We start from the raw sequence: 72,089 nt of genomic DNA on the forward strand, positions 1-72,089 counted from the left end.
TAAAAAGGGCAGTAGAGAAGAATCTGGCAACTACAGACCAGTTAGTTTAACTTCAGTAGTAGGGAAATTAATGGAAAGCCTCTTAAAAGAAAGAATTATGACTTACATAAAGACAAACAATTTAGAGGACCAAAATCAGCATGGTTTTACTTCAGGGAGATCATGTCAGACTAATCTAATTGACTTCTTTGATTATGTAACAAAAGTATTAGACAAGGGAGGAGCAGTTGATGTAGCATATCTAGATTTCAGCAAAGCATTTGACACCGTCCCACACAATAAACTTATTCACAAACTATATCTCCTTGGTCTAGATTCAAAAATTGTGAACTGGGTGGAATGCTGGCTTAAAGGGACATTATACACTCATTTTTTCTTTGCATAAATGTTTTATAGATAATCTATTTATATAGCCCATAAAGTTTTTTTTTTAAATTAATGTATAGTTTTGCTTATTTTTAAATAACATTGCTCTGATTTTCAGACTCCTAACCAAGCCCCAAAGTTTTATGTGAATACGCTCGACTACCTACTCCAGCTTGCTCCTGTTTGTGTAAAGGGTCTTTTCATATGCAAAAGAAGGGGGAGGGGGGGGGAGTGTCTTATTTGTCACTTGCAGTGGGCTTTCCAGCTACCTTTTCAACAGAGCCAAACTGACAGCTTCTAAGTAAGTTTTTAAACAGTTTTATACTGGATTTTTATATCAGTATCTGTGCATATTATTCTTTATAGTAGTGTCTATTACATGCAGTTATATGAAAATGAGTGTATACTGTCCCTTTAAGGACAGAAAACAAAGTGTCTTAGTAAATGAAGTTCATTCAGCAGAGGGGGCTGTTACTAGTGGTGTTCCTCAGGGGTCAGTTCTGGGGCCTGTTTTGTTTAACATATTTATCTGCGATATCAGCAAAGGGCTACAGGGGAAAGTATGTCTCTTTGCAGATGATACAAAAATTTGCAACAGAGTGGATGTTCCAGGGGGGGGTAGACAAAATGAGAAGTGATATACAACAATTGGAGAATTGGACAAATGACTGGGATCTAAAGTTTAACACAGCAAAGTGTAAAATAATGCATTTAGGGAAGAAAAATCCAAATGTTAATTACAGACTCAATGACACTTTACTGACTGTTACAGACGAGGAACAGGATTTGGGAATTATTATTTCAGATGATTTAAAACTTAGTAAACAATGTAGTAATGCAGCGAGTAAGGCTAGCAGAATGCTTGGATGTATTGGTAGAGGTATTTGCAGCAGAAATAGTAAGGTTCTTATGCCACTTTATAGATCATTAGTTAGGCCTCATCTTGAGTATTGTGTGCAGTTCTGGAGGCCATATCTTCAGAAGGATATTAACAAACTTGAATCTGTGCAAAGGAGGGCTACCAAAATGGTACATGGTCTAAAAAATAAAACTTACCAGGATAGGCTCAATGACCTAAATATGTATAGCTTAGAGGAGAGAAGGGAAAGAGGTGATATGATAGCAACTTTCAAGTACATTAAAGGGTTTAGTAAAACTGAGGCTGTGGGTATTTTACATAAAATGGAAAATTCAAGAACAAGGGGTCATGAGCTCAAGCTAAAGGGTAGTAGATTCAGGAGTAATTTGAGGAAGCACTTCTTTACAGAAAGAGTGATTGATTTATGGAATAAACTTCCTCAAGAGGTAGTAGCAACAAACACTGTGGGGGACTTTAAAAATGCATGGGACAAGCATAGGGCTATCCTACGAACTAGATAAGTTTATACTGTTAGGTAAGGTCGGGCAGACTTGCTGGGCCTATGGCTCTTATCTGCCGTCAATATCTATGTTTCTATGAAAGGGAGTTAGCGCAGCTGCGCTGTGTTAGCGCAGCTGCGCAAGAAAAAAAGCATTAATATTTTTGAGATCCACTTGTAAACTAGCCCTTAATATTCTAAATACACACATTTTAGATATTAAAGTAATAATTAAGAATTCATAATTAAATGTGTTGTGTAAAACCGTGATAAAAAATAAAAACATAGGAATCTGACACAGATGTAAAGAAGTACATTTTTAAAAATCAAAAGTGAATGTTGCAAGCACAAAACCCAGTGTTGGAACAACATACTCTGAAAAGTTAAAGGGATATACCAGACACATTGGTGCATTTCCATTTTGATAAGAAACGGCGTGGCTGTGAGAGAGAAAGAGCAAAAGATGCGGAGGAGAGCAAAAGAGGGGGGGGAGAGCAAAAGAGGGGGGAAGAGAGAGAGAGCAAAAGAGGGGGAAGAGAGAGCAAAAGAGGGGGGAAGAGCAAAAGAGTGTGGGGCGAGAGAGCAAAAGAGTGTGGGCGAGAGCAAAAGAGGGGGGAGAGAGAGAGAGCAAAAGAGGTGGGGAGAGAGAGAGCAAAAGAGGGGGGAGAGAGAGCAAAAGAGAGGGGAGAAAAAGCAAAAGAGGGTGGGTGGAAAGAGCAAAAGAGGGGGGGGGAGAGAGCAAACGAAGGGAAGAGAGAGCAAAAGAGAAGGAGAGCAAAAGAGGGGGAGAGAGAGCAAAAGGGGGGGAAGAGAGGGTGGGAGAGAGAGAACAAAAGAGAGGGTGGGAAAGAGAGAGAGCAAAGGAGAGGGTGGGGGAGAGAGAGCAAAAGAGAGGGGTCGAGAGAGAACAAAATAGAGGGGGAGAAAGAGCAAAAGAGGGGGGAGAGAAAGAGCAATAGAGGGGGGAGAGAGCAAAAGAGTGGGGAGATATAGAGCAAAAGAAGGGGAGAGAGAGCAAAAAAGGGGGGAGAGAGAGCAAAAGAGATGGATGAGAGAGAGCAAAAGAGAGGGGATAGAGCAAAAGAGAGGGGGAGAGAGAGAGCAAAAGAGAGGGGGAGAGAGCCAAAGAGAGAGAGAGCAAAAGAGAGGGGGGGAGAGAGAGAGAGAGAGAGAGAGGGAGAGAGAGAGAGAGAGAGAGAGAGAGAGAGAGAGAGAGCAAAGGAGAGGGTGGGAGAGAGAGTGGGGGAGAGAGAGAGAGAGAGAGAGAGAGAGAGAGTGCAAAAGAGAGCTGGAAAGAGAAAGAGCAAGAGAGAGCAAAAGAGAGGGGGATAGAGAGAGAGCAAAAGAGGGGGAGAGAGAGCAAAAGAGAGGGGGATTGAGAGAGCAAATGATAGGGGGAGAGAGAGCAAAAGAGAGGGGGAGAGAGACAGCAAAAGAGAGGGGGGAGAGAGAGAGAGCAAAAGAGAGGGGGAGAGAGAGAGTGCAAAAGAGAGGGGGAAAAGAGAGAGCAAGAGAGGGGGAGAGAGAGCAAAAGAGAGAGGAAAGAGAGAGAGAGAGCAAGAGAAGGGGGAAATAGAGAGAGAGAAAAAGAGAGGATGGGAGAGAGAGAGCAAAAGAGAGGGAGAGAGAGAGAGAGAGAGAGAGAGTGCAAAAGATAGCTGGGAAGAGAAAGAGCAAGAGAGAACAAAAGAGAGGGGGAAAGAGAGAGAGCAAAAGAGGGGGAGAGAGAGCAAAAGAGAGGGGGAGAGAGAGCAAAAGAGAGGGGGAGAGAGAGAGTAAAAGAGAGGGGGAGAGAGAGAGTAAAAGAGAGGGGGAGATAGAGAGCAAAAGAGAGGGGGGAGAGAGAGAGAGCAAAAGAGAGGGGGGAGAGAGAGAGCACAAAAGAGAGGTGGAAAAGAGAGAGCAAGAGAGGGGGAGAGAGAGCAAAAGAGAGGGGGAAGAGAAAGAGAACAAGAGAAGGGGGAGATAGAGAGAGAGCGAAAGAGAGGGGAGAGAGAGAGAGCAAAAGAGAGGGGGGAGAGAGAGAGCAAAAGAGAGGGGGAGAGAGAGCGCAAAAGATAGGGGAGAGAGCGCAAAAGATAGGGGAAGAGAGAGTGCAAAAAAGAGGGTGGAGAGCAAAAGAGGGGGGATAGAGAGAGCAAAAGAGAGGGGATAGAGAGAGCAAAAGAGAGGGGGAGAGAGAGCAAAAGAGAGGGGGGGAGAGAGAGAGAGCAAGGGGTGAGACCGCTGTACTGCAAAAAGTGGCCCGTTTACACGAGCTTTAGTACTTATATATATATATATATATATATATATATATATACATACAGTATATATATATATATATATTCCAAAAGAAATGGTCGCACTCTCAGGTCTTTTAGTGAAAAATCGTGGTAAATTTTAATGAAACGTTTTCGGGGTATTCTTCCCCATCATCAGTATGCTACCATTGGTGTCAGGTTGTGCGTGAAGGTCAATTTAGGGTCAGACTGCACTATTGGCCAGTGTTCTCTTAGTATGTTACCAGCTTGTGTGGTGTTCGGTGAAAACGTTGTTGCCATTATCAATTTGTTCAGCTTCTCTGTCAGATTCCCCTTATGTATCAGGCTGTCCTGAGAGTGTGGAAGGACTTGTTTTAGGGTACTGTCAAGTATCTGTTGCTTGTATCCCCGCTGTAAGAATTTGTCTCGCATGAGCTGTAGCTGTGAGACCCCTGTGGCTCTGTTTGAATTATTCCGCATTACTCTAGTCATCTGTGATTTGACTATCCCTTTTAATAGGGCTGGGGGGTGACAGCTTGTTGCACTTAAAATGGAATTTTTATCAGTAGGCTTGCTGTAGAGTGTGGTGCCTAAGGAATTACCATCTATGTAGATAGTGAGGTCTAGGAATTGTATCTCTTTATGGGAGTAAGGGAGATGTAATTTAGACAATAGGGAACAATGCACATACATATATATGAGCCTATGAGCAGTGCAGGAGGCACCGGCTAAATAAATTCACGCAATTGTAACAATACGTAGAATAAGTTACACTGTCAATAATGGCACAGAGTTTGAAACACTATTACATACTTTAGTAACGTAATTTATTAACACAGTAAGTTTGTATCGATATTATAACATTATAAGCTTTGTATAGAAATGAGGATACCGGATACAATACTGCACTTAACACTTCCGGTTCACATAGTGGAACGCAAACATGCGATCCACACACACACTGTTTGGCGCCACCACGGGCAGATGACCATTGGAGGGTAACACTGTACAACTGATGGGTTTTTATATATATATATATATATACAGTATATATATATATATATATATATATATATATTCACACACAGGAGAGCACTCTCACTTTCAAAAGCCAGGGTGCTAGTAACAAATAGAATACAGGTAACAAAAACTTGCACTCACTGGTCTTATATCAAAACACGCTTTACTGTCATGTTTCTGAGGAAGGGGATACTCTGTCTCCGAAACGTCACGGTAAAGTGTGTTTTGATATAAGACCAGTGAGTGCAAGTTTTTGTTACCTATATATATATATATAGTTCAAGCGAAAGCCAGAACAGGCTTTTGTAGCATGCCCTAAAGAAGTCTATGGGGAAAGGGAGTTAGCGCGGCTGCGCTGTCCAACCTACAGATGTTAGGGCATCTGTAGCTTGCATGTTCCACTTGTAATATGAGCACAAGAATAAAAGCACTATTGATTTAATTAGAGCTCTGTTAGCACTCAATAGCATTAATATTTTTGAGATCCACTTGTAAACTAGCCTTTAATATTCTAAATACACAAATTTTAGATATTAAAGTAATAATTCAGATTTTATAATTAAATGTGTTGTGTAAAACCGTGATAAAAAATAAAAACATAGGAATCTGACACAGATGTAAAGAAGTACATTTTTAAAAATCCCAAGTGAATGTTGCAAGCACAAAACCCAGTGTTGTAACAGCATACTCTGAAAAGTTAAAGGGATATACCAGACACATTGGTGCATGGTGCATTTCCATTTTGATAAGAAACGGCGTGGCTGTGTGAGAGAGAGCAATAAAGGGGGGAAGAGAGAGAGCAAAAGATGGGGGAGAGAGAGCAAAAGAGGGGCATGTAATTCTAAACAATTTTCCAGTTTACTTTTATCACCAATGTTGCTTTGCTCTCTTGGCATTCTTAGTTGAAAGCTAAACCTAGGAGGTTCATATGCTAATTTCTAAGGCCGCCTCTTCTGTCATGGCATTTTGACAGTTTTTCACCACTAGTGGGTGTTAGTTCATGTGTGCCATATAGATAACACTGTGCTCACGCAAGTGGAGTTCCTAGGAGCCAGGACTGATTGGCTAAAATTAATTTCTTTCAAAAGAACTGAAATAAGGGGGCAGTTTGCAGAGGCTTAGATACAAGATAATCACAGAGGTAAAAATTATATTTATAAACTGTGTTGGTTATGCAAAACTAGGGAATGGGTAATAAAGGGATTATCTATCTTTTAAAACAATAAAAATTCTGGTGTAGACTGTTCCTTTAATTCTCTATGGTATTCCAATCTACTAGAAGCAAGGTCTTTAAAATTAGTTAGAGTGAGAACAATATCTTGAGTTTTAATGTAAAAAGGTTTAGTTATACATAGTAAAACAACTTTTCTATATACTTTTATTATTTACTTTGCCCCATTTGGTGTAATGTAGCTCTGAAAATTGGGGCTTTTTAATTTTCAGAGCTGAATATGCACACAGCAGACTGCTCAAGGCTAACCCTGCTACATATATTTCCCTAATTAGTTTAACAGATAAGAACGGCAAAACAATGCACTGTATACTAAGAATATGACTGTGGGTAGGCTTGCTGTCTGCTGGACAGATAGCCCAGCATGTTAAGGCACTGTGGCTGAGCTCTGTAGCAACCCAAGGATTGCAGGATCGATCCCCGGCGAGGTCCACTCAGCCTTTCATCCTTCTTAGGTCGATAAAATGAGCAGGGCCTTGAGACCCTTACGGGAGATTAGCCGCTCTTTACAAGTATCTAATACATACATACTCTAAGATAGGCTCCTCGAAATAAGGCACGTGATGGGTGGAGTTAAGCTGTTAAATTAATTGCAGCAAATGAGATGTTAATTTTTAAAAATGTTTAGCCTAAGCTGATATGTTATTCTATAACAAGACGGCGGAAATGTCATTTGACAGGTGTTTACTGTTCTTTTAAGGGACAGCATTCCCTTGGACTACTCTCTTAACACCCGATGACCAAAAATACTAAGAGTCGACGAGATATTCAAATGGTATCCATTGCCATGTCAAGAAAGCAGGCAAAATATTCCAAACAACTCACATCAGTGTTTAACCTCTTAAGGACATGTGACAGAATTTTTCCGTCATAAAACAATTGAGCAAACTGAAAGCTGTGTCCTTAAAGGGTTAAAGGCAGCATCACCAAGAGGCGTTTTACAATACATCGCAATGGGTGGAGATGCTGGCGAAATATTCCAAACAGCACCACCACCAACACTGACAATGTAAAGTAAAGAATCCCTTTTAAATATATCACCAAACCTAATAAACATACCTATTAACCCCTAAACTTACATAGCCCCCACCACAATAAACTCCCTACACTACTTAATCCCATAACCGCAATACCCTACTGCAAACTACCCCTAATCTATTAACCTCCTAACCACTAATACCCCACAACAAACTATCCCTTCATTACTTAACCCCCTAACCACCAATACCCCAATGCAAACTACCCCTAACCAGTGTTCCCTCTAAGGCCAGTTTTGTGAGCGACCTTGCAGTGAAACAGTTAATTGGAGCAATTAGCAAACACGACACAATGCATACTGCAAGGTGTGGTTTCTTTAATAACTGCTTCACTGCTGGGCCGCTCACAAAACTGGCCTTAGAGGAAACACTGCCCCTAACCTATTAAAGGGACAGTATACTATAAAATTGTTTATCCCTTAATGTGTTTCTAATTACCTTTTTTACCAGCTGCAGAGTATAAAATGTATGAGATTTGCTTTTTTAAGGCTTATTTGTGTATATGAATTAGCTGATTTTGTGTTTTGAAGCCACAACCTAATAAAATGGGTGGAGCTTGTAGGTATAATCAAATCTCATTACCTTATCACATTGTGTACATATGCCTTTTTTATCTTATATCTGTCCATAAACCAATCACCAATACTTAGAGAGAACAATGGAAAATTAACATTTTATTACCTTATCTCTTCTATAAGCTACTGGGAGTGTAATTTCTTCTGCTGCTATGTTAACACAGCTTGGCCTCGTGGTTAAAAACTTTCAGGATGGGTGGAGATACCACAGGCTAAATAAAGTAATTCAAATGCCAATATAAGGGTAATGGAAATACTTGTGCAAAACAGAATGAGAAGCAGTCTGCCAGGAACGAACAGCAGCATCAATAGCTTGTTCTATGGCCCGGTTGCCACCTGGTAGTAGCATCTTTCTGCCCAATTGTGCTTTTCACAGAGGAAAACTTTCCTGTAGTATATCAGTCTGATCCCGCCGACATGGTCAGTCCAGCTCCGAAATACCAGGCAATTCTCCTCTGAACAAGGAACATGACAACCCCAGACGATCGTTTCGGCCTCCTTTGGGCCTCGTCAGTGAGGTGCAGCCATATCCCTCTAAGCACATTGGGCAAGGAGTCCACGTCTGGTTTCCCCCATCACCCACAGGGAGACTATCCCCAGGGTCATATTTACATATGCAAAACAGAATGAGAAGCAGTCTGCCAGGAACGAACAGCAGCATCAATAGCTTGTTCTATGGCCCGGTTGCCACCTGGTAGTAGCATCTTTCTGCCCAATTGTGCTTTTCACAGAGGAAAACTTTCCTGTAGTATATCAGTCTGATCCCGCCGACATGGTCAGTCCAGCTCCGAAATACCAGGCAATTCTCCTCTGAACAAGGAACATGACAACCCCAGACGATCATTTCGGCCTCCTTTGGGCCTCGTCAGTGAGGTGCAGCCATATCCCTCTAAGCACATTGGGCAAGGAGTCCACGTCTGGTTTCCCCCATCACCCATAGGGAGACTATCCCCAGGGTCATATTTACATATGCAAAACAGAATGAGAAGCAGTCTGCCATGGAAATACTTGTAAACAATTTAATACACTCCAGCAGGTAAAGTGGATCATTGGGAACAAATTAAAGGGGAGAAAATGTTTGAGTAATCTGTCCCTTTGATCCTCTAATATGTCCATTGCAAACTACCCCTACACTACTTAACTCCCTAACAGCTAACACCCCCAAAAGACCCCTAACCTAAGACCCCCTAAGTTACACAAAGTTAAAAAAAAACACTAACAGTACCAAAAATAAAAAAATTACCAAAAAAAAAAAAAAAAAGAATAAGCCTATCCTAAAACTAAAGAACCCTTTTAAAAAAAGCCCACTGCTAAAAAAAAACCCTATACTAACACTAAAACCTACTCTAAAATGGCCCTGAAAAGGGCATTTGTGCCCTAGTTATGTGATAATCTCTTTTGCATCCAAAATACCATACACTAAAACCAAAGTAAAACCCACCCAAAAAAACTATCTTTAAAAACCCTTTCCTAAAAAAAGATGCTTTGAAAAGTATATCAGTGATTAAGCTCCTTTGCTGAAAAGTACATCAGTGATTAAGCTCTTTTGCTGAAAAGTACATCAGCGATTAAGCTCTTTTGCTGAAAAGTACATCAGCGATTAAGCTCTTTTGCTGAAAAGTACTTCAGTGATTAAGCTCTTTTGCTGAAAAGTACATCAGTGATTAAGCTCTTTTGCTGAAAAGTACATCAGTGATTAAGCTCTTTTGCTGAAAAGTACATCAGTGATTAAGCTCTTTTGCTGAAAAGTACATCAGTGATTAAGCTATTTTGCTGAAAATGGCATCAGTAATTTAGCTATTTTCTTTATTAAAAAAAACAAAACTTAAAAAAGATGTCCTGAAAATTGCATCAGAGATTTAGCTATTTTGCTAATCCTTAACATAAAGGGCCATTATATACTTGTTTTTTCTTTGCATAAATGTTTTGTAGATGATCTATTTATATAGCGCATAAAGTTGTTGTTTTTTTTTTAAATGTATAGTTTTGCTTATTTATAAATAACATTGCTCTGATTTTAAGACTCCTAACCAGGCCCAATGTTTTAGGAGAATACTAACGTATACCTACTCTAGCTTGCTTCTGTTTGTATAAAGGGTCTTTTCATATGCAAAGGAAGGGGGAGGGGGGAGTGTCTGATATTTCCCACTTGCAGTGGGTGTTCCTGTAACCTTTTAAACAGAGCTAAACTGGAAGCTTCTAAGTAAGTTCTTAAATGGTTTTATACTGGATTTTTATTTCAGTATCTGTGCATATTATTCTTTATTGTAGTGTCTATATTACATGCAGTTATATGAAAATTGGTGTATACTGTCACTTTAACCCCACCCCCCAAAAAAATCCCTAATCAAAAAGTTAATACTCATAAACTTGAAGCAGGCTCCTTAGGTGGGCTCCTCTTCTGTCTTTTTCCATGGTGGTGCTCCTCTAGGACTGTCCTCTTCCATCCATCTTCTGATCGTCAACCCAAATCTTCTTCTTTTCTTCTGATCTTCCATTTGATGTCCACTTCATGCTGTCTCTGCAGCACTCTTAATATTTAATGCAAGATTCCCCTTACATAGGGGTGCCCTTACATTTCTATTGGCTATTTTTTGAATTCTTAGTCCAATCAGACAATATAAAAATCTTTCATTCTATTGGATGATTGGACTAAGAATGAAAAAATAAGCCAATTGAAATGCAAAAGCACCATTTTATAAGGGGGAACCTTGCATTCAAGCTTTAGTGTGCTACACTTTGCATAAATGTTTTGTAGATGATCTATTTATATAGCGCATAAAGTTGTTGTTTTTTTTTTAAATGTATAGTTTTGCTTATTTATAAATAACATTGCTCTGATTTTAAGACTCCTAACCAGGCCCAATGTTTTAGGAGAATACTAACGTATACCTACTCTAGCTTGCTTCTGTTTGTATAAAGGGTCTTTTCATATGCAAAGGAAGGGGGAGGGGGGAGTGTCTGATATTTCCCACTTGCAGTGGGTGTTCCTGTAACCTTTTAAACAGAGCTAAACTGGAAGCTTCTAAGTAAGTTCTTAAATGGTTTTATACTGGATTTTTATTTCAGTATCTGTGCATATTATTCTTTATTGTAGTGTCTATATTACATGCAGTTATATGAAAATTGGTGTATACTGTCACTTTAACCCCACCCCCCAAAAAAATCCCTAATCAAAAAGTTAATACTCATAAACTTGAAGCAGGCTCCTTAGGTGGGCTCCTCTTCTGTCTTTTTCCATGGTGGTGCTCCTCTAGGACTGTCCTCTTCCATCCATCTTCTGATCGTCAACCCAAATCTTCTTCTTTTCTTCTGATCTTCCATTTGATGTCCACTTCATGCTGTCTCTGCAGCACTCTTAATATTTAATGCAAGATTCCCCTTACATAGGGGTGCCCTTACATTTCTATTGGCTATTTTTTTAATTCTTAGTCCAATCAGACAATATAAAAATCTTTCATTCTATTGGATGATTGGACTAAGAATGAAAAAATAAGCCAATTGAAATGCAAAAGCACCATTTTATAAGGGGGAACCTTGCATTCAAGCTTTAGTGTGCTACAGAGACAGCATGATGCAGACAGCAGACGGAAGATCAGAAGAAAAGAAGAAGCTTTGGATAGAAGATCTGAAGCTGGATGGAAGAGGACAGCCCCAGAGGAGCACCACCATGAAAGTAAAAGAAGAGGAGCCCACCTAAAGACAAGTTGATGAGTACTAACTTTTGGGGTTTAGCGTTCTTAAGTATACATTTGTTACCTTTAAATTAGCTTAAAAAGATAAAATACTTACCTATAGCACGTTGGGGAGCCAGCAGTCTCCCGCTATCAAAAAAATCAAGATACATTAAAAGACCAGCGAAATACAGGTGGCCCTCGGTTTACGCCGGTTCAATTTGCATCGTTTTAGAATAACAACCTTTTTTTCAGTCATGTGCAGTAATTAAAATAGCCAGTAGGTGGAGCTGTCCGCTTGTTTTTCAGCAAAGTTATGCAACTTAACAGGTCTTAAATTGATCTGTTTATACAGAGCAGACATTAGCTATCGAGCAGCCACTTCCCTATTATCTTCCTGTCCAGCTGCTTGAGGTGAAGGTGCCTAACTGCCTATTAATCACTGCAGATTGAAATGCATAGAATAGGTGCAGAACCAATATTATCTAACATGCTAACAATGCAGAGAACTGATTGCAGAAAAATGCAAGTAAAAAAATGTTTTTGTTCATTAAACTTAGTTTGATGATGATGCAGTCTGTTGTGTGATTATTTTATTAGGTGCTGTTAGCAAATGTTTTTGTTCATTAAACTTAGTTTGATGATGATACAATCTATATTATTAAGTTTATAATGCTGTTTAGCATTTAAAGTCTTCGTTTCAAAGCTTTAAAAATAATGTATTAGGTGTTACTTATGACAATTTTGAGAGGGGCCTGGAACCTAACTCCCTCACTTCCGATTGACTTACATTATAAACTGGGTTTCAATTTACAATGCTTTCGATTTTCAACCATTCCTCCTGGAACCTAACCCCGGTGTAAACTGAGGGCTACCAGTACAGGTCAGTAAGGAGTAAGAGGAAAGGAGAAAGTCATGAACAGGATGGGGGGGGGGGGAGAAAATGACAGTCCTTGAATGAGATTCCATGAAAAATAAATACATTAGTGTATATGTTACAAAGGTTGCCTGAAAGTCTCTAGGAGTTATAATATCACCAATATAACACTTTGTTGCAAAGAATAAAGGTAACTTTGTTTAGAAACTGCCTGAGAATATTTAGTTTGGAAAAATACAATGTAGAAGAAGCAAAATAATTAAGATACGATGATATACAGATGAGTCTTTTAAGTGGAAAACAAACTCTAATTTTAGCATCTTATTCAGAGAAATGTATAATGAATTATCTACCACAAACTCCTAAAAAGAAATAAATGCTATTATTTTCACTAGAAACATGTCTAAAGAAAAAAAAATGACAGTAAGCCATTACAATTAAGATTCAATTTTGTACACTGTTAGGAAAGTATGTTTGAATGAGGAAATTCAATTAGCAAAATAATAAAAATAAAAGTCACTCAAAGTGATTTATCTTACACTGGAAGTTTTAAAATATTTAAATATAAATTGCTCTAAAACTAATAGTGAACCATAACCATAGTGGAAACATAACTTATTAAAGGGACAGTACACTGTAAAATTGTTTTTCCATAAATGTATTTTAAATGACTTGTTATACCAACTGCAGAGTATAAAATATTTGAGAAATTGCATTTTCGGGTTTATTTGTGTATCTGAAGTAGCTGGTTTTGTGCTTTGAAACCACAGCCTATTACAATGGGTTGAGCTTCAGGTAATATCAGATCTCATTATGTTATCACTTTTATGTACACAGACTTGCTTCCTTATCTTACATTTGTCTGGAACACCAAAGCTCAATACATAGAGAGAACAATGGAAAATTATCATTTTATTACTTAACTATCATGCCCCCCACTGAGGGTGTAATCTATTCTGCTGGCTGTGTTTACTTAGGCTATTCAATAGCGTATACGCCAGTATCAAAACTTTCAGTATAGGTTGGGAAACCAAAAGCTAAATCAGCTATTTCAAATGCTGAAATATGAGTAAAGGAGCTACTTGCAACCAATTTAATACACTCTAGCAGGTAAAAAGGATCATTGGGGATAATTTAAAGGGGAGAAAGTTTTTGGGTGAACTGTCCCTTTAACCAGGTTACCCAGCAGCATTCCTCTCTGCTATACCTCGCCTAGTACTACGTTGACTGATCACGTCTTGAGTATAAATAAATTAATAATAAATAAACAAGCATTCTAAGAAAAAGCAGCTGGCTCCTTTGAAATCTTTCACAATTTCTTTGTTTTTGGCAAGAGTTTTACCAAGTTTAATGCTGGAAATATACAGTAGGAGCCACCTCTGATGAATTGCTCTTTTGTTCTTTAGCAAATATGCTGTAGCAAACCAAGGAACACTTACAGAGTGTCATACGACTCGTAAAAAAGAAATGTACAATCACATAATCAACTGAAAAGTGTAAAAAGATTCAAGGACACTTTGGGCAGGGTGAGACTTGCGCCCCCCCCCCCCCCGTGCCTCATGGTTTGTGACGGAATGAGAAGGTGCAATGAACCTCTTGTATTTAGTTTAAGAAGATGTGTTTATGGTATCAGAAGGTGTAATATAAAGTGTTTTACTTTATATAGCACACACTGACTGTAGGGACCAGGCCGGTGGGACAAAAAGGGGACAGGGCATACAGATGGAGGAGATTAAGGAGGCTGGGCTGAGAGGCTCCACAAATTTGTCTTGGAACCCACAAATGCTAACGATAGCCCTGCTTTACAGGTAATGTAATAACAAATATATGGTATTGATGCAACCTTCCTCTATCTAACCGAGATTTGTCCCACTGTTCTAACTCATATTGAAATATCTCTCCACATTACCCATTGAAGAAAACTGTAATCACATCAATAATTTGATTATTTCAAGATGAGTTGTTTGTTTGTTTTTAATGTATATATTGAATGCAAAACATTGTACTAATATATTACATTTTGGGCTGTTATATTCCTATCACAACTAACAGGGATAATAATGAAAGAATGTATACCCCCCCCCCATACCCTAAAAAAGGTCATAATTCAGAGTATGCAATTTCAAACATTTTTATTAATTAACTTCTATTATCACATTTTATCTTTTGTTGAAAAACAGAAATGTAAGTTAAGGAGTGTGCATGTGTCTAGGGCACTATATGGTAGCAGTTTTGCAAGAATGCTATCGATTTGCAGGAGCACTTCATGGCAACACTATTTCCTGAAATGTGAGTGCTCCAGACACCTACCTAGGTATCTCTTCAACAAAGAATATTATGTTAAACTGGAAACTTTTTAAAAATTGGATGCTCTGTCTAAATCACAAAATACATTTTTGGGGTTTCATATCAATTTAAAGGGGCAGTTTTCCCAAATTACAATACATTTTTAATGACTTTGCATGCATATGTTAGTGCTGGGCAATAAGTATACATTGTTCTCTAGGGTTAAAAATAATGTTTTCAATAGTCCGTTTTTGCTATGTGTTATGCCCCAAACAGTATTTTCTGGTCATATGACCACTCGGTCGGTCTCCCTGCAGGGGATTACGCATGCGCCCACCTCCATTGTAGCGTCACTGCTAGTGTGGACACAGACCAGTGCTCAATAAATGCACGTCCTTGTTCATCAGTGATTAGTTTTCTACAATGATCATAATATCACGATCATGAAACTCTCAGACTCTCATTACATATTGTATATAAATATATATCGATCATATAACTGGCTTGCAGAGCCAGATATATTTTTCAGAGCCTGTAATATTCAGAGCCATTTAACTGCCAGATCCAAGGTTACACAGCTTGCTATGGCTTGTTATGGCTGTCACATTATTCTTGCTTATATCTTTTTTATTTTTCCAATTGATTTTGACAGTCAGTCCTGCCACTGGGAAAATCTCAGAATGCGCATGTGCATTGCAAACTTTATGTCATTTACATACAATTAAATAAACAACACTGTTTGGCCATGGGGCGGGGCACTATAGCATTCAAGCACAGCACTTTTATTTGGGCATCCAGGGCATCAAGCAAAGCAGCAAGGATGCAAGTAAAAAAGTCAAAAATAATAATAATAATCCTTAATATAATAATTATACTCCCTCATCAATGTGTTATAGCTATTTATCAAGCCCATCAGCCCTAAATAAACTGATCCTTTAAGTATGCAATAGGAAGAGAGTATGGCAAAAAAAAAAGACACAAGCTAAAAAGGTATAAATAAAGCAATATCAGAACATTAAACACATAAATGATTGGGTACCAGTTTGTGGGTGGCATTTCATAATTAAATTCCTAGTTATAATCAAACTCCTTATCTTGTTGAGATAAACTTCACAACTGGATTTGCACAGTATATATATTGACAAGATAAGGAGTTTGAAATCTAAAGAGTTTCGAATTTCAAAGAAATGCTATCCACAGATTTAATTTACAAAAAGTCGTTTAGTGTTTATTCCAAAAATTAGCAAAACAAGTGCTGATTATTTCTGAACAGGAATTGAAACTCCTGTTTAAATATTTACTTTTCTTTTTTTCCTGTTCTGCACCAAGAAAAATACATGGCTGGTCCCTTTTGATCATGTGACTGCATAGAGATAGTGATAGATTCCAATCTAACAGATCTTTTTTTTTCAGATGTGTTTTCATGGTCCATAAAACATTTCAAGAGCTATCTCAATCAGTGTCTTAAGACCAATTTTCAGCACTTTTTTTGGCACTTTAAAACACAAAAACCACATCATATACTTCACATTCAAACAGCCATTATCGAAATGTTTTATCAACAGCTTCCATCTCTAGAACATTACTTTTCCATGTTATCATTCAACTTCAACGAGCTTATCAGATAACCAGGGTCATATGAAAAAAGATAATTGTGCATTCCAGATCCCTTATTGCATTACAGATGTTACCACGCTTATCTATGATGATTGTTTAAAATACTACTATATTTAGTACTTGAGTAGAGGGGGGATTCACATATCATTTACAAAAAAACTATGGCCTAGATTTGGAGTTTGGCGTTAGCCGTGAAAACCAGCGTTAGAGGCTCCTAACGCTGGTTTTAGGCTACCTCCGGTATTTGGAGTCACTCAAAATAGGGTCTAACGCTCACTTTTCAGCCGCGACTTTTCCATACCGCAGATCCCCTTACGTAAATTGCGTATCCTATCTTTTCAATGGGATCTTTCTAACTACGGTATTTAGAGTCGTGTCTGAAGTGAGCGTTAGACATCTAACGACAAAACTCCAGCCGCAGGAAAAAAGTCAGTAGTTAAGAGCTTTCTGGGCTAACGCCGGTTTATAAAGCTCTTAACTACTGTGCTCTAAAGTACACTAACACCCATAAACTACCTATGTACCCCTAAACCGAGGTCCCCCCACATCGCCGCCACTCAATTACATTTTTTTAACCCCTAATCTGCCGACCGCCACCTACGTTATCCTTATGTACCCCTAATCTGCTGCCCCTAACACCGCCGACCCCTATATTATATTTATTAACCCCTAACCTGCCCCCCACAACGTCGCCTCCACCTGCCTACACTTATTAACCCCTAATCTGCCGAGCGGACCTGAGCGCTACTATCATAAAGTTATTAACCCATAATCCGCCTCACTAACCCTATAATAAATAGTATTAACCCCTAATCTGCCCTCCCTAACATCGCCGACACCTAACTTCAATTATTAACCCCTAATCTGCCGACCAGAGCTCACCGCTATTCTAATAAATTTATTAACCCCTAAAGCTAAGTCTAACCCTAACACTAACACCCCCCTAAGTTAAATATAATTTACATCTAACGAAATTAATTAACTCTTATTAAATAAATTATTCCTATTTAAAGCTAAATACTTACCTGTAAAATAAATCCTAATATAGCTACAATATAAATTATAATTACATTGTAGCTATTTTAGGATTAATATTTATTTTACAGGCAACTTTGTAATTATTTTAACCAGGTACAATAGCTATTAAATAGTTAAGAACTATTTAATATTTACCTAGTTAAAATAATTACAAAATTACCTGTCAAATAAATCCTAACCTAAGTTACAATTAAACCTAACACTATACTATCATTAAATTAATTAAATAAAATACCTACAATTACCTACAATTAAACCTAACACTACACTATCAATACATTAATTAAATACAATACCTACAAATAACTACAATGAAATAAACTAACTAAAGTACAAAAAATAAAAAAGAACTAAGTTACAAAAAATAAAAAAAATATCTACAAACATAAGAAAAATATTACAACAATTTTAAACTAATTACATCTACTCTAAGCCCCCTAATAAAACAACAAAGCCCCTCAAAATAAAAAATGCCCTACCCTATTCTAAATTACTAAAGTTAAAAGCTCTTTTACCTTACCAGCCCTGAACAGGGTCCTTTGCAGGGCATGCCCCAAGAAGTTCAGCTCTTTTACCTCTAAAAAAAACATACAATACCCCCCCCAACATTACAACCCACCACCCACATACCCCTAATCTAACCCAAACCCCCCTTAAATAAACCTAACACTAAGCCCCTGAAGATCTACCTACCTTGTCTTCACCATACCAGGTTCACCGATCGGTCCTGAAGAGCTCCTCCGATGTCTTCCATCCGATTGAAGTCTTCATCCAGGCGGCATCTTCTATCGACATCCATCTGGAACGGAGCGGCAGCATCCTGAAGACCTCCGACGCAGAACATCCATCCTGGCCGACGACTGAACGACGAATGACGGTTCCTTTAAATGACGTCATCCAAGATGGCGTCCCTCGAATTCCGATTGGCTGATAGGATTCTATCAGCCAATCGGAATTAAGGTAGGAATATTCTGATTGGCTGATGGAATCAGCCAATCAGATTTAGCTCGCATTCTATTGGCTGATCGGAAGTTAATCCTCCAAGCGGCGCTGAAGAAATCTTCCATCCGATGAAGTCATCATCCAGGCGGCACTGAAGAAAAGTCTTCCATCCGGCCGATGTCATCTTCAAAGAGGCGCTGAAGAGGTCTTCTATCCGGGCGATGTCATCTTCCAAGCCGGGTCTTGAATCTTCCTTCCGCCGACGCGGAACCTCCTTCTTCACCGACGGACTACGACGAATGAAGGCTCCTTTAAGGGACGTCATCCAAGATGGCGTCCCCTCAATTCCGATTGGCTGATAGGATTCTATCAGCCAATCGGAATTAAGGTAGGAAAAATCTGATTGGCTGATGGAATCAGCCAATCAGATTGAGCTCGCATTCTATTGGCTGTTCCGATCATCCAATAGAATGCGAGCTCAATCTGATTGGCTGATTGGATCAGCCAATCGGATTGAACTTGATTCTGATTGGCTGATTCCAACAGATATCTGGACAACTCCAGGGAAAAACCACGTCAAGTAATCTTTAAGTGTTTGAATTTCCAGGACAAGCTTGCCATTTTCAGAGCATACAGAACGGCTAAAGAAGTCATTTATGAAGATCACCGCCTCTTGTTGTTTCAAGATTTTTCGGTGGAAGTCACTAAGAGACGCAGGGATTTTGCCTCACTCTGTTCCACCTTGCATGAACAGGGGCGTAAATTTGCTCTTATGTTTCCAGCTACCCTTAAGATCCAGACCCTTTCCGGTCCAAAAACTTTCACCTCGCCTGCAGCAGCGCAAGCATTTCTGTCTACAGAGAGAAGGCGGGATAATGGTTGATAAGACTCTAACAAGAATCAATGTTCTCTTTTTTTACATAAAATGTATCTTATGACATGTTTGGTCCCTATCTTGCAGAGACCATGGTTGTGGTTAATAGTTCTCAGTTGGTGTGTGTGCCTGTGGGGCTTGGAGGGGGGGCACTTGGACGCCGAGTTCCCTTCTGCTGTTGAGCACTTGCCTCTGTCTGAAATACTCTCTTACGTCATTGACGTTTGCAGGTGTTGCAGTGTCTCCTCTCCGGCCCACATAGGTGACATAGATTTCATAATAAGTATGGTTGTTCATATGGTTTGTTTTCTTAGTACTCTCAATGTTTGCTCTAGTCCCAGCTCCTACACACCCCACCTTATTAAGACTATGCAATACCCCCCACGTCGCATAACCCATGGTTCAGACAGGTATGTTATCGGTAGAGCCCCTACTCATTCTAGGTTTCCCACCCCCTTTCCTGCATGTTTGGCCCTTGACTTGCATCTAGCACCTTTGGATGGCGATCCCCTGTCTGCCTTCCATCTCCTATGGTCCACTGCCATTGGTGTTGCAGAGCTGCTCTGTTCCAGGGGTATTGTTCCTGAATGTATGCTATGTATTCTCCCACCTCAAACTTTGCCTGGCCATTGTTTGTCTGTTCCCTCTCTTCTACCCTGCGCTACACCCCTTGAAGTAGAGCCACTCCTTGAAATGCTGAACATATTTTTCAATACAAATACAATCGTGTTTGGTAATTGTTGGTCCCAATACAGAAAATCTAATCATTGTATATCTGACTCCATTGTCTTGATCTATGCTAAGCCTCTTAAGGTTATTTTAAACTCTGGAATGTTGAAAATATCTTGTACTGTTTATACAGCTGTGGTTGGAAAACTTCGGCCTCAGCATAATACTAATGCCATTTTATGTTCTCGCTTCCTCCATAGCTGCTGTGGACTCTATGCCTGGGGGCCTCTGGCTCCCTCCCCTCCGCCACACTGCCAACCAACGAAGGCTAAACACTGTCATCATATAAACGTAAGTCAAAACTACACAGCACATACATGTATTACCATTATAAGCTTTAGATATGTCACCTCCCATTAAAGTTATTGCTTGGAATGTAGGGGGCATCACATCCCCGGCAAAGAGGAGCATGATTCTTCACCATTTAGACTCATTAAGGGCTGACATAGCTTTACTCCAAGAGACGAAACTAACAGCTGAGGAACATGAGAAATTAAAAATACGCTGGGTTGGACAGGTTATAAGCTCCCCCACAGAGGGTAGGAAGAGGGGGGTTGCAGTCCTAGTGCGCAAAGGTTTGGCAGTTGTTTTTTCTAAGGTAGAGATAGACAAGAAGGGGAGATTTATAATTGCCTTAATTCAAACTGACACTTCCACATACACCCTATGCAATGTTTATGGCCCTAATGCATATGACCCTGACTTTTGGACGAACCTTTTAGCCACATTGACTACATATAACGCTCCTATAATTATGGGAGGTGTTTTCAACTTGGCTCAGGCTCTTCCCCTAGATAGGTTTAGAGACCCTTCTGTCTCAAAAGCTTTGAAGATAAATATGTCTAGATATAAGCTGGAGGTATCCCTTATTGGATCCTTTAAAGAAACTTTGAACCTGGTAGATGTGTGGAGAGCTAGAAACCCTGTTGAGAGAGATTTCACTTGCCTTTCTAAAACGCATCATACCATGTCACGTATTGACTACTTTCTGACTGCACCAAGTATCACGCCACAGATCTCGTTCATAGGTATAGGTCAAGTTACTATTTCAGACCATGCCCCAGTTACCTTATTCCTTCAGCCTCAGCTTTCTAAGCCTCCAAATAATACTTGGAGATTCCCTCTTCACCTCTATAATAATATTGAGTTTTGTCGCCATTTAAGAGCCTCCTGGACACACTCAAGTGCTCCAGATCTATTTTGGCATGCCTCCAAAGCGGTGATGAGGGGCCACATAACCTCTTTCACAGCGCATCATAACAAGCAGCTTAAGAGGGTGGATGGGGCTCTTCTTTCTCAACTCACTGAGGCTTATAATAACTATCTATCTACCCCTACATTGCTGACTAGGAAAGCGTACTATGACCTTAAACAAACTAGGGATACATACCTCGCTCAACAAGACAATAAAATCAATATCCACAGGCAGGGGCGTTATTATCGGCATGGTAATAAGGCTGGCAGGTTACTCGCCAAGTTGGTTCACTCTTACAAGCCTAAGTCCCAGATCCTAGCCATTAAATCCTAGGGTACCATAACTGTCGATTCTAAAGACATCATGGCCGAATTTGTAGATTATTATACTTCCCTATATTCTAAACAATTAATTCATTCAGAAGCAAAACACAAGTTTTGGGATGCAGTGCAACTCCCTACTCTTACGGAGGACCAGACCTCCCTCTTGAACTCTAGGATACTTCCTCAAGAGGTTCTTAAGGCCATTCGGCAGAACAAGCTGGGCAAGGTGGCGGGCCCTGACGGGCTACCCGCCGAATATTTTAAAATACTGGATGAAGAACTGGCCCCTGTCCTATCTTCCCTATACTCTGCGTACCTGGCAGGCACTGAGCAAATAAATGACAGATTCTCTGAAGCCAACATCTGTCTTTTATTGAAACCCGATAGGGATCCCACTCTTACCTCATCTTATTGCCCCATTTCATTGTTAAATGGAGACTATAAACTTTTGACGAAGATCCTGGCGGATAGATTGGCAACGGTTTTACCACATATAGTCCATGCCGACCAAACTGGTTTTGTAAAGGGCAGATCGTCAGTGTTGAACATCAGGAAAACTCTTGGTGTGGTGACCCATTATTGGTACAACGCACATGCACAATCCCCCTCTCAACTGCCAGATGCTTGCCTTTTGGCGCTTGATGCTGAAAAGGCGTTTGATCGCATTGAGTGGGACCATTTACACACATCACTATCTCACTTCGGTATCCGGGGTAACTTTTCCAACTTTTTGCAGCAATTGTACATGGCCCCCAAGGATTCTCTCATAATAAACGGAGGGCTTTCTCCCTCTTTTGCATTGCAGAGGGGTACGAGACAGGGGTGCCCCCTTTCTCCTCTCCTCTTTGATCTGGCCATCGAGCCCCTAGCATCCTACATCAGACAGCATTGTGCGGGTTTAGACATACGCGGCCGACGGCAGCATCTTTCATTATATGCTGACGATCTGTTGCTCTTCATAGGTGACCCGGGTGCCAATTTACACCCTCTCTTGGATATTATTGAGGAATTTGGCAAGTTCTCAGGATATAAGATTAATATCGACAAATCTGAAGTCACGTGGTTACAGAACTCCTGTAACACAGATCTGGCGGGTACTGGTCTTACAATTACTGACGGCTGCTTTAAATACTTGGGCATTCGCATACATGTCAATCCTCATAAACTATATTCTCTTAATCTTGGTGGGATTGTAAAAGATATTAAACAAATGTTGCTGAGTTGGGTGAAGCTCCCCCTTTCTCTTTCAGGAAGGGTGCATCTTTTCAAGATGGTTGCTCTGCCTAAGCTTCTTTACCCCTTGCAGATGTTACCCTTGCTTCTTACCCAGCAAGACATTGCCTCCTTGCAGACTTCCATTGGCAATTTTATTTGGCAGGGTAAGAAACACAGGATAGGTAAGACTCCTCTGTCAATGCCGGTGAGTGGGGGTGGGCTCCGTCTTCCTAATATCATGTGGTATAATTGGGCAGCTCTTTCTAGGTTCATACTGGATTGACTGGTAGGGAATGACTTTTACACAGTCCCTAATCTAGAGTCTAACTTCATCAACACTTGGCTTTCTTGCCTCATGCGGATTTTAAATCATTACCCATATTGGTACAAAATCATATCTTATTTAGGGACCCCTTGAGAGCCTGGGCCAAGATTTGCAAACTATGGGGATTGCAGAAATCTACTAGTAAATATCTCCCAATACAGGGTAACCTCAACTTCCTTCCTGGTTATACTACACAAGCATTTCAGATATGGAAAGAATCGAATCTGACCAGACTTTATCAACTACTGCATCCCTTGACCTTTGACATTCTACCTTTTCAAGACTTACGGGTGAAGTATGATCTCCCCAGCACCCACAGGTTTGCGTACTTCCAATGCAGACATTACATTTCCACATTAATTTCAGGGGGACTGTTGTCTAAGGAACCTTCCAATATAGACAGACTTTGTGTCTTGGCAAAACTGGGACCTTACAAACTCACACACACATATACTCTGTTGTATTGTCATTTTGAGGATTCCACTCTGCGTGGGATCGTATCGAAATGGTCTCATTTTGAAGATTTAGAGGTGGACACAGCGCAGATTACTTTGAGCTTTGAGAGGGCAATTCAGGGCACCATCTCTGCAAAATTGAGAGAATCGCACCTAAAGTTCTTGCACCAAGCTTATATTACCCCTGGCATGCGTGCAAAATGGGTTCGAGGGGCACATGATCTATGCAGTAAATGTAGCAGGGTATCCCCTGACTGGATTCATCTGTTGTGGGGGTGCCCAAAGGTGCAGAGGTTCGGGCAGAAGATTTCGTTTTGGCTGGGCAAACTAACCAAGCAAATTTTACCCCTCTCAGCACAGTATGTGATTTTTCTTACGCCTAGAGACCAGACACATAAATAAAACACTTTTATAACTACAGTTCTCATGCTAGCTAAACAGGCTATCCTTAGGGAATGGGTGGGAGAGAGAACCCCTCCATTTCAACAGCTGCTTAGGGCGGTACATACTCAGATGTTAATTGAGCAGGCAGACACAAGGGGAGACCCTGAGAAAAGAGTGAAGAGGTTTCTTCTTAAATGGGAGGTATATTTGATGCAGCTACCAAACATACGGCTAGATTTGGAGTTTGGCGGTAAAAGGGCTGTTAACGCTCCGCGGGTTTTTTTCTGGCCGCACCATAAATTTAACTCTGGTATCGAGAGTTCAAACAAATGCTGCGTTAGGCTCCAAAAAAGGAGCGTAGAGCATTTTTACCGCAAATACAACTCTCGATACCAGAGTTGCTTACGGACGCGGCCGGCCTCAAAAACGTGCTCGTGCACGATTCTCCCATAGGAAGCAATGGGGCTGTTTGAGCTGAAAAAAAACCTAACACCTGCAAAAAAGCAGCGTTCAGCTCCTAACGCAGCCCCATTGTTTCCTATGGGGAAACACTTCCTACGTCTGCACCTAACACTCTAACATGTACCCCGAGTCTAAACACCCCTAGCCTTACACTTATTAACCCCTAATCTGCCGCCCCCGCTATCGCTGACCCCTGCATTACACTTTTAACCCCTAATCTGCCGCTCCGTAAACCGCCGCCACCTACGTTATCCCTATGTACCCCTAATCTGCTGCCCTAACATCGCCGACCCCTATGTTATATTTATTAACCCCTAATCTGCCCCCCACAACGTCGCCGACACCTACCTACACTTATTAACCCCTAATCTGCCGAGCGGACCTGAGCGCTACTATAATAAAGTTATTAACCCCTAATCCGCCTCACTAACCCTATCATAAATAGTATTAACCCCTAATCTGCCCTCCCTAACATCGCCGACACCTACCTTCAATTATTAACCCCTAATCTGCCGACCGGAGCTCACCGCTATTCTAATAAATGTATTAACCCCTAAAGCTAAGTCTAACCCTAACACTAACACCCCCCTAAGTTAAATATAATTTTTATCTAACGAAATAAATTAACTCTTATTAAATAAATGATTCCTATTTAAAGCTAAATACTTACCTGTAAAATAAATCCTAATATAGCTACAATATAAATTACATTTATATTATAGCTATTTTAGGATTAATATTTATTTTACAGGCAACTTTGTATTTATTTTAACCAGGTACAATAGCTATTAAATAGTTAAGAACTATTTAATAGTTACCTAGTTAAAATAATTACAAATTTACCTGTAAAATAAATCCTAACCTAAGATATAATTAAACCTAACACTACCCTATCAATAAAATAATTAAATAAACTACCTACAATTACCTACAATTAACCTAACACTACACTATCAATAAATTAATTAAACACAATTGCTACAAATAAATACAATTAAATAAACTATCTAAAGTACAAAAAATAAAAAAGAACTAAGTTACAGAAAATAAAAAAATATTTACAAACATAAGAAAAATATTACAACAATTTTAAACTAATTACACCTACTCTAAGCCCCCTAATAAAATAACAAAGACCCCCAAAATAAAAAATTCCCTACCCTATTCTAAAATACAAAAATTACAAGCTCTTTTACCTTACCAGCCCTGAACAGGGCCCTTTGCGGGGCATGCCCCAAGAATTTCAGCTCTTTTGCCTGTAAAAAAAAAATACAATACCCCCCCCCCCAACATTACAACCCACCACCCACATACCCCTAATCTAACCCAAACCCCCTTAAATAAACCTAACACTAATCCCCTGAAGATCTTCCTACCTTGTCTTCACCATCCAGGTATCACCGATCCGTCCTGGCTCCAAGATCTTCATCCAACCCAAGCGGGGGTTGGCGATCCATAATCCGGTGCTCCAAAGTCTTCCTCCTATCCGGCAAGAAGAGGACATCCGGACCGGCAAACATCTTCTCCAAGCGGCATCTTCTATGTTCTTCCATCCGATGACGACCGGCTCCATCTTGAAGACCTCCAGCGCGGATCCATCCTCTTCTTCCGACGACTAGACGACGAATGACGGTTCCTTTAAGGGACGTCATCCAAGATGGCGTCCCTCGAATTCCGATTGGCTGATAGGATTCTATCAGCCAATCGGAATTAAGGTAGGAATATTCTGATTGGCTGATGGAATCAGCCAATCAGAATCAAGTTCAATCCGATTGGCTGATCCAATCAGCCAATCAGATTGAGCTCGCATTCTATTGGCTGATCGGAACATATCGGTGATACCTGGATGGTGAAGACAAGGTAGGAAGATCTTTAGGGGATTAGTGTTAGGTTTATTTAAGGGGGTTTGGGTTAGATTAGGGGTATGTGGGTGGTGGGTTGTAATGTTGGGGGGGGGGTATTGTATGTTTTTTTTTACAGGCAAAAGAGCTGAAATTCTTGGGGCATGCCCCGCAAAGGGCCCTGTTCAGGGCTGGTAAGGTAAAAGAGCTTGTAATTTTTGTATTTTAGAATAGGGTAGGGAATTTTTTATTTTGGGGGTCTTTGTTATTTTATTAGGGGGCTTAGAGTAGGTGTAATTAGTTTAAAATTGTTGTAATATTTTTCTTATGTTTGTAAATATTTTTTTATTTTCTGTAACTTAGTTCTTTTTTATTTTTTGTACTTTAGCTAGTTTATTTAATTGTATTTATTTGTAGGAATTGTGTTTAATTAATTTATTGATAGTGTAGTGTTAGGTTAATTGTAGGTAATTGTAGGTAGTTTATTTAATTATTTTATTGATAGGGTAGTGTTAGGTTTAATTATATCTTAGGTTAGGATTTATTTTACAGGTAAATTTGTAATTATTTTAACTAGGTAACTATTAAATAGTTCTTAACTATTTAATAGCTATTGTACCTGGTTAAAATAAATACAAAGTTACCTGTAAAATAAATATTAATCCTAAAATAGCTATAATATAAATGTAATTTATATTGTAGCTATATTAGGATTTATTTTACAGGTAAGTATTTAGCTTTAAATAGGAATCATTTATTTAATAAGAGTTAATTTATTTCGTTAGATAAAAATTATATTTAACTTAGGGGGGTGTTAGTGTTAGGGTTAGACTTAGCTTTAGGGGTTAATACATTTATTAGAATAGCGGTGAGCTCCGGTCGGCAGATTAGGGGTTAATAATTGAAGGTAGGTGTCGGCGATGTTAGGGAGGGCAGATTAGGGGTTAATACTATTTATGATAGGGTTAGTGAGGCGGATTAGGGGTTAATAACTTTATTATAGTAGCGCTCAGGTCCGCTCGGCAGATTAGGGGTTAATAAGTGTAGGTAGGTGTCGGCGACGTTGTGGGGGGCAGATTAGGGGTTAATAAATATAACATAGGGGTCGGCGATGTTAGGGGCAGAAGATTAGGGGTACATAGGGATAACGTAGGTGGCGGCGATTTGCGGTCGGAAGATTAGGGGTTAATTATTTTAAGTAGCTTGCGGCGACGTTGTGGGGGGCAAGTTAGGGGTTAATAAATATAATATAGGGGTCGGCGGGGTTAGGGGCAGCAGATTAGGGGTACATAAGTATAACGTAGGTGGCGGTCGGCAGATTAGGGGTTAAAAATTTTAATCGAGTGGCGGCGATGTGGGGGGACCTCGGTTTAGGGGTACATAGGTAGTTTATGGGTGTTAGTGTACTTTAGGGCACAGTAGTTAAGAGCTTTATAAACCGGCGTTAGCCAGAAAGCTCTTAACTCCTGCTTTTTTCAGGCGGCTGGAATCTTGTCGTTAGAGCTCTAACGCTCACTGCAGAAACGACTCTAAATACCAGCGTTAGAAAGATCCCATTGAAAAGATAGGCTACGCAAATGGCGTAGGGGGATCTGCGGTATGGAAAAGTCGCGGCTGTAAAGTGAGCGTTAGACCCTTTAATCAATGACTCCAAATACCGGCGGTAGCCTAAAACCAGCGTTAGGAGCCTCTAACGCTGGTTTTGACGGCTACCGCCGAACTCTAAATCTAGGCCATAGTTAGGGATAGAGTTCTCCTTCCCTTTAAAAACAGTCTGTATGTCTTAAACGAAAATCTAAAGGGCAACTGGTGTCTTTCCACTGATTCAAACTGTTGAGGATTCCTTTCATTTGCGGAGGCGTGGTGTTGGCTGGATGGGGGGGATCCGGAGGTACCCTGGGTGAGTATGAGCATATTTGTTGTTTGTTGATCTTTCCGTTTTTCCTTCTACGCTATTCTCTTTCTTTCCTTATCTTAGTATGCTTTCTCCCTTTTCTTTTTCTTTCTTTTTCTTCCCTTTGTTTGTCTGTTTATTTAGATATTTTTGATAAAAAGTGAGTCCAAGTACATGCATGATGATTTCATTTCAGTATCGGGCCTTTTAACACGATCACTGCCTTATATGTCTTATTCTGCATATGTTTATATCGAAACCTAGTATACCAATGTGATTGTACTTATTTTGTATGTCTTGGATTCTTTTCTATAAAAAAAGTTTGAAAAAAAAATAAAAAAATAACAGAAGTAAACTACAAAGTTTTTTTTTTCTATTGTATATTTCAGTTGCCAACATTATATACTACTGAGATAATGGGATCAATTTAGTCATAAACATAAATGTGTTTTCAGTTCCCTCCTAAAATCCTTTAGAATCATCACAGTGATCGCTCCTTTAGTGGATGGCAAGATAATAAAATGTACCCTCTATATGATATACTGTATCTAGATCCCAGGGTTTCTGTTTCCATTTCAATCAACCTTCTGCTGAGGTTTTCTCAATACTGAATCAAAATAATAAAGGTGAGCTTACACAAATTGAGTGAATATATCTGGCTCCTCTGAGATATAAGAAATCATCTGAACTTTATATAACCTTGAATGGCATAAGCTTTTAAACAGTGGTCAAAAAATGTAATTAACAATGATCCCCTATAATGATCCTTCTGTATGTCATCAAATTACTGTATAATACCTCTGATTTGTCTGCTGATGTGACAGCAGCAAATTCTACTTTGTAGTATGGACACTGGCATTTGAATTCTTCTATGTCACTGATTTTCAAACCTGCCCTCAAGCCTCCCCAACAGTCCAGGTTTTCTGGATTACCTTGGATGAGAGCAGGTAAAATAACCATTCATTAATCAGCTAATTATTTCACCTGTGCTCTAGTTCAGATATCCTCACAATGTGGCCTGTTAGGGAGGCCTGATTACTGGTTTGAAAACCAGTGATCTATGTTGACCTCCATGCATCCAACTTCCACTTTTCTTCTGTCTTACAGATCACTATATAGGTGACGATGGGTACTCAGAGAGAGAATTTACTATACAGAGAGAGAGCTTTGATTATTCTTAGTTTTTTATTATTATTTTGTTCAAGATGATTTTCATTCTTCTTATGGATCTGTGATGCCCTTCATGTTTAATAAGATGCCTTTGTTTGTGATGTGAATGTCTGTCATGGTAGTGTAAACGCTCTACACTCGCTATTTTTAAGATCCTGCCAGACCCACAGGAAAGTTTTTAATTGTATTTGTAACTTCACACTGTAAAAATAATTGTTTAGAAATAAATAAACATTTGATATGAAAATCTAATAATAAATCTTATATCAAAAGAGAAGGTTGCACTATAGAATTGTCATATTATATCAAATATTAGTTTTAGCTTACAGTATCTAATATAATGGATATAAAGATATATATATTGCAGCTGCTGTTGTTGTTTTTTCTATTCATCATTTTTATTTTTGCTCCCTAGCCACATTTGTGACAGCATAGTAAATATTAGTTTTAAATAAAAAAAATCTGAAACTATATACACACCTGATTTAAAAATGTCAAAGCAAGTTCAATAACAGGCCTGGGTTCATTTAATTTGTTATTCAAAATAAGGAAGGTCAAAATACAATGTAATACTAACAGTGCCCAGGCAGGGTATCCCAAGGGCAAAACAGGACAGTCGCTAAACTCAAGGCAGAGTCAAAGCCAGAGTCATTATTCAGAGTCCAGACAAGGTACAGAGGGTCAAGGCAAAAAAAGTATAAAATACCAGTTCAAGTTTAAGGCCAAATAGTTCAAATCAACAAGATTCCACTTTCTGGCAGGCATTGCCACCTCTCTGAAAGCCTGCAAACAGACGGGCCTTATACAAATTACCTATTGGACACTAACGGCTAGATTTAGAGTTCTGCGGCCAAAGGGGTGCGTTAGCTACGAGTGCTTTTTTTCCCCCGCACCTTTTAAACAACGCTGGTATTTAGAGTTCACAGAAGGGCTGCGTTAGGCTCCAAAAAAGGAGCGTAGAGCATAATTTACCGCCACTGCAACTCTAAATACCAGCGTTGCTTACGGACGCAGCCAGCTTCAAAAGCGTGCTCATGCACGATTCCCCCATAGAAAACAATGGGGCCATTTGAGTTGAAAAAAAACCTAACACCTGCCAAAAAGCAGCGTTCAGCTCCTAACGCAGCACCATTGTTTTCTATGGGGAAACACTTCCTACGTCTGCACCTAACACTCTAACCTGTACCCCGAGTCTAAACACCCCTAACCTTACACTTATTAGCCCCTAATCTGCCGCCCCCGCTATCGCTGACACCTGCATATTTTTTTTAACCCCTAATCTGCCGCTCCGTATACCGCCGCCAGCTACGTTATCCCTATGTACCCCTAATCTGCTAACCCTAACATCGCCGACTACTATGTTATATTTATTAACCCCTAATCTGCCGCCCCCGCTATCGCTGACACCTGCATATTATTATTAACCCCTAATCTGCCGCTCCATACACCGCCGCCAGCTACATTATACCTATGTACCCCTAATCTGCTGCCCCTAACACCGCCGACCCCTATATTATATTTATTAACCCCTAATCTGCCCCCCACAACGTCGCCTCCACCTACCTACAATAATTAACCCCTAATCTGCCGTCCGGATCTCACCGCTACTATAATAAATGTATTAACCCCTAAAGCTAAGTCTAACTCTAACCCTAACACCCCCTAACTTAAATATAATTTAAATCTAACGAAATAAATTAACTATTATTAAATAAATTATTCCTATTTAAAGCTAAATACTTACCTGTAAAATAAACCCTAATATAGCTACAATATAAATAATAATTATATTGTAGCTATTTTAGGATTAATATTTATTTTACAGGCAGCTTTGTATTTATTTTAACCAGGTACAATAGCTATTAAATAGTTAATAACTATTTAATAGTTACCTAGTTAAAATAATTACAAAATTACCTGTAAAATAAATCCTAACCTAAGTTACAATTAAACCTAACACTACACTATCAATAAATTAATTAAATAAAATACCTACAATTACCTACAATTAAACCTAACACTACACTATCAATAAATTAATTAAATACAATACCTACAAATAAATACAATGAAATAAACTAACTAAAGTACAAAAAATAAAAAAGAACTAAGTTACAAAAAATAAAAAAATATTTACAAACATTAGAAAAATATTACAACAATTTTAAACTAATTACACCTACTCTAAGCCCCCTAATAAAATAACAAAGACCCCCAAAATAAAAAAATGCCCTACCCTATTCTAAAATTAAAATAGAAAAGCTCTTTTACCTTACCAGCCCTGAAAAGGGCCCTTTGCGGGGCATGCCCCAAAGAATTCAGCTCCTACCTTAATTCCGATTGGCTGATAGAATCCTATCAGCCAATCGGAATTCGAGGGACGCCATCTTGGATGACGTCATTTAAAGGAACCGTCATTCGGCGAGTAGGCGTCGCTTGAAGAGGTTGGATCCGCGTCGGCTGGGAAGAAGATGGCTCCGCTCCACTCCGGAAGAAAGAAGATTGAAGATGCGGCTTGATAGAAGACTTCATCCCGATGATGGACTTCCGAATTCAGCCCGATGATGGAGTTCTTCAGCCGCCGCTTGGATCAAGACTTCGGACCCTCTTCTGGACCGATCGGTGAACCCGGTGAGGTGAAGACAAGGTAGGGAGATCTTCAGGGGCTTAGTGTTAGGTTTATTTAAGGGGGGTTTGGGTTAGATTAGGGGTATGTGGGTGGTGGGTTGTAATGTTGGGGGGGTATTGTATGTTTTTTTTTTACAGGCAAAAGAGCTGAGTTCTTTGGGGCATGCCCCACAAAGGGCCCTTTTCAGGGCTGGTAAGGTAAAAGAGCTTTGAACTTTTTTAATTTAGAATAGGGTAGGGCATTTTTTTATTTTGGGGGTCTTTGTTATTTTATTAGGGGGCTTAGAGTAGGTGTAATTAGTTTAAAATTGTTGTAATATTTTTCTAATGTTTGTAAATATTTTTTTATTTTTTATAACAGTTCTTTTTTATTTTTTGTACTTTAGTTAGTTTATTTCATTGTAGTTATTTGTAGGTATTTTATTTAATTAATTTATTGATAGTGTAGTGTTAGGTTTAATTGTAGGTAATTGTAGGTAGTTTATTTAATTAATTTATTGATAGTGTAGTGTTAGGTTTAATTGTAACTTAGGTTAGGATTTATTTTACAGGTAATTTTGTAATTATTTTAACTAGGTAACTATTAAATAGTTATGAACTATTTAATAGCTATTGTACCTGGTTAAAATAATTACAAAGTTGCCTGTAAAATAAATATTAATCCTAAAATAGCTACAATATAATTATAATTTATATTGTAGCTATATTAGGGTTTATTTTAGAGGTAAGTATTTAGCTTTAAATAGGAATAATTTATTTAATAAGAGTTAATTTATTTCGTTAGATTTAAATTATATTTAACTTAGGGGGGTGTTAGGGTTAAGGTTAGACTTAGCTTTAGGGGTTAAAATTTTTATTATAGTAGCGGTGAGCTCCGGTCGGCAGATTAGGGGTTAATGCTTAAAGTTAAGTGTCGGCGATGTTAGGGAGGGCAGATTAGGGGTTAATACTATTTATTATAGGGTTATTGAGGCGGGAGTGAGGCGGATTAGGGGTTAATAACTTTATTATAATAGCGGCGCGGTCCGGTCGGCAGATTAGGGGTTAATAAGTGTAGGCAGGTGGAGGCGACGTTGAGGGGGCAGATTAGGGGTTAATAAATATAATATAGGGGTCGGCGGTGTTAGGGGCAGCAGATTAGGGGTACATAAGTATAAAGTATCTTGCGGCGGCGTGCGGACGGCAGATTAGGGGTTAAAAATTTTAATTAGAGTGGCGGCGATGTGGGGGGCTTCGGTTTAGGGGTACATAGGTAGTTTATGGGTGTTAGTGTACTTTAGAGCACAGTAGTTAAGAGCTTTATAAACCGGCATTAGCCCAAAAAGCTCTTAACTACTGACTTTTTTCTGCAGCTGGAGTTTTGTCGTTAGATTTCTAACGCTCACTTCAGCCACGACTCTAAATACTGGCATTAGAAAGATCCCATTGAAAAGATAGGATACGCAAATGGCGTAGGGGGATCTGCGGTATGGAAAAGTCGTGGCCTCAAAGTGAGCGGCCTTTCCTGACTGACTCCAAATACCAGAGGGCGGTAAAAACCAGCATTAGGACCCTCTAACGCTGGTTTTCACGGCTACCGCCCAACTCTAAATCTAGCCGTAAGCATTTTGACATGTTATGATATAATTATGATATAATTAAATATTTATTTATTCTACCACAATGTGTGAATTTTTATCATGCAGAAATATTCTCTGCTCTTACACCTTGAAATTTTAATTTTAAATTTCTCGCTACCCAGGTGATGCAGGCTATGGTTGCAGACCCTTGTTGCTTATGCCTGTCATGAATAAGCTGAATTTGCCAATGAGAACATAAGATCTATATCATAGGAAGACCAAATCTTGACTGAGTGCACCTTTTTTTGCCCCCACAACCTACACAACACAATAGCCCTGATTGTTAAAGTAATCCAGGTGTGAGAAATTAGGTCTGGGGGAAGCTAAATTCAAGTTATATACTGTATGAGTTCTTTCAAATTACAGTACACTATAAATAAATGTAAACAAGCAAGAAAAAAATCTATACATTTGTAAAAATATATATCTAAAATTTGTTTTGTTAATAGTCATGGAAGTCATGCTCCGCTAACATTTAAATTATATTATATTTAATATTTTACCTTTTTAATTCTTAAGAATAGAATAGTAGAATAATAAAATATCTATCAAAGTATCTACATTTTACACATATAACAAGTTAGAAACAAGAGTTACAAACATCAAGTATTTATACAAAGATAGGGAGCGACTAAAAGAGGGCTAAAGTGAATATACACAGATTAACTAATATATTTAAGTTAAAACATAAATCAATTTATTAAACATATGTGAAATATATGAGCATATAACAGAAGAGTACCCAATTTTTGTCATAAAGAATTTAAGAAAAAGGAGATCCAAAGGAGGAGTCCAAAATAAAGCAAAAATCAGAACGTCCAAAAAAAGAAAAAAGGTGTGTCTGTGTGTATGTGTGTGTGTGTATATATATATATATATATATATATATATATATATCCATATGTCCATATGTCCATGCAATCACATCATATGGAAGCTAGGTTTGTTTGTTTTTTGTTTTTTTAAAGGACCAGTCAACACTGTAGATTTGCATAATCAACAAATGCAAGATAATAAGACAATGCAATAGAACTTAGTCTGAACTTCAAATGAGTAGTAGATTGTTTTTCTGACAATTTTAAAAGTTATGTCTATTTCCACTCCCCCTGTACCATGTGACAGCTATCAGCCAATCACAAATGCATACACGTACCATGTGACAGCAATCAGCCATTCACAAATGCATACACACTTATTCTTGCACATGCTCAATAGGAGCTGGTGACTCAAAAAGTTTAAATATAAAAAGACTGTGCTCATTTAGTTAATGGAAGTAAATTAGAAAGTTGTTTAAAATTGCATGCTCTATCTGAATAATGAAAGTTTAATTTTGATTGAGTGTCCCTTTAAGCTTTTCTTATCTTTAAAAAAAATTTTTTGTTAAAAAGGTATCAAAATGTCATAGCATTATAGTTGGCTACATATGATCATATGTTAAATATAAAATTTTATAATGATGTATGCACATTTATTGGGAAATTAATCACAATATACATCATTCAAAGGTGCAATATACTTTATGTTTGTGTACACAGATATATTAGAGAGCTTACAGGTTATATAAATGACAAGTTAAAACATCACATACTCCCAACAAAGTCCCCTAATTGACCTATAAACAAGAGATTTATACAAAGATACGGAGCACCTAAAAGAAGGCTAAAGTGAATATACACAGATTAACTAATATATTTAAATTAAAACATAAAGCAATTTATTAAACTTAAGTTAAAACATAAAGCAATTTATTATACATATGTCAAACATATGTGCATATACAGAAGGGTCCCACATTTTATCATAAAGAATCTGACAACAAGAAAAATTAGATCCAAAGGAAGAGTCCAAAAAAAGCAGAAATCAGAATGTCCAAAAAATAAAAAAAGGGGTATATAGAATAATTTATGTGGTAGTCCAAAGAATCTATTGGGATACATCCATCCCAAAGAAGTGTGATGTGACAAACAAATGTGTGTCCTAATATTTAAATATAGAAAACCTTGTGTCCAAAGATTTGTAGTCTTAGAAAAAAAATGTGTCCAAAAGTATCAAACAATATAAAAATGTAATAACAGAAAAAATAAAGAACTGTCTTCAGAGAAGGCTCCAGTGTGATGCCTCTATATATATATATGTGCTGGAAAAACAATCCTATAAAAGAAAATTGCTAATAAAACCTCTACTAAGGGCAATTTTTGGTGGGAATCACCAAAGTTCCCGATTGACTAATAACAATTTTTTAAACTGAGACTTTATGAGTAATTACACGTTAAAAAGGCCCCAATCTAGGGCCAAAACACATTGATACTAGTACTGCTCGAGTGTCCAGGATATAACAGCATTTATTAGTAAGTATTTATTAGTGGGATAACAGTGTTTTATTAGCAATATTGTGCTACATTCTTTTTTCTTCTATAGGTTTGTTTTTCCAGCAAATATATATAGGCATCACATTGGAGCCTTCTTTGAAGACACTTTTATGTTTTAAAAATTTATATATTTTTATATTTTGTTGAAACTTTTGGACACATTATTTCCAAGACTACAAATCTTTGGACACCACGTTTTCTATATTTAAATATTAGGACACACATTTATTTGTCACCATCACATCTCTTTGGGATGGATGTATCCCAATAGGATCTTCGGACTACCACATAAATGATTGTATAGATATATATTTATATATATATATATATATATATATATATATTCATACAAACATATAAGCTGTATATACACTTTTTTTTTTTTGGACTTTCTAATATCTGCTTTTTTTTACTCCTCCTTTGTATCTCCTTTTTCTTGTTATCAGATTCTTTATGATAAAATTTGGGTACCCTTCTGTTATATGTACATATATTTGACATAAATTGATTTATGTTTTAGCTTAAATATATTAGTTATTCTGAGTATATTCACTTTACTTTAGCCTTCTTTTAGGTGCTCCCTATCTTTGTATAAATCTCTTGTTTTTAGGTCAATTAGGGGACTTTGTTGGGAGTATGTGATGTTTTAACTTGTGATTTATATAACCTATAAGCGCTGTAATATATCTGTGTATGCAAACATCAGGTATATTGCACCTTTTGCATGATGTATATTGTGATTAAGTTCCCTATAAATATGCATACATCTTTATAAAATGTTATATTTAACATACGATCATATGTAGCTATAAAGCTATGGCATTTTGATACCTCTTTAACAAAAATGTATTTTTACTTTTTTTTAATATATTAGAAAAGCTTAAAAACAAAGAAAAAAACAAACTAGCTGCCATGTGATGTTATTGCATGGACATTCTAATGGATTAGAATTGTGCAAAGTTTGTGAAGCTTTTTTATGTATTATTATTTGTATCCACAAGACCTTTTTTTCTATTAATAAATCTTTGTTTCTAAAGTATTAAGTCTAAATTTCTGGCTACCCATTAAAGGTATAAGTGTACATTAAGATGCTTTAGCTAACATTTTAACCATACATTTGTAATACCAGGCTGTGTGTTATTCTTTGCACGAGGCAAAGAGCAAGATAATGCACCATGCACTATCCATTAAGCTCCAGTTGGGATCTAGGCCTAACTGTTTTCATTCATAACTTTAACCAAACAAGAGAAAATGTGCTCAACAGGAGAAGCATTGCTATAATAGCATTTTAAAAGAAAGGTGTCTTCAAAAGATATGGGGGCCTAGTTATCAAGCCGTCAACCTCAAATACGCTGGAATTCCGCAGCGTATTTGTGGCGAGGCTGATTCGCCTTAGTTATCAAAGGCTCGAGACCGGCAAAAGTAGAATTTTGTGACGTAAACTTCGATCCGCCGGACTCCGTCCGACACAGATCGATTCTTACGTCACTCCAGATGTTCCGCACACAAGTGCGGCACATTCTCACTACTTTTGCTAGTTATCAAAAAACTAGCAGGTACGCTCGGCACTTTTACGGCCCAGCGTACCTGGTTTTCAATCCGCCACCCCTGGAGGCGGCGGATCCCATAGGAATCAATGGGAGTCTGACCATAGCGAAAGTACAAGTTAGCTGCTGCCCGACATCCCATTGATTCCTATGGGAGCTGTCTACACCTAACATCCTAACATGTACCCCGAGTCTAAACACCACTAATCTGTCCCCCCTACACCGCTGCAACTAAATAAAGTTATTACCCCCTAAACCGCCGCTCCCGGAGCCCACCGCAAGCTACTCTATACATATTAACCCCTAAACCGCCGCTCCCGGAGCCCACCGCAACTATAATAAATGTATTAACCCCTAAACCGCCGCTCCCTGAACCCGCCGCAACCTATATTAAATGTATTAACCCCTATCCTGCCCCCCCTACACCGTCGCCACCTATAATAAATTTATTAACCCCTAATCTGCCCCCCCTACACCGTCGCCACCTATAATAAATTTATTAACCCCTATCCTGCCCCCCACTACACCGCCGCCACTGTAATAAAATTATTAACCCCTAAACCTAAGTCTAACCCTAACGCCCCCCTAACTTAAATATTAATTAAATAAATCTAAATAAATTAACTCTTATTAACTAAATGAATCCTATTTAAAACTAAATACTTACCTTTAAAATAAACCCTAATATAGCTACAATATAAATAATAATTATATTCTAGCTATCTTAGGATTTATTTTTATTTTACAGGTACCTTTCAATTTATTTTAACCAGGTACAATAGCTATTAAATAGTTATTAACTATTTAATAGCTTACCTAGCTAAAATAAAGAGAAATGTACCTGTAAAATAAATCCTAACCTAAGTTACAATTACACCTAACACTACACTATACTTTAATAAATTATTCCTATTTAAAAATAAATACTTACCTGTAAAATAAACCCTAAGATAGCTACAATATAATTAATAATTAATCCTCCAAGCAGCGCTGAAGAAATCTTCCATCCGATGAAGTCATCATCCAGGCGGCGCTGAAGAAAAGTCTTCGATCCGGCCGATGTCATCTTCAAAGAGGCGCTGAAGAGGTCTTCTATCCGGGCGAAGTCATCTTCCAAGCCGGGTCTCGAATCTTCCTTCTGCCGACGCGGAACCTCCTTCTTCACCGACGGACTACGACGAATGACGGCTCCTTTAAGGGACGTCATCCAAGATGGCGTCCCCTCAATTCCGATTGGCTGATAGGATTCTATCAGCCAATCGGAATTAAGGTAGGAAAATTCTGATTGGCTGATGGAATCAGCCAATCAGATTCAAGTTCAATCCGATTGGCTGATCCAATCAGCCAATCAGATTGAGCTCGCATTCTATTGGATGATCGGAACAGCCAATAGAATGCGAGCTCAATCTGATTGGCTGATTCCATCAGCCAATCAGATTTTTCCTACCTTAATTCTGATTGGCTGATAGAATCCTATCAGCCAATCGGAATTGAGGGGACGCCATCTTGGATGACGTCCCTTAAAGGAGCCTTCATTCGTCGTAGTCCGTCGGTGAAGAAGGAGGTTTCGCGTCGGCGGAAGGAAGATTCAAGACCCGGCTTGGAAGATGACATCGCCCGGATAGAAGACCTCTTCAGCGCCTCTTTGAAGATGACATCGGCCGGATCGAAGACTTTTCTTCAGTGCCGCCTGGATGATGACTTCATCGGATGGAAGATTTCTTCAGCGCCGCTTGGAGGATTAACTTCTTCCGCTCCGGATGTCCACTTCGGTTCCATCGGTGGCTCGGCTGAGTGAAGACGACTAAAGGTAGGATGATCTTCAGGGGATTAGTGTTAGGTTTTTGTAAGGGGGGTTTGGGTTAGATTAGGGGTATGTGGGTGGTGGGTTTTAATGTTGGGGGGGGTTGTATTTTTCTTTTACAGGCAAAAGAGCTGTTTTCTTTGGGGCATGCCCCCACAAATGGCCCTTTTAAGGGCTGGTAAGGTAAAAGAGCTTTGAACTTTATTTAATTTAGAATAGGGTAGGGCATTTTTTTATTTTGGGGGGGGTTTGTTATTTTATTAGGGGGCTTAGATTAGGTGTAAGTAGCTTAAAATTGTTGTCATATTTTTAACATGTTTGTAACTTATTTTTTTATTTTTTGTAACTTAGCTTTTTTTATTTTTTGTACTTTAGTTAGTTTATGTAATTGTATTTAATTTTAGTTATTTGTAGGTAGTTTATTTAATTAATTTAATGATAGTGTAGTATTAGGTTTAATGGTAACTTAAGTTAGGATTTATTTTACAGGTAATTTTTTATTTCTTTTAGCTAGGTAGTTATTAAATAGTTAATAACTATTTAATAACTCTTCTAACTAGCTAAAATAAATACAAAGTTACCTGTAAAATAAATATAAATCCTAAGATAGATACAATGTAATTATTAATTATATTGTAGCTATCTTAGGGTTTATTTTACAGGTAAGTATTTATTTTTAAATAGGAATAATTTATTAAAGTATAGTGTAGTGTTAGGTGTAATTGTAACTTAGGTTAGGATTTATTTTACAGGTACATTTCTCTTTATTTTAGCTAGGTAAGCTATTAAATAGTTAATAACTATTTAATAGCTATTGTACCTGGTTAAAATAAATTGAAAGGTACCTGTAAAATAAAAATAAATCCTAAGATAGCTAGAATATAATTATTATTTATATTGTAGCTATATTAGGGTTTATTTTAAAGGTAAGTATTTAGTTTTAAATAGGATTCATTTAGTTAATAAGAGTTAATTTATTTAGATTTATTTAATTAATATTTAAGTTAGGGGGGCGTTAGGGTTAGACTTAGGTTTAGGGGTTAATAATTTTATTACAGTGGCGGCGGTGTAGTGGGGGGCAGATTAGGGGTTAATAAATTTATTATAGGTGGCGACGGAGTAGGGGGGGCAGGATAGGGGTTACTAGGTATACTGTAGGTGGCAGCGGTGTCCGGGAGCGGCGGTTTAGGGGTTAATACATTTATAAGAGTTGCGGCAGGGTCTAGGAGCGGCAGTTTAGGGGTTAATACATTTATAAGAGTTGCGGCAGGGTCTAGGAGCGGCGGTTTAGGGGTTAGTAACTTTATTGAGTTGCGGGAGGCTCTGGGGGCGCCGGTATAGGGGGTAGAACAGTGTAGTTTAGTGTGAGTGCTTAGTGACAGGCTAGCAATAAAGCTGGGAAAAAGCTATTGAAGCAAAAGAGAAAAATATTATACAATGATATTCTAACAGGTCTTTATGTAACTAGAGAGAGACCATAAAGTTTGCAATGTTGAAAAAATTCCGATCAGCAAGTGTGAATAAAGTATATATAAAATTAAGAAAAAATATGACAATTGTATCAAATAAATAAGGTCAAATGTGACAAAATAGGTGTAAAAGAAAGCGGTGTTATAATTACATGTGAGAAAAGGGTGTTATAAATAAAATGTTTATTACAAATAATGTGAATTTACAAATTAATAATAAGATGCCAGCATCAGAATAAGATATATTACATCACATTTAAAAAGAACAAATCAGTAATCTGTTAGATAAAATAATTAGAGCACATACAATCGATGATATCAATATATAATGTTCTGTCTGTTAAAAATGATATAAACCGCAAATATGTATATATACCTTATAAGATATAAAGTCAGTCAGAAATAGATCGACACTCTCAAAAAGCTGATGTGTCAGAGGAACAGACTGGTAGAAGCTTCCTCAGCAGGTATTAGCGTGGGGTCCTTGAGAGTGTTGTTACAGTTTCAAATATTTGTGACAAAGTACTCCATTGGATTTTAAAACTGTAATAGTGTTGCAGTAAGAGAAAAATGAGAGAGACCAGAGTTAGTTGGTTTGTTCAAGCGTCAAGATGTTTAGACTGCAACTCATGGTCTCCTCTTAGATAAGTTCCGGTGCAAGGGTCAGTGTAGATGGATCCAATATAGAGGGATAACTGACAATCCGTTTTAAGTCCTTTGTTGAAGTAGGATAACTGACGGTTCCCTGTAGAGTTTTCGTATTAGAGAACACAAACAGAGTTGGTAGGCTAGCAGATCCTGGGGCAGGAATTACACTTTTGGAGACTATTCAGATTATTAGAATAGCTCGAAGTACCTGACCTACTACAAGTCTTTGCCAACTTAGTGCAAAATATGAGTAATAGCTGAGTGAGCAAAATCTATGCGTTTCAGGCGCCTTATCAAGATGCTCACTAGGGACTTCACCTGATTTAAATAGCTGATGTTGTGTCCTGATTGGCTAAGTCCCAGATTGATTATGTGTCCATTTTCGTTCTATATTTGATATACCTTAGTACAATAATGTTATTTACAGCAATGAGCGTTTGTATACATATTTGGTATTTAACAATAATACAATCATATTGGCGAAAATGATTTAGCACAAACTTTAAGTAATATTTTAATAACGGTTTGTGAGTTATTTGACAGATATTTTTAAAACAATGTAGTTAAAGTATCGTGATTTGTTCACAAAAAAGGGGATGGTAGATATACCAGAATCTTGAATAAACAAAGATGTGTGTGTCAAATGGTATGTGTCAAATGTTATATCTGCAGAGATTTATGCATACAGGCTTTTTCAAATAGAACAGTAATCGGCTTAAAAGGTTATACTTTCAGTTAATCTTTCGAAACATATACTGAATAGGAAGAGAATATAGAAGTGTTGAGTATTATAAAAGATGTTGATTTTATATGTATATATATATCTTTGCAAATCTCGAAAAATATGTTGTATTATAAAAATATCATATAATTATATATGTATATGATCCAAAGGAACATGTGCACTCATGTGTACAGAGCTAAACCAGTACATAGAAGAAATATATACACTGATATATACATATACAGCGTGTACATTGAGACTAATATATATTAAATTAATAAAAAAGGAAAAATGATTAGAAAATGGGATAATATATGGAGGATATATTAATGAAATATTATAAATAATATATTATAAAAAGTGTTATAAATAAATATATTAAATAATAAAAAATATATGTATATAGGGGGCGGAGCGAGCAGCCGACCCTAATGGCCGCACTTCATTGAAGCTCTGTGAACGGGCCGGGTGTTATCGCTTCTAAAAGTGGTAAAACGCACCTATGGTAAACTTTAAATAGTCTTAAGCTGCATCCAACACCTAAGTAACTACTTCTGAAACCCAGTGGCTCATTTCTTTGCCGAATACACAACCGGAGCAATCTCTCAGGCCTGCGGCCCTCACCGCAACAAGCGTCACGGAACTCCCAACCCTGGGCAAGGCAAGAGCCGGGGCCATATATAAGAAATAACCGCACATAAGCATAAGACACCCGGAGACACCAACATCGTCGACCGGAAAATCTGCTGGGATCACTGTCAGACCAAGTCCAGCAACGTCCGGTAAGACACAGGCACTAAACATATCGCATTATGCCTAATCTTACCCTGACACTCAACACAAGATAGCAGTCACTAAACGAACGGCTAAATGAATAGCCCCAACACCATTATAAATTGTCAAATCTGCATATATACATGTTCCTGCAGCTAAATAAAAGACAGTTCAAATGGCGCACTTCTGAAATAACTACTCCTGAAAATCAATCTACAGCTGTGCTGCCTTTTACCCCAATTTGTTAATGGACTATCCACAGACAGGGATTGTATTTAACAAATAACTCCTCCACATATAAGTTACATGTGGAAGAAAACGTCTGTGTCAGGATAAAAGATATATAGGGTGACGCACTTTTAATTCACATGAAGGATTTACCCCAGTCTGACTGAAACGCTGAGGATACTATTACACTTGATTCTCTTAGTGCAGACCTATTGGCAGAGTTTATCAAGATACCAGCATAGCTTCATTTGTGCTGCCTTTCCCCAGCAAGCTGATGTAACACAGTAAAAGATTTTTGGATGCTTACATGACTTTGAATACTGGTAACTGCCTTAGTGGTGAAGCCTGGGCTTGCTCTTTATTGACTCTCTAATCCTGGGCCTCAGATGCAAAAACAAAAGTACAGCACCTCCAGTACTGGGAGTGCACATCATTCTACATGGGCTGCAAGGTGGGAGATATATAACTCTGATACATTTGATCCCAATATTGTTGCACTCCTTACAGCATACCTCAGGCACATACCCCTGCTCCCTTTCCCACCACACTAAGTTGTGGCGGGTCATACCCTGTTATCCCTTTACCGTGATCACCCTGTGAGGGTAAACTCCCCAGGGGGTATTGTGTATTAAGATACTACAGGACAGCTGCAGAAGTCTAATATCAACTCAAGGCATTATGTCGCAAAGAAAGAATTCCCGCCAAGATAAACCACAAAAGTTATTGCAAGCTAACCAGAGCGCAGTACACGCTTTTTTCAAACAAACAGATCACCCATCCACAACTAGAGTAACAGAACCCCTGATGACCACCATTGAAGAAGATCAAGACAGTAGCTCATCTATAACTAACGAAGCTGCAGTTATGACTTCGACCCAGGATGATGACACGCCAATAACCTACAAAGCCATAGTAGCCTTAATTGAACAAGTTAAAACATGTATCAAAGACGAATGTGCCGATTTGAAAAAAGAGATCAACGACCTTGGCCACAGGGTGGACACCCTAAAAGAACATGAGTATGTCGTAGCGCAAAAACTGGCGAATCTCTCAACCAACCAGGTACAGCAAAGCCAGCATATCACAGAATTGGAAGATAAAATCGACGATTTGGAAAATCGCACCAGAAGGGGAAATCTCCGCTTTAGGGGGATACCAGAAACGGTATTGAACAATGATATTCGTGATTATCTCCAGGCCTTATTCACTGATATACTAGGAGATAATCTCCCTGAGAACACAGAGATCCCCTTGGATAGAGCCCACCGAGCACTGCACCCAAAACCTCCTGATGACTCTCCCCCAAGAGACATTGTAGTACACTTCCAAAGCTATAGACAAAAGGAGGAGATATATAACACCGTCAGGAAAAGGCAAGTTATACACTTCCAAGACCATAAAATCCAAATATACCAGGACTTATCCCTTAGAACACTGCAAAAGAGACGTGACTTTCAACCCTTAACATCCCATCTTTGCACACTTCATATCCCCTACAGATGGGGTTTTCCTACTTCGGTAATAGTTATACAGAATGGGAAAAAAACAGAGTGCTCCTCACCAACTGACATCAACAGATTCTGCAATATCTTAAATATCTCTCCACCAGACGATACCAACCTTCAATCTTCCCAAAGGCAGCAAAGTGGACTAAACAGCCCCAAACCTCAGCGAAGACTAGGTCCAGATACCATTTCTAGGCAGAACAAAAAAAGACAAATATCCTCTACCAACATGGACACCATGGACACAGACTCTATCAGATGAGTAATTAAGGTTATCTTAATACCTTTTTTCTCCCTACTTGTCTAATAATGCTGACCCCGAGCTCTGAGGATGAGCTCCTCAGTATTCTTTCTATGAATGTTTCAAGCTACATAATTATGGTTAACCAACTGTTTTTACATGTGTTTTTTTGTTTGTTTTTTTATCTTTCTGCTGGGATGTTTTCCATATATCTTTAATGTATTAGGATTGTATGTACTAGAGCTCAGACCATCTAATTTCCCTTTCATGTAACCAAAAGAGATAAAGGACTGATCTGAGTCTTGTGGAGCCTGCACCTCTTCCACACTATGAGGACACTATGTTTCTACTAAGCTGAGCTCTGCTATGTTATGCATTGAGTGTAATTTACTGTTTATGTTATGCCTATGAACAATAGCCCTTGCTCAGCGGTATTAGTACCCAGAACCATATAACTATTCTAAAACAACTATCTACATCACTCCAGAATATTCCCCCTCTAGCTTGATATAACATACCGGGTAATATATGATAAGGCTATATCCTTCTGCTCCTCTACTAACCTCACTTGGAGTTAAGAGGCTACTGTCCATTAATGGGTAACCAAATGTCTTAGGTATAGATAAATTTATCAACCAGAACCGCAGCAAGCTAAATATATATCCTAATTTATGGTTTACAGGTCGAAAACTACAAACACTACTTCACTGTAATTATGTTTATGGTTCTATGGACCAATGTAGCGATAGCAAAGGGTCTCTGCTATGAGACCTACAGTTATCTGTTTTATACTTTACCCTTTTTACAATGTTTATCATTGCAGGCTTGAAGTAACAAATTAATTATCCTGAGAACCAGGTGAAATATTCTCCCCTTATCATATCTGAAAGTGTTCTTTACTTGTCCTCTTATCACTAGAACAAAGTTTTGCTCCTAAATTGATCAAAGATTAAATTTGTTTATCACTGTAAAGACACTTCGTCTCTATTGAGATGGATCTTACCAAATTACGCATAGAGTCAGGCTCAATGTCTCTGAAACGACTCTGCTTATAGTCCATAACTTTAACTTCCTGATGCCTAGAACCATTTCCTTGTTTAAGATAACCATCTACACAAACCTGGATTTTTGTTCCCCCTTTTATAATACTAGGCCTATCAGAAACCTTATAACGAAACCATGACCTTTTGCCTTCCTCTTCACCTCTCTACTACGAGTTTAATAGCTGGCATTAATCGAAAAGTAACTAAATGTATAAAAGTTAACAGATAACCCTCTACTACCGCACACTAGAACTGTATAAAGTTGCATATAAATGTTACTATATTGTTTATAAGTTAAAATCGTATCACAAGATGTTATTTCATTACAGCTGAGTTCATAGTTATGCTGGTCATCCTAGATCTGTACTACCTAGGAACTCCTTAACAGACCTTGAATATTCGACTCACACAGAGAGGCATATTAGCACGCTATAAAATTTTCCTAGTACAGCTAAAAGTCATGTCAATGTTATGCAGTGCTATGCTTTATTGAATATTGGAAAAGCCTTAGATCTCAACCCCTGGCTTAATCCCAGTAATCGGAGAAATATGTGTAAATTCTAGCATAGCTGATTATATAGATAGCTAAACAAAAAACCAACATGACATCTTCTACTAATTCCCTCCCACTACTTTGTACGGTACACTAAAGGCGACGGAGTTTCAAGAACCAAACAAACTACATGAGGTATACACCCCTCACTGTTAGACTAGTGTCAGACCAAAATAAACAACTCATATATCACCTTTTTACCATAATAACACCCGGCCTGTAACAATAGCTCCCAAACTAGAAAGTAAAAATCAACCATATACTTATAACTAAGTTTAAAACTTGTAATTTATCTTAATATTATCTGAATTAATATTGATACAACCATTGTTATTTGCTCTAATATTGTTTCCTAAAGTCATAACCTTCCTTCTCTCCCATTCCACCTTGACTGTTATCACCTGAACATTTACTCCATCAATACCTGTTCCTTCCAATACCATTAACAGGAACCCCTAAAACCCTTTCCAATATCCCATCTGGTTTCCCTTTATATATTAGTCCAACAGCTCTAGACACCTGACATTATGTTGGCACATATCTCACGTCATGGGGAAGAGACTCTACACATTGCCACACAAAATGTTAAAGGCTTCCTCTCAGTGGAAAAATGCGGCTTCCTCTCAGCGGAAAAATGCTCTATCGCATTTCACGATTTTTACAAATGGAAAATTGACATCATTATGTAATAGTAGCAATTTGAACAAACCTTTAATTTTGTTTTGTAACTAAGAACCAACAATTGCCTCAAAAGTAGATTTGTAACATAAAAGAAGCTTGATGAATTCGTTGTCAGTGCTTCATATAATGTATTACTATTTGCCCAATAAGTGACAGCTTATTAACTTCATAAACTGTATTTCTTTCAGGGCAATTGATAATGCAAACAGTTCAAATTAAGCAGTAACGTAAAATATAGTATTCCTTGATTAGGCAGGTAAAGTTCATCAAATTAAGTAAGGATAACGATTAATAATGAAATAATTAGGTCTGACCTGAGAACGCAGGAGTTTGTTACTTGTCCGTTTGCTATGAACAGCAGCGTGGTACTCACAGGGAGAGCGGTTGTGGCTGCAGCTGATGACATCACCGCTACTTGCTGTGCTGTGTCTGAAGCTGCTTGAATCCTGTTACCTTGTAAATGCTTCAGGGTTTGATGTCGAGTTAGTTTGATTTCCATACAGTAGGTAATATCTTCCAGTGTTGAATTGAGTAGTAGAGCTGCTAGATGTAGGAATGAAAAATAAGAGATGTTAACAGTAACTCTTCAAATAAGAAATTGAGAGGCTGTTGGAGAGTGAGGGAAAACTCTCAGTGTCACGCTTGTGCTGTGAATCCTTTCTCAATTAACCAGCAATGAGTGCTGGGGGGAAGTGCTTGATATAGGAGGCTCTTAAAGGGACAGATCATTAGCAAGCAGTAACCCTGACACATTATGACTCAAGAAACACATTTCAAGAAAAACCATGAACCAATTCTATCTAAGAGATATTTTGACCAACACTTTTGTAGCTCAGGTACACATAGGAAAAACAGAGTTAGCATTTCATTTAGGCGCAGCTTTCCCTTTGAATTATTACAAAAATACTCCGATAATGAAGGCAGGATCCTAATCCTAGTTGGATTATGCTATGGCGCCCCAGTTACCCTGGTGAACATCTATGCTCCAAATAGACCCACCCCCAATTTTTATAAACCCCCTAATTAACACAATACTGGATATGGCTAAGGGACCGATTATCGCAGGTGGAGATCTCAATTTCCCTATGAACCCAATACTGGACACCTCCAGTGGGAAATCCTATTTACGCAACAACACCCTTAAATCTAACTGTGCAGCCCTACAAACTATTAATCTATTTGACACTTGGAGAATGGTACACACTAACAGGAAGGATTACACCTTTTTCTCACATCCACAACACACATATTCCAGGCTAGATTACATTCTATGTGATCAAACTCTCCTCTCTACCCTTGTACACTCGAAAATCACACATACCTCTTGGTCAGATCACAGTATGGTTTCTACTGAATTTAAATGGGCCAGTAAACCTTGCACTACGTTCAACTGGAGACTCAATGACCATCTGCTAACTGACCAGGAAACAGTTGACGACATTAAAAAACACTCGGACGAATTCTTCGCCTTAAACAAACCTGAAGACACGTCGTCCTCAAATAACTGGGAGGCCTATAAATGTTATATAAGGGGGGTCATAATAAAGCATACTGCCACACAACGCAAAGTACATACCGCTCAATTCACCTCCCTAACTAAAGATCTAGCTACCTGTGAAGCTACACTTAATGCAGACCCATCTTCTGCTACTAAACTCACCAAATTGACTGACGCAAGAGAAGCCCTCAATAGATTTCTTGTACAAAAAGCTCATATGAGGGCACTGACCACTAAATCCAAGTTTTTTGTAGAAAGCAACAAAGCGGGTCGTCTACTGGCCAGATCCCTTAAAAAACAAAGACTCTCCAATTTCATTAGAACAATTCGACAACCCTCTGGCGAGGCCACTCACACGAACAAAGAAATTATTAACTCATTTGTTTCCTACTATACGAAATTATATAACATAGCAGATACCTCAACACAGGATAAGAGAAGAAAATTAGAATCATACTTAGCTACTGTTGACACACCCTCTATTACAGAGGAGAGCAAACAATTCTTAGATTCCCCTATTACCCTTCAAGACATCAATCTAGTTGTAAAATTCCTGCCAAATGGCAAATCCCCGGGCCCAGACGGTCTCACGACAAAATTTTACCAACTTCTGCAACAACAGATAAACCCCCATTTTTTATCACTTTACAATGACATAGACCGTGGTATTGTCCTCCCTAGCTCCCTTCTAGAAGCACTGATCACAGTTATCCCAAAACCAGGCAAGGCTACAGACTCGGTCAGCAATTATAGGCCAATTTCACTCATAAATATTGATATGAAAATATACGCCAAAATATTAGCCAACCGTATGAATATGATATTACCTAACATCATCCACCCTGATAAGGTAGGCTTCATTAAAGGAAGAGAAGCAAGAGATAATACAATCAGACTGCTCCACTCACTGCAACAAGCACATCATAACCTCTCGCCCCTCGCCGTACTCTCTACAGATGCTGAGAAAGCATTTGACAGAGTGGACTGGCAATTCATGTGGTCCACTCTGTCAAAATTTGGCTTCTCTGAGTTATTCATTACTAGAATAAAGGCCCTTTATGATAATCCGAGCGCAAATGTTAAAGTAAATAATAATATATCCCAGCCTTTCCCCATTTCCAATGGGACTTGCCAAGGATGCCCGCTTTCACCCTTATTATTCGCTCTCACAGTCGAAATATTAGCACTGCAAATTAGACACTGCCAACATATTCAAGGCCTAAATTTCGGAGATATAACCCAAAAGTGCCTCTTATTTGCGGACAACGTGATCTTTACTTTACAGTCCCCAACTACCTCTTTGCCTGTCCTCATACAAATTCTGGAAAAATATAAACAAGTCTCCAACTTTACCATTAACATGGAGAAATCAAGGTTGATGCCGATCAATTTAACTCCCCAAGAAATTCTGACTATAGCACAGCAAACAAAATTTATACTATCCGATAAACTCAAATACTTAGGCTTAATAATCTCCAAAGATATGCATAAACTATTTCCCGATAACTTCACTAACCTCCAAAATAACATTAAGACCTCACTGGAGAACTGGCATAGACAGGGACATTTATCTTGGCTAGGGCGGATCAACACAGTAAAAATTATGATAATTCCCAAATACCTATATCTATTTCAAACCCTACCCATGGCCATACCGAAACCTTTCCTCCAAACACAACAAAAAATTATTAATTCCTTTATTTGGTCATACAAACGTCCAAGAATCGCCCAACACACTATGTACTTGAGCAAGGAAGATGGGGGCCTTGGTGTCCCAAATCTTGCTAACTACTGCACATTTGGCTAGAGTAGTGGCGTGGAATCATGCTAATCCCTCGAAGATTTGGATACAAATGGAGAGTTATCTATGCCAGGTTAGTCACATGAGAGACTTGCCCTGGATCCCTAAAGACTCCAGACCACACATCATAAAATACAACGATTATGTTAAAACCACCCTAGCAATATGGGATGATGTGCTTATCCATACAAAAGGAGTTTCAACAACAATATCTCCCTTAACCCCTCTACTCCGATACCACCTATTTCTCAAGCATAACCTCTTCACTCACAGTCCTGCTAATAGGCTCCTTATGGCCTTACCAATATACTTAGTAACCACCCCCTCAGGTATTAAGGACAGACTTACACTTAATGAAGAACTGGGACCACCCTTTCACTGTTGGTACTCCTACTTACAGATTAGACACGCAATTAACCACAGCCCACACAAGTCAACGATACTGAGACCCCTAACTGCTTTCGAGTAGTTATGCACCAACCCGAAGATAGATAGAGCACATCTATCCATGGTCTACAAAATCCTCAGAGGCTCCTTCCCTGAGAAACGGCCAACATACTTAACGAGATGGACAGACAAGTTCAATACTGACTTTGACACAGAGACTTGCAGACGATGTTTCCGTCATACACACTCCTCTTCCATTTCCTTGACTATATCCGAACTGAACTATAAAATACTAGCCCGGTGGTATTTAACCCCGCAACGCCTGAGGGTTATATACCCTACCGCCTCCTCCAGTTGTTGGAGGAGATGTGGAGAAGAGGGTACCCTCATCCATATCTGGTGCTCCTGCCCACACCTAAGTAATTTTTGGAACCAAGTAGAGAGGCATATATCTAATGTCTTGAGCGTAAATGTTACACTCTCTCCACAAATCATCCTTCTTAGTCACATCCCTAAGCTCTCTTGTGTTTACCGCAAGAAATTGCTTCTGTTAATGTTATCCTGTGCTAAGAGATTAATCCCCCGACTGTGGAAAACATGTGAGATACCCACTATCACCCAATGGAAGTCTGAAGTAAATCACGTCCTTAGTGTTAGAAAAGATGCATTACTGCTATCTAGGTAAGCAAGACATGATATCTAACATTCAATTTATATGGGAGCAGGGGTCCCACGACCACACTTAAAACACTTTTCCAACAACTTTCATATAGAGCTAAAAACCTTGTGTCACTCTCTCTTTGGGGCTTCAGAGACATAACCATGATCTTCCTACACTTATGATACGCTAAACCAGATGGGATATTACCTCCCTTTCTAAACCCTATGTAATAATCTGTTTATAATTACTTAAAACTGGCAAACAGATTAAATGTAGCTGAAATGACTGAACACCAAAAGTTATGAACCTGAACAATTGGTAATCAAATCAACAGCAGTTAATACAGAAAAGAACCAGCAATGGAATATATATATATATATATATAACTGTTTGAATATATATATAAATGGTAGAAACTGATTATAAGTAAAGTTATGTCAGAGAGCAGAGTTCTTCCAAGTATATTCAACACTGGAGAGTAACAGGTTAATGCTTGCAAGCTGCAGTTAAATGTTAAGTATAGTCTCAGGGTGGAGTACAAGCAAGTTAAGTGAGACACAGGCAGGCAAGCAGACACAGTTGAAGAAAGTAGCTTAATGCAGTTAGTGGATTAGCAGATAAATATGAAACACACTGAGAGAGACAAGTATACTCCAAACATGAGCTAAAGTACTTGCGTGACAAAACCCAGGTAGGTGGTATCCAAGTAGATGCGGTCATTCCAGAGATGAAATAGCAAACAGAGCAGCAAAGCATGCAGGTGAGAGCTGCATGAGCAGTATGCAGCGTGTGATCCTCAGCGTGGAAATGAGCAGAGGGATATGCCAGTAAGGTAGATCCGGATCCTCATACCAAAAATAGTCCACAGACAGCAGAGCAAGGTGTAGTTGAAAAGCACAATGTATAGAAGAGGGCTAAGGTTACAATTAGCCACAAAGGTTCCAGTAAAGGAATCAAAGGAATATCAATTGTAACAAAAATAAGGACTTGAGACAAAGTGACTGAGTAGCCAGAGAGGAACTCAGAGTACACAAAATAATCAAGCAATGTGTACAAGTGGAAGTGGAGTTATAAAGGCTAAAGGGGTGGAGCCCAGTTAAAGGGACATTACAGATCCCCCCCCTCAAGGCATCAACTCCGGGGATGCCAAAGATGGCTTATGGGGATAGCGCTTGTGGAATGCAGCCACCCTCAGAGGGGCATGCACCTGAGAATGAGGAACCCAAGAATCCTCCTCCACACCATAGCCCTTCCAACGGACCAGATACTGCAATCTCCTGCGCAATATCCTCGAGTCGAGTATACACTCAACTTCGTATTCCTCATGATCGTCCAGAATAACAGGAGGTAGAGGAATCTTTCCACGGGTGAACTCATTGCTAGTCCTGTAGGGTTTCAAAAGTGAAACATGGAATGATGGATGCAAACCATAAGTAGATGGAAGTTTCAAAACAACAGTTGAGGGATTGAGAATACGTGAGATTGGAAAGGGTCCGACAAATTGACTGCCCAGCTTTCTGGATGGTATTGAGAGTTTCAGATGCTTTGTGGAAAGCCAAACCTGATCACCCAACTTGTAATCAGGGCTCGGCCTATGAGTAGCATTGTAATAATATTGCTGATCAGACTTAGCCTTCTGTAAATGTTCTTTCAACAATTTCAAACTATTTTGTAGATTGGTAAGATAAGTAGTAACGGAAGGAGTATTGCTGCTGGTTTGGGTGAGTCTAAGAGATTGTGGATGATATCCATAGGTGGCATAAAATGGTGTCATCTTAGTGGAACTAGAAACTGAATTGTTATATGAATATTCGGCTAATGGAAGGTGATCAACCCAATCATCCTGCAGATGAGTAACATAGCATCTAAGGTATTGTTCCAGTATACCATTGACCCTCTCAGTAAGACCGTTTGTCTGGGGATGATAGGAGGTTGATAACCTAGGATGAATGGAGAGTGATTTACAGAGGTCTTTCCAGAAATTGGAAGTGAACTGAGACCCACGGTCTGTGATAATGGATTGTGGTAAACCATGTAACCTCACAATATGCTTCAGGAAAGCATCAGCTGTTTCGGTGGCAGTAGGTAAAGATTTCATAGCTATAAAATGAGCTAACTTAGTCAGATGGTCGACAACCACCATGATGGTATTGTGGTTCTGAGAGCTAGGTAGCTCAACAATAAAATCCATAGAAATAACACTCCAAGGAACCTCAGGAATAGATAGAGGAGTAAGGTAACCAATTGGTTTCTTTTTCTCTGTTTTATACCTTGCGCAAACATCACAAGTAGTTATATATTTCTGAATAGTTTCCCCCATGTGAGGCCACCAGAAATCTCGCTGTAAGAGTTCTTTCGTCTTAAAGATCCCTTGATGACCAGATATTGGGATATCATGGAAATGGTTAAGGAGTCTTTGCCTAAGAGTCTGAAGAACATATAATCTATTACGAAAAGTATATAAACCGGTTGGTTCTTTTATCAACTCAGTATGTGTGGGTATATTATCAGTTGTTAAAGCTGAAAGAATGTCCAGCTCTAAAGTACTCAAAGCTGCTATAATTTTGTGACTAGGTATGATTTGCGAACAACAGTCTGCTAGTGGTTTATCGTCATATTGTCAGGATAAAGCATCTGCCTTACTGTTAAGTCTACCCGGTCTGTAAGTTATTTGAAAATCAAATCTATCAAGAAACAAGGACCATCTTACTTGGCGGGATGATAGAGTTTTATTTTGTTTTAAGTATTGAAGATTTTTGTGGTCAGTAAATATTAAAAATGGTTTATCAACTCCCTCTAAAATATGTCTCCAGACTTCTAAGGCACATTTTATCGCTAACAACTCTTTATCACCAACAGAGTAATGTGTTTCAGCTGGTAATAAGGTTCTCGAATAATAAGCTACAGGATGGGTATTATGTTTGTCACTGATTCTCTGAGATAAGACTGCTCCTATGCCAGTGTCAGAGGCGTCTACCTCCACAACAAATTGGCATGCATGGTCTGGTAAACATAATATAGGAGCGGTGGTGAAACAGTTCTTCAGATAATTAAATGAATGTTCTGCTTCTGGAGACCATTGAAATCTTATATTTTTCTTTGTTAATGATGTAAGTGGCTTTACTTTCATAGAAAAGTTCTGAATAAACTTACAATAAAAATTGGTAAAACCCAAAAATCGTTGGAGAGACCTTAAAGTAGTGGTTCTAGGCCAATTCACAATAGCTAATACCTTCTCAGGGTCCATTTCAACTTTGTCAGGTGTTATGATGTAAGCTAGAAATTTTATTCTTTGTACATGGAATTGACACTTTTCAGCTTTTGCAAAAAGTCTGTGTTCACGTAAACGTGTTAAAACCCATCTCACGTGTTTAATGTGTTCAACAACTGTTTTAGAATATATCAGTATGTCGTCCAGATAGATTATGACGCATACATCTGTTAAATCTCTGAATATCTCGTTAATAAAATGCTGGAAGGTGGCAGGAGCGTTACAGAGCCCAAAAGGCATCACTCGATATTCAAAAAGACCATATCTGGTCCTGAATGCGGTTTTCCACTCATCCCCATCCTTGATCCGTATCAGATTATAGGCACCTTTTAAGTCAAGCTTCGTAAAAATGTTAGCACCATTAAGGCGTTCAAGGAGTTCAGGGATGAGTGGTAAAGGATATCGGTTCTTCACTGTAACAGCATTAAGGGCTCTGTAATCAATGATAGGTCTTAAGGTTTTATCTGTCACGCTCAGCTGCTGGGAAGCTCTGCAGTCCTCTCTGTGTGCTTGATTGACAGGTGTCTGAGCCACCCCTTCCTGATGATGTCACAACCAGGCTTTTTATTCTGGCTTCCTGTTTCTCCAGTGTCCGTTTGTTTGTTAACATTTAGGCTTCTGTTAGGATTTCGCTGAGGAATCTCTCTAACTGCTGCTTTTCTGTTGCCAATCTCTTCAAGGACTTACTATGCTGGATTAACCTTCAACCTCCTGAATACCTGTCTCCAAACAATGCAAGTACTGTTTGTTTTATGAAACTTTCAAACTTCCTGTTTACCTGCTGCAAACCCTGCATATTCAGACTACTCTGTATAGTGCAAACTATTCAAATACTGTTATTTCTGTGAATCCTTCAATCTGCATGTTTACCTGTTTCCAAACTCTGCAAATACAATTATTCAGTGTAAACCTTCAAACTGCTGGATATCCTGTTGCCAATCTCCACAAGTACTGATTAATCTGTGTTAACCTTCAAACTACCAGCTTACCTGTTGCTATCACTGCAAGTTCTGACAACACAGTGTTAACCCTCAAACTGCCTGATTACCTGTTGCATACTCTGCAAAGACTGTCTACACAGTGTTAACTCTCAAACTGCCTGATTACCTGTTGCATACTCTGCAAAGACTGTCTACACCAGTGTTTTTCAACCAGTGTGCCGTGGCACACTAGTGTGCCGTGAGAGATCCTCAGGTGTGCCACGGCAGACTGACAACAGTGTGACATATTTTTTAAACTTTGCTTGTTTTTTACTCCCAGTGCAGGGGTAGTTTGTAGGAGGCATGGCACAACAGCACAATACATACAGTATGTGTGTGTTTGTGTGTATATATATATATATATATATATATATGCAGTATTAGGCTACAATGTGTGATTTTTTTTAAATTTTGGGATGGTGGTGTGCCACAGGATTTTTTAATGTAAAAAAGTGTGCCACGGCAAAAAAAAGGTTAAAAATCACTGGTCTACACAGTGTTAACTCTCAAACTGCCTGATTACCTGTTGCATACTCTGCAAAGACTGTCTACTCAGTGTTAACCCTCAAACTGCCTGATTACCTGTTGCATATTCTGCAAAGACTGTCTACACAGTGTTAACCTTCAGACTGCCTGATAACAAATGACCTACTCCTGCATTATTAACTGTTTCCTGTTTTACCCTTCTTCTGTCTGAGTATAAGTGACTATCCCTGCTCTCCTGATTCTGTGGAAGGCATTTCCTGAAACCAGTTCCTTATTCAGAAGTCTATCTGGCTGATATCATGAATTACTTTGGCACAGGCTAACCCTGCTCCATATCGTGAGTACTTTGTTTTTTGGAGTTTGTCATGGGGTCACGTCCTGGATTAAACTCAGAGTGCAAGGGTGTTGTTTAAGTTCGCCCTTGCATTTGGGTCTACTTCTGGATATTTCCTAACCTGACATTATCTTTATTAGTAACAAAAAACAACCCTGCAGCTGTGGGGGATGTAGAGGGTACTATGAATCCCTTTCGGATATTATCATCAAGGTACTCACGTAAATACTGTAACTCTTTCTGTGAAAGTGGATAAACTCTCCCAAAAGGTACCCTAGCCCCTGGGAGTAAATCTATAGGGCAATCAAAAGACCTATGAGGTGGTAGTACCTCAGCCTCCTTTAAATCAAATACATCAAGTAAGTCTTGATAGTGAACAGGAATTTCTGTATTATTGGAGCTCAAAATCTGATGAGGGAAACAAGTTGAATTACAATAAAAGGAATTAAAAGTGATAGTGGGATTTACCCAATCGATACTGGGGTTGTGTTTCAATAACCAAGTATAGCCTAATATTACTGTATGTAGAGCAGTTGGGATTATGTAAAAACTGATATATTCTGTGTGCCCATCAGATGTAGAAATTAAAAGAGGTACTGTGTGTCGGGTAATAGGACCTTTATGTATAAGTGAACCATCAATTACTCTTATAAACACAGGATTCTGCTTAGTTACACACGGTATTTTATTGAGCTCTACATATGTAGCGTCTATAAAGCAATCAGAAGCCCCAGAATCTACTATAGCCTCAGTTTTGATTTGCTGTCGGTCCCACTGTAAAGAGAGAGAGAGTGTCAATGATTTTTGTCTTATGTGTGAGTTAGAAGATTTAATATTCAGTAGCTTACCCTTTTTCTGTCGTTGTAAACTAGGACAGGATGATACTGCATGGTCTCTACTAGCACAGTACAAACAGAGGTTAGCTATGCGTCGTCTAGTCTTTTCCTCAGAAGTTAAGGGACCTTTAATGACTCCTATTTCCATAGGAGTCTGAGAATTAAGTGATTTTTCTGTAGGTGTCACAGGTAATCTTTTGAGTGGAGTCTCTGATGTGTATCTTTCTATACGTCTTTCCCTTATTCTGCGGTCAAGTGTTGTTGCTAGTTTTATTAACCCATGTAAAGTATCAGGCATCTCCACTCTAGATATCTCATCTTTTAAAGCTTCATTTAAACCCAGTCTAAATTGATTTTTTAACGTTATATCATTCCAGAGTGAGTCAGTAGCCCACACCTGGAATTCAGTTATAAAATCTTCCACAGGCCTTTTTCCCTCTTTAAGAGCTCTTAGTTTAGTTTCAGCCTGTATTTGGGTGTTAGAATCCTCATACAGAGCACTCATAGCTGCAAAAAACTGATCTAAGGAATCCAAAATTGGGTTATTAGACTCAAAAAATCGATTCGCCCAGGACCTTGGCTCACCTGTAAGATATGAGATTGTAGTGCAAACTTAATTTTTTTCAGTACAATAGGTCTTTGGTTTCATTGTATACAACAGTAAACAAGCATTTTTAAAATCCCTGAAATCACTCATTTTCCCTGAGAAAAGAGTTGGGGAATTATTCTGAGGTTCTGGTGGTTCTGGGGATCTAGTAACTGTCAGTTCTTTAACAACATTCTTTAAGGTGGTATTTTCAGTTTGTAAATCTGTGAGAGCTCTGGCAAGGTATTCCACCTTATGATTTAATGTGTCTAATTCTTTTTTCACAGCTTGTGGTTCCATACTTGCTGGTTTGTATGTTAGGCTTGATTTTTATGTAATAATCTGTTTATAATTACTTAAAACTGGCAAACAGATTAAATGTAGCTGAAATTACTGAACACCAAAAGTTATGAACCTGAACAATTGGTAATCAAATCAACAGCAGTTAATGCAGAAAAGAACCAGCAATGGAATATATATATATATATATATATATATATATATATATATATATATATATATATATATATATATCTGTTTGAATATATATATATAAATGGTAGAAACTGATTATAAGTAAAGTTATGTCAGAGAGCAGAGTTCTTCCAAGTATATTCAACACTGGAGAGTAACAGGTTAATGCATGCAAGCTGCAGTTAAATGTTAAGTATAGTCTCAGGGTGGAGTACAAGCAAGTTAAGTGAGACACAGGCAGGCAAGCAGACACAGTTGAAGAAAGCAGCTTAATGCAGTTAGTGGATTAGCAGATAAATATGAAACACACTGAGAGAGACAAGTATACTCCAAACATGAGCTAAAGTACTTGCGTGACAAAACCCAGGTAGGTGGTTTCCAAGTAGATGCGGTCGTTCCAGAGATGAATAAGCAAATAGAGCAGCAAAGCGTGCAGGTGAGAGCTGCGTGAGCAGTATGCAGCGTGTGATCCTCAGCGTGGAAATGAGCAGAGGGATATGCCAGTAAGGTAGATCCGGATCCTCATACCAAAAATAGTCCACAGACAGCGGAGCAAGGTGTAGTTGAAAAGCACAATGTATAGAAGAGGGCTAAGGTTACAATTAGCCACAAAGGTTCCAGTAAAGGAATCAAAGGAATATCAATTGTAACAAAAATAAGGACTTGAGACAAAGTGACTGAGTAGCCAGAGAGGAACTCAGAGTACACAAAATAATCAAGCAATGTGTACAAGGGGAAGTGGAGTTATAAAGGCTAAAGGGGTGGAGCCCAGTTAAAGGGACATTACACCCTATTACCCTATTTCCTGTCCCATTCCCTCAACTAAATCCTTCTGCACCTTTTCTTGACTAGTGGTGTGTGGTATAGAGGCGCAGGTGTTTTCTTATTCTGTGCTCCAAAATTGCCTGGGAATGAAAGGACTTTATTTCTATGTGTGTAGATCAACACCATATAATTGTGCAGTATACTTACTCTGAAAAGATTCAGAGTCCAGCTTCCTCTCAAAGATCTGAATGATATTTTGCGGTTAGGTATTAGGTATTCCCCCAATCCACTGTAGCTGTGAATACAGGATAACGTACTTTGAATGCAGTATACAACTGGTGCAAAATGTGCAGTATACTTATTCCGATAAAATCGGAATCCGGCTCCTTTTGCAGCACTCCCACTGGTGTAATTAAAAGAAATCAAAAAATCCAAAAAGGCAGCAAGCAAAAGTTCATAAAAATACGAATTTATTTAAAATGTCACTATGGACAAATAGATAAAAGCTCATAATCAAAAGCTCTACGCGTTTCAATGATGTTTCGTCTTTCTCAAGAGCAGTAAAAAGGTAAAATGCTGCCTTTGGATTTACACAGGTGCTTTTATACAGAAATGATTAATGTTCCTTTTCCGGTCTAACCGGAGCCAGACTCACAAAGATTACAAGATTTACAAAATTTAAGATATCAATATTGTCAGCCGATTCCTATTTAGATCATTGTTAGTGTGCAAAATGCAAAGATCTAATTATAATTATACTATATAAATCGGATGGCAATATGAAAATTTCACTTTGTTTTTAGGACCAATCAAAATCAGTTTAACAGTAGTTCCCTTTTGAGTTCATATTGGACGTAAATTCTAAATCAGGTCCGCTTCTGACTTGTGATCACGTGTTTGACGGAAGAGCCAATCCTGGATGTTTTTCGGCAACCTTTTGTTTCCATTCCAATTTTCGTCAGATGTGAAAAAGTTCAAGTTTTCTTGACTACCTACAACTAGGTATGTCCTGTTATGACTCATCTCTACTCTTAATTAATCTTGAAAATACTTATGAAAATTAGGTCACTGATTGTTGATGACTATCATTCTAGTAAACTGTTGTTATATTGTTGCTAAAAAAATGTAACTATATTACTTGTTTATCAATGTACTGATTTTCAATAAAAATCATTTAAACACAAAAAAATATATGTATATATATATGAAATAAATACATATATACACACATACACATGAAATAGTTTGTAATTGTTATGTATGAGTGTCAGAAATGATAATATGGTTTTTATTATACTTGGAAGTGTTTTATAAATTATATAGGCATACATGAGGGGCTATTGAACTAATAGTCAGGAGAGTCATAATAGATATACCCACATATATAGTGTACTATATCTAAACAAAATTAATATTAATATTAATAATTGTGAAAGTAAGGGTTAAAGGGACATTAAACAATTTGAGATGGTAATATAAAATGATACATTGTATATATAAAACAGCTCTGCAATATACTTTCACTATTTATTTTGTTCTCTTTGCCTGTAATTTCATTCTGAAATTGTGAGCTTTTCAGTTCCTGTTAGAAATGGAAGTGCAGAACTGTGTTAAATCCAGCACAACCATTGGCTGCACACTCTAGTGACCTATGTATAACTGTCTCTAATTGGCCACAGCAGAGAAGGTAACACAAGTTACAACATGGCAGCTCCCAGTGTTTTATAGACACTAAAACTTTACACTTATTTTGTCACTTTTTAAATAACTAATGAAACTTTAAAAAATACATCTACATTTTACTCATGGACTAATCTTTTCTTTGAATGTATCATTCTATCTAGCATGTATTTAGTGTTTAATGTCCCTTTAAAGATGTATTTAGATTAAAGAGCTGCGGTCAAGTCCTGAGTTTAAACCTAAGGGGTAAAGGGGTTTGAAGTTGAAAATACATTCTGCTTCTTTCTTAGATAATAGTGTATTCCGGTTGCCACCTCTTACTCCTAGATGGAGTTTTTTGATGCCCAAATATTTAAAATCTTTCAAATTACCTAGATGTGTTTCGTTGAAATGGGAATACAGATTAGTTTCCACAGATCCATGTTCGATTTTAAGAATATCTTCTCTTATACTGTCACATAACATTCTGATAGTTTGGCCAAAATATAGTAGATTGCAAGAGCATTGTATGCAATATATTATGTTTTTATCTGAGCATCTAATCAGTTGTTTAATTTTGGTGACAAAGGTATTGCTAGATTATCTTATTTCCTTAATTTTGGTGCTGAATTTACATGCTTTACATGTATTACATGGGAAAAAAACCTATTAGTTCTTTTCCTCTAAGATCTCTATCTCTTTGTGTTTTAGTTTCTTTAAATTCACTTGGGGACCTTAAACTTTTAAGATGTTCTCTGGTTGATTTTTTACTTTGTCACCTAATATATGGTCTTGTTTAATTAAATACCAGTGTCTTTTCAAGATTTTTCTAATTTCTATGGCCTAGATTTGGAGTTTGGCGGTAGCCGTGAAAACCAGCGTATGGGGTATGTGGGTGGTGGGTTGTAATGTTGGGGGGGGTATTGTATGTGTTTTTTTACAGGCAAATGAGCTGAATTCTTTGGGGCATGCCCCGCAAAGGGCCCTGTTCAGGGCTGGTAAGGTAAAAGAGCTTTGAACTTTAGTAATTTAGAATAGGGTAGGGCATCTTTTTATTTTGGGGGGCTTTGTTATTTTATTAGGGGGCTTAGAGTAGGTGTAATTAGTTTAAAATTGTTGTAATATATTTCTAATGTTTGTAAATATTTTTTTATTTTTTTGTAACTTAGTTCTTTTTTATTTTTTGTACTTTAGTTAGTTTATTTCATTGTATTTATTTGTAGGAATTGTATTTAATTTATTTATTGATAGTGTAGTGTTAGGTTTAATTGTAGATAATTATAGGTATTTTATTTAATTAATTTATTGATAGTGTAGTGTTAGGTTTAATTGTAACTTAGGTTAGGATTTATTTTACAGGTAAATTTGTAATTATTTTAACTATTTTAGCTATTAAATAGTTCTTAACTATTTAATAGCTATTGTACCTGGTTAAAATAAATACAAAGTTACCTGTAAAATAAATATTAATCCTAAAATAGCTATAATATAATTATAATTTATATTGTAGCTATATTAGGATTTATTTTACAGGTAAGTATTTAGCTTTAAATAGGAATAATTTATTTAATAAGAGTTAATTAATTTTGTTAGATTAAAATTATATTTAACTTAGGGGGTGTTAGTGTTAGGGTTAGACTTAGCTTTAGGGGTTAATACATTTATTAGAATAGCGGCGAGATTAGGTCGGCAGATTAGGGGTTAATAATTGAAGTTAGGTGTCGGCGATGTTAGGGAGGGCAGATTAGGGGTTAATACTATTTATTATAGGATTAGTGAGGCGGATTAGGGGTTAATAACTTTATAATAATAGCGGTGCGGTCCGCTCGGCAGATTAGGGGTTAATAAGTGTAGGCAGGTGGAGGCGATGTTGTGGGTGGCAGATTAGGGGTTAATAAATATAATATAGGGGTCGGCGGTGTTAGGGGCAGCAGATTAGGGGTACATAGGGATAATGTAAGTAGCGACGGTTTACGGAGCGGCAGATTAGGGGTTAATAATAATATGCAGGGGTCAGCGATAGCGGGGGTGGCAGATTAGGGGTTAATAAGTGTAAGGTTAGGGGTGTTTAGACTCGGGGTACATGTTAGAGTGTTAGGTGCAGACGTAGGAAGTGTTTCCCCATAGCAAACAATGGGGCTGCGTTAGGAGCTGAACGCGGCTTTTTTGCAGGTGTTAAGTTTTTTTTCAGCTCAAACAGCCCCATTGTTTCCTATGGGGGAATCGTGCACGAGCACGTTTTTGAGGCTGGCCGCGTCCGTAAGCAACTCTGGTATCGAGAGTTGCAGTGGCGTTAAATATGCTCTACGATCCTTTTTTGGAGCCTAATGCAGCCATTCTGTGGACTCTCAATACCAGAGTTATTTTAAAGGTGCGGCCAGAAAAAAGCCAGCGTTAGATACGCGGGTCGTTACCGACAAAACTCTAAATCTAGCCGTATGTGTTGTGAACTATACTCAGTGATAAGTGGGATGAAAAAGTTATCGTCATTTTGATTAGTGTTTTTTTGTTTATTTTTAGTTTTTAGGAGTGTATCTCTATAAATTTTTTCCACCTCTAATTGTGTTTTTTCTATTATCTTAGGATCGTAGCCTTTCTCTATAAATTTTCTATTGAGTACTTTAGATTGAGATTTGTAGTTTTCTAATGATGAGCAGTTTTTTTTTTATTCTCATAAATTGGCTCTTTGAAATGTTAGATTTCCTTTGATCTAAATAACAACTTTCAGAATGTATGTAATTGTTCGCATCAATAGTTTTAAAATAAGTTTTAGTATGTATTTTATTTGCAATAATATTCAATTCTATGTCCAGAAAGTGAATCTTCTGGCTACTATATTCATGGGTAAATGAAATGCCCATCTCATTAGAATTCATGTCTAACATGATTGTTTCCAAAATTTCAATATCACCTCGCCAAACAATAAATATATCATCTATGTATCTACAATAGTGCACAAGGTGTGCCCCCCATGGACCATCATTAATAAATATCTCCTGGGGGCGAACCTTGTGCCCATTGCAGTACCTTTGGTTTGTAGGAATACCTCTTCTTTAAAAAGAAAACTGTTATTATGAAGAATGAAGTTAATACACTCTAATATGAATTTATGTTGTGTTAAAGGAAGGTCTTTGTCTCTGTCCAAGTAGGTTTTTACAGCTCTAATTCCTATATGATGTGAAATATTCTTGTATAATGAGTTAACATCGCACGTTACTAAAATCAAGTTATCATGCCATTCTAAATTTTCTATCTGGTTTAAAAAATGTGTTGGTAACGTATGTCTGTAGAAAGAAATCAATATACTGTGATAAATTTGATGTGAGGGACACGATCCCTGAGATAATGGGACGTCCCAGAGGTTTATGTAAATGTTTATCAATTTTCGGTAAGAAACAGAAAGTGGGAGTCTTAGGGTGTGATATAGTTAAGAATTCTAATTCTGATTTATTAAGGATACCTTTCTCACTGGTCTCTTTAAATAGAGCTCCTAATTTTAATTCCTGTTGTTTTAAAGGGTTCTGTTTAAGTTTGATGTAGGTAGTGTTATCTTGTAATAGCCTATATTGATTCATTTATATAGTAGCTGGTGTCCATTATAACTATGTCACCACCTTTATCGGCTGGTTTTATCGCTATTTCTTTGTTAGTCTGTAATTCCTTTAGTGTATTTATTTATTTGTTACTTAGATTTTTTCTAATTGGTTTGGTTTGGTCTAAAAGATCTAAATCTTTTTTAATGTTTTGTTCGAAAAGTTTGATGTGCTCACTCTTTTCTTGTGTTGGAAAAAAAGTGGATTTTGCCTTCAGATTTGTATGTATATAGTTATCACTGTTGTGTGTAATTTTGTTTTGTATGGTTTTTTTTTTAGAAAATATCTCTTTAATGTCAAATTCCGAATATATTGATTGATATTAATGAGGGTCTCAAATTTGTTAAGCTTACAAGAGGGGGCAAACGTTAGGCCCTTGTTTAATACTCTCTCTTGGGTCTCACTGATAGTAAACTTACTGAGATTAAACACTCCTGATGGTTTAATATCTGTGTCTATCTTTTCAGTGTTTTGTTTATGGGTTCCTCTTCTTCTTCTGCCTCTAACCTTCTTTTTCCTAGTTAGTTTCTTTGAGGTTTTGCTATTTCTTTAAAGTCTCTTGAGGTCCCCACCTTTGCGGGGGATTCTCCTAAAAAATGTGTCTCTAAAAAAGAGTTTTCTGAGGTTATGGTGTCCAGATATCTCCTATTTGGATATGTCCTATTCATATTGGGATGGGGTGTTTGTTGTAGTGGTGAAAATCTATTTTGTAAAGGTAGTCTCCAATTATGATTATGGTAATATGATTTATTATTATGTGAGTTATACAAATGATTATGATTATTTGTCCTATTGGTGTTATACTCTTGGTGGTGAAAATACTGGTCTTTCTCAAAAGGATTAATAATTTGAAGTCTATTCTGGTAAGTTTTATAATAAGGTTTTGTATCTGTATAATGTTGTTATCTGGGTATCTCATAGTGTCAATTATAATTGGAGTTTTGTTCTCTATGAGGATATCTGTGATGGGGTTGTTGTGTGTGCCAGTCTTTGTTAATAAATGGTTTATTAATGTAAGAGTTATAATCTTCTTTCCAATTGGTTCTGTCATGGTACCTTCTTGTTTTAGAATCATGGTTATGATAATTATATGCTCTATTTGAGTATTGATACCTATTAGTGGAGGTCTGATGATTGGAATTGAGGTGTTTGTTCACATTTTCTATTGTAGGTGCATGTGTATTTTTCCATTTGCTGAAAATATGAGCTCTTTTCTATGTGTGTGTGAAGTGGTATTATCACTTATATTTTCAAGCTCATTTGATATAAGTTTAGTATCTGTATTGGTGTCATCGTCATCATTTTTATAGTCCATTATATCTTTATTAAATTTAGATTTTTTGGGGGGCTATGATGTTACTTTTAGATTCAGAGATTCTTTTCATAATTTTTGACTGTGTGTATTTGTGTTCTTCATTTAATTCTATAGTGCTTAATCTATTTCTAGATGTTTCTATCTCTTTTTTCATAGTTGTGAATTCCGAGCCTTAATAATTATTTTCATTAGGTTAATTGAAGCAGTCTCTAAGGTTTCAAACCAGTCATTAGATAATTGATCTGGTAAAGGGAAAGTAAAGTTTTTCTTAAGTCTAAGACCCCTTGGTACAATTTTTAAATCAATATAATTTTGAATATATTTTGTCTCCAAAGTGAGTTTGATTTCTTTAAGAAGAGATCTTTCTAAGTCTGAGTGGATCTCATCGATACTAGGATTGGCAAAAATGTTTTCTGGCTCTAATTGTGTATTGGAGGTAATGTTTTTAAGCATTAGGTCTCTGTGGGCAAATATGTCTATTCTAAACTAGGGAGACCAAATTGTTGGATAAAATAAAATAAATTAAAATTAAAATTTAGGATGTGTTAGTGTGTGATATATACTATCTAATAATGAGAAAGGTGTGTGTCATGTGATATTTCTATAGAGAAATAATCAGTTTTATTAAAAATAATCTGTGCAATGACCCAAAGTGGATTCCTTAGAAATTCATTTATATGAATTAAAGTTAATAGAATTTAAAATAGATTTTAAAGATAACAGACTACAAAATAAATCTATTTGCAAACGTATATATATACACCCAAAGAAAAAAAGAGATAGAAAAAAGGAAAATAATAAAACATTATTATTACTTGTGGTGTTTAATAATTAATATATAAATCAAAAATGTGATCCTTATATTATGTGCTTATAAAAATGCTGGGGATAAGAGTGGATCTAAAAATGAGGAGGACGATTATTATAAAAGGAAGGGGGATATTTAAAGATGCGACACTCTATTCTCTTTAGCTGATCCCAAAGGAAGTGATTAGGCCTCCAAACTAATCACCAAATGGCAAAGAAAAAAGTGAAGAACTTGGGATAGCGCTATTGAAGGAAAAGAGAAAAATATTATGCAATGATATTCTAACAGGTAACTAGAGAGAGACCATAAAGTTTGCAATGTGGAAAAATGTCCGATCAGCAAGTGTGAATAAAGTATATATAAATTTAAGAAAAAATATGACAATTGTATCAAATAAATAAGGTCAAATGTGACAAAATAGGTGTAAAAGAAAGAGGTGTTATAATTACATGTGAGAAAACGGTGTTATAAATAAAATGTTTATTACAAATAATGTGAATTTACAAATTAATAATAAGATGCCGGCATCAGAATAAGATATATTACATCACATTTAAAAAGAACAAATCAGTAATCTGTTAGATAAAATAATTAGAGTACATAAAATAGATGATATCAGTAAACAATGTTCTGTCTGTTAAAAATGATATAACCCACAAATATGTATATATACCTTATAAGATATAAAGTCAGTCAGAAATAGATCAAGACTCTCAAAAATCTGATGTGTCGGAGGAGCCAACTGGTAGAAGCTTCCTCAGCGGGTATTAGCGTGGGGTCCTTGAGAGTGTTGTTACAGTTTCAAATATTTGTGACAAAGTACTCCATTGGATTTGAAAATTGTAATAGTGTTGCAATAAGAGAAAAACAAAACAGACCGGAGTTAGTTGGTTTGTTCAAGCGTCAAGGTGTTTAGACTGCAACTCACAGTCTCCTCTTAGATAAGTTCCGGTGCAAGGGTCAGTGTAGATGAATCCAATATAGAGGGATAACTGGAGTTATCAGGAGTGTTTAATCTCAGTAAGTTTACTATCAGTGAGACCCAAGAGAGAGTATTAAACAAGGGCCTAACTTTTGCCCCCTCTTGTAAGCTTAACAAATTTGAGACCCTCATTAATATCAATCAATATATTCGGAAGTTGACATTAAAGAGATATTTTCTAAAAAAAAACATACAAAACAAAATTACACACAACAGTGATAACTATATACATACAAATCTGAAGGCAAAATCCACTTTTTTCCAACACAAGAAAAGAGTGAACACATCAAACTTTTCGAACAAAACATTAAAAAAGATTTAGATCTTTTAGATCAAACCAAACCAATTAGAAAAAATCTAAGTAACAAAGAAATAAATACACTAAATGAATTACAGACTAACAAAGAAATAGTGATAAAAACAGCGGATAAAGGTGGTGGCATAGTTATAATAGACACCAGCTACTATATAAATGAATCATATAGGCTATTACAAGATACCACTACCTACATCAAACTTAAACAGAACCCTTTAAAACAACAGGAATTAAAATTAGGAGCTCTATTTAAAGAGGCCAGTTAGAAAGGTATCCTTAATAAATCAGAATTAGAATTCTTAACTATATCACACCCTAAGACTCCCACTTTCTATTTCTTACCGAAAATTGATAAACATTTACATAAACCTCCGGGACGTCCCATTATCTCAGGGATCGAGTCCCTCACATCAAATTTATCACAGTATATAGATTGCTTTCTACAAACATTCGTTACCAAGTTACCAGCCTACTTACGTGATTCAACACATTTTTTAAACCAGATAGAAAATTTAGAATGGCATGATAACTTGATTTTAGTAACGTGCGATGTTAACTCATTATACACAAATATTTTGCATCATATAGGAGTAAGAGCTGTAAAAACCTGCTTGGACAGAGACAAAGACCTTTAACAGAACATAAATTCATATTAGAGTGTATTAACTTCATTCTCCATAATAACAGTTTTCTTTTTAAAGAAGAGGTATTCCTACAAACCAAAGGTACTGCAATGGGCACAAGGTTCGCCCCCAGTTATGCTAATCTATTCATGGGATACTTCGAAGAGATATTTATTAATGATGGTCCATGGGGGCGAACCTTGTGCACTATTGTAGATACATAGATGATATCTTTATTGTTTGGTGAGGTGATATTGAAATTTTGGAAACATTCATGTTAGACATGAATTCTAATGAGATGGGCATTTCATTTACTCATGAATATAGTAGCCAGAAGATTCACTTTTCTGGACATAGAATTGAATATATACATACTAAAACTTATTTTAAAACTATCGATGCTAACAATTACATACATTCTGAAAGTTGTCATTTAGATCAATGAAAATCTAACATTCCAAAGAGCCAATTTATGAGAATCAAAAAAAAACTGCTCATCATTAGAAAACTACAAATCTCAATCTAAAGTACTCACTAGAAAATTTATAGAGAAAGGCTACGATACTAAAAAAAAAAACACTAATCAAAATGACGATAACGTTTTCATCCTTTTTGTCACTGAGTATAGTTCACAAATACATAGAAATTAAAAAAATCTTGAAAAGACACTGGTATTTAATTAAACAAGACCATATATTAGGTGACAAAGTAAAAAATCAACCAGAGATCATTTTTAGGAAAGCAAAACATCTTAAAAGTTTATTGTCTCCAAGTGAATTTAAAGAAACTAAATCACAAAGAGATAGAGATCTTAGAGGAAAAGAACTAATAGGATTTTTCCCATGTAATACATGTAAAGCATGTCAATTCAGCACCAAAATTAAGGAAATAAGATCATCTAACAATAACTATGTCACCAAAATTAAACAACTGATTAGATGCTCAGATAAAACATAATATATTGCATACAATGCTCATGCAATATACTATATTTTGGCCAAACTAGCAGAATGTTACGTGACAGAATAAGAGAAGATATTCTTAAAATCGAACATGGATCTGTGGAAACTAATCTGTATTCCCATTTCAAAGAAACACATCTAGGTAATTTGAAAGATTTTAAATATTGGGGCATCAAAAAACTCCATCTAGGAGTAAGAGGTGGTAACCGGAATACACTATTATCTAAGAAAGAAGCAGAATGTATTTTCAACTTCAAAAACCTTTACACCTTAGGTTTAAACTCAGAACTTGACCTCAGCTCTTTGATCTAAATAAATCTTTAACCCTTACTTTCACAATTATTAATATTAATATTAATTTTATTTAGATATAGTACACTATATATGTAGGTATATCTGCTATGACTCTCCTGACTATTAGTTCAATAGCCCCTCATATGAATGCCTATATAATTTATAAAACACTTCCAAATATCTTATTGTTCATAATGTATAATAAAAACCATATTATCATTTCTGACACTCATACATAAATGTGTGTAGATATGTATTTATTTCATATACATACATATATTTTTTATTATTTAATATATTTATTTATAACACTTTTTATAATATATTATTTATAATATTTCATTAATATATCCTCTATATATTATCCCGTTTTCTAATCATTTTTCCTTTTTATTAATTTGATATATATTAGTCTCAATGTACACGCTGTATATGCATATATCAGTGTATATATTTCTTCTATGTACTGGTCTAGCTCTGTACACATGAGTGCACATGTTCCTTTGGATCATATACATATATAATTATATGATATTTTTATAATACAACATATTTCTCGAGATTTGCAAAGATATATATATATACATATAAAATCAACATCTTTTATAATACTCAACACTTCTATATTCTCTTCCTATTCAGTATATGTTTCGAATGATTAACTGAAAGTATAACCTTTTATACCGATTACTGTTCTATTTGAAAAAGTCTGTATGCATAAATCTCTGCAGATATACCATTTGATACACACATCAATGTTTATTAAAGAATCTGGTATATCTACCATCCCCTTTTTGTCAACAAATCCCGATACTTTAACTACATTGTTTTAAAAAAATCTGTCAAATAACTCAAAAACCATTATTAAAATATTACTTAATGTTTGTGCTAAATCATTTTCGCCAATATGATTGTATTATTGTTAAATACCAAATATGTATACAAATGCTCATTGCTGTAAATAACATTATTGTACTAAGGTATATCAAATATAGAACGAAAATTGACACATAATCAATCCGGGACTTAGCTAATCAGGACACAACATCAGCTATTTAAATCAGGTGAAGTCCCTAGTGAGCATCTTGATAAAGGCCCATGCGGCTGAAACGCGTAGATTTTGCTCACTCAGCTATTACCCATATTTTGGACTAAGTTGGCAAAGACTTGTAGTAGGTCAGGTACTTAGAGCTATTTCATGGAATTTACCCCATATTTTGTATGTTCCCTTCCATTTTATGTTGTGTTACTTCAGACAACTGAAGGTAAGTGTTTTACCGAAACGTTGCACAATTAAAACTTTTTGTGGAAGACTAGTGAGTGCCAGCCTATTGCTGCAGGAGTATATATATATATATATATATATATATATATATATATACTATATACTATATATATAGTGTATATATAGTTTGAAGATTGGATTAGCCATGTTAGTCCAGTAGATAAGATGCTCAAATAACAAAGTATTGCAGTATACAGTGATACTGTAATACTTTGTTATTTGAGCATCATATATATATATATATATATATATATATATATATATATAGCTATCAATTCCTGTCAAAGAGACAGCACACACTGTTAAAATAATTGAATATATATTATTATTATAATAATGTAAAATATTATATTATTATAATAGTATTATTATATTATTATTAAAATACTTATTAGGTTTTGTGTTAGTAGATACACATTTTGAAATCAATTTCATTATATTGCTGTAGTCTAAAATTTTATTACATATACTTGAAACAGTGCAGCTTATTCATCCAATTTTCTGCTAAACTGAATTACCAAATCTTCTTTTTAAACAAACGTTTTACCTAAAATACCACCCTCACCTCCCTTAGTAACTTAGGAAGTAATTAAGAGTTGTTTTATAAGAACAGGTTCATGCTGTGCAACAAACCAGTAAAACTTTGCTTCAGTCTTCAGAACGAGGTGTGTAGAAATGGCTGAAGCAGGTGGCCAGATAACTGTGTTTGAATTATAACCTACTGAATGATTCCATTGTAAAAAAAATAATTCATTTAACTGTTAGTGTCATTGGATACAAGAACTTCAGGAAACTATATATACTAATTTATCACTTGTTATTTCTAAACATTAACTGAAGAAATGGTTAAGTATTCATTGCTAGGCCCAGATTCCCAACGTACAAAAGTGACAATCCCTCTATATTTATACATCTAGTAATGAACATACAAAATACACTCTATTATTCATCAAAGAAATTTGATTATGCTCTGACGCACACAGGTATTTGATCCAGGTAACTATATTTCATTAACATTAAAGTAAAAGTAAAGTTAGGTGGTCAGCTATGCACATTTACATAGGTAAGATAAAAATAATAAGAGTTTAATTCATCGTTTTTCTCAAAGCAATCTCTAAATACCATTTTCGCCGCAAATAAACTAATACTTTTACTATTTTCAAATCATCTCGTTTTTCTATACATATTACACTTCTTTGTCACGTTTTT

The sequence above is a fragment of the Bombina bombina genome, chromosome 6, assembly GCF_027579735.1.
Source record: "Bombina bombina isolate aBomBom1 chromosome 6, aBomBom1.pri, whole genome shotgun sequence".
Lineage (NCBI taxonomy): Eukaryota > Metazoa > Chordata > Amphibia > Anura > Bombinatoridae > Bombina > Bombina bombina.